The sequence below is a fragment of the Callithrix jacchus genome, chromosome 20 (assembly GCF_049354715.1).
Source record: "Callithrix jacchus isolate 240 chromosome 20, calJac240_pri, whole genome shotgun sequence".
In the NCBI taxonomy this organism is placed as follows: Eukaryota; Metazoa; Chordata; class Mammalia; order Primates; family Cebidae; genus Callithrix; species Callithrix jacchus.
Window position 1 is genome coordinate 49,815,177 of NC_133521.1, and position 72,089 is coordinate 49,887,265.

The following is a 72,089-nucleotide window of genomic DNA, read 5'->3' on the forward strand; positions in this document are numbered from 1 at the left end:
TTTGGGGCGCCTAGATATTATTTAGATTTTTTAGATTCGCGTACAATTAGAATTTCGGTATTTTACAGGACAGAGCATATTGAGTTGGTGTATATACTCCAAAACAGAGTAGAAAAGGGCATTGTATATTTTCTCTGACAGATTATATTCAAAGAAATTTTGCTTTTACCATTGGGGTGCCTAGATAATATATAGATTTTTTCGATTCGGGTAAAGTTTGAATTTCTGTATTTTACATGATATTGCATACTGAGTTGGTGTATATACTACAAAACAGAGTAGAAATGGGCATTGTATATTTCTTCTGACAGATTATAATCAGAGAAATTTTGCTTTAAACATTGGGGTACCTAGATAATATTTAGATTTTTTTCGAAACTCTTAAATATAGAATTTCTGTATTTTACATGAGAGAGCATATTGAGTTGGTGTATATACTCCAAAACAAAGTAGAATAGGTCATTTTATATTTTTTCTGACAGATTATATTAAGAGCAATTTTTTTTAACATTGGGGTGTCTAGATAATATTTAGATCTTTTTGGATTCACCGAAATATAGAATATCTGTATTTTACATGAGACAGCACACTGAGTTTGTGTATATCCTACAAACAGAGTAGAAGAGGGCATAGTATATTTTTTTAGACAGATTATATTCAGAGCAATTTTGCTTTTAACATTGGGGTGCCTAGATAACATTTAGATTTTTTTCGATTCGCTTAAATATGGAATTTTTGTATATTACATGAGAGAGCATATGGACTTGGTCTATATATTCCAAAACAGAGTAGAATGGGGCATTGTATATTTTTTATGACAGATTATATTCAGAGCAATTTTCTTTTTAACATTGGGGTGCCTGGATAATATTTAGATTTTTTCGATTCACGTAAATTTGAATTTCGGTATTTTACATGAGAAAGCATAGTGAGTTGGTGTATATACTCAAAAACAGAGTAGAATAAGGCATTGTATATTTTTTCTAACAGACTATATTTAGAGTCATTTTTTTTATCTCCCGGTCGCCAAGATATTGTTAAGATTTTTTTCGATTCGCGTATAATTAGAATTTCTATATTTTACATGAGAGAGCATATTGAGTTGGTGTATATACTTCAAAACAGAGTAGAATATGTCATTGTATATTTTTTCTGACAGATTATATTCAGATAAATTTTGCTTTTAACTTTGGGGTGCCTAGATAATATTTAAATTTTTTTCGATTCACGTAAATTTAGAATTTTGGTATTTTACATGAAAGAGCATACTGAGTGGGTGTATATACTCCAAAACAGAGTAGAATAAAGCTTTGTATATTTTGTCTAACAGACTGTATTCAGAGCCATTTTTTTTTAACTTTGGGGCACCTAGATATTTCTTAAATTTTTTTCGATTTGCGTAAAATTAGAATTTCGGTATTTTACATTAGAGAGCATATTGAGTTGGTGTATATACCCCAAAACTTAGTAGAAAAAAGCATTGTATATTTTTTCTGACAGATTATATTCAGAGCATTTTTCTTTTTACATTGGGGTGCCTAGATAATATTTAAATTTTCTTCCATTCACCTAAAATTAGGATTTCTGTATTTTACACGAGAGAGCATACTGAGTTTGTGTATATACTCCAAAACAGAGTAGAATAAGGCATTTTATATTTTCTCTAACAGACTATATTCACAGCCATTTTCTTGAAACTTTGGGGCGTCTAGATATTATTAAGACTTTTTTCGATTTGCGTAAAATTAGAATTTCCTTATTTTACACGAGAGAGCATATTGAGTTGGTTTATATACTGCAAAACAAAGTTGAAAACGACATTGTATATTTTTTCTGACAGATTGTATTCAGAGCAATTTTGCTTTTAACATTGGGGTGTCCAGATAGTATTTAGATTATTTGCGATACTCTTAAATATAGAATTTTTGTATTTTACATGAAAGAGCATACAGAGTTCGTGTATATCCTACAAAACAAAGTAAAAAAGGGCATTGTATATTTTTTGACAGATTTTATTCAGAGCAATTTTGCTTTTAACATTAGGGTGCCTAGATAATATTTACATTTTTTTTGATTCGCTTAAATATAGAATTTCTGTATTTTACATGAGACAGCATATGGACTTGGTCTATATATTCCAAAACAGAGTAGAATAGGCATTGTATATTTTTTCTGACATATTATATAAAGAGCAAATTTGTTTTCAACTTTGTGGTGCCTATATAATAGTTATATTTATTTCGATTCACGTAAAATTAGAATTTTGGTATTTTACATTAGAGGGCATACTGAGATGGTGTATATACTCCAAAACAGAGTAGAATAGGGCATTGTATATTGTCTCTGACAGAATATATTCAGAGCAATTTTGTTTTCCACATTGTGGTGCCTAGAATATATTTAGATTTTTTTCGATTCACGTAAAATTAGAATTTCGGTATTTTACATGAGAGGGCATACTGAGATGGTGTATATACTCCAACACAGAGTAGAGTAGGGCATTGTATATTTTATTTGACAGATTATATGCAGAGCAATTTTCTTTTTAACATTGTGGTGCCTAAATAATATTTAGATGTTTTCGATTAACGTGAAATTAGAATTTGGGTATTTTACATTAGAGAGCATACTGAGTTGGTGTATATACTCAAAAACAGAGTAGAATGAGGCACTGTATTTTTTTTGTACAGACCATATTTAGAGCCATTTTCTTTTACCTTTCGGACACCGAGATATTATTAAGATTTTTTTCTATTCGAGTAAAATTAGAATTTCAGTATTTTACATAAGAGAGTATATTGAGTTGGTATATATACTCCAAAAAAAGAGTAGAAAAGGTCATTGTGTTCTTCTTCTGACAGATTATATTCAGAGTAATTTTGCTTATAACATTAAGGTACCTAGATAATATTTATATTTTTTTGATTCACGTAAAATTAGAATTTTGGTATTTTACATGAGAGAGCATACTGAGTTGGTGTATATACTCCAAAACAGAGTAGAATAAGGTATTGTATATTTTCTCGAACAGACTATATTAAGAGCCATTTTCTTGTAACTTTGGGACGCCTAGATATTATTTAGATTTTTTTCGATTTGCGTAAAATTAGAATTTCGGTATTTTACATGAGAGAGCATATTGAGTTGGTGTATATACTCCAAAACCAAGTAGAAAAAGGCATTGTATATTTTTTTCTGACGGATTATATTCAGAGCAGTTTTGCTTTTAACATTGGGGTACCTAAATAATATTTAGATTTTTTTCAATTCACGTAAATTTAGAATTTCTGTATTTTACATGAGAGAGCATATGGAGTTGGTGTATATACTCCAAAACAGAGTAGAATAAGGCATTGTATATTTTTTCTGACAGATTATATTCAGAGCAATTTTGATTTTAACATTGGGGAGCCTAGATAATATTTAGATTTTTTCGATTCTGGTGAAATTAGAATGTCAGTATTTTACATGAAATAGCATACTGAGTTGGTGTATATACTCCAAAACAAAGTGGAATAAGGCATTGTATATTTTCTCTAACAGACTATATTCAGAGCCATTTTCTTTTAACGTGGGGGCGCCTAGATAATATTAGGTATTTTTCGATTCGTGTAAAATTGGAATTTTGGTATTTTACAGGAGAGATCATATTGAGTTGGTGTATATACTCAAAAACAAAGTAGAAAAAGGCATTGTATATTTTGTCTGACAGATTATATTCAGAGAAATTTTGCTTTTAACATTGGGGTGCCTAGATAATATTTAGATTATTTTGATTTGGGTAAAATTAGAATTTCTTTATTTTATATGAGAGAGTATACTGAGTTGATGTATATACTACAAAACAGAGTAGAAAACAACATTGTATATTTTTTCTGACAGATTATATTCAGAGCAATTTTGCTTTTAACTTTGGGGTACCTAGACAATATTTAGATTTTTTTCGATTCACTTAAATTTAGAATTTCAGTATTTTACATGAGAGAGCATATTGAGTTGGTGTATATACACCAAAACAGAGTAGATAGAATAGGTCATTGTATATATTTTCTGACAGATTATATTCAGAGCAATATTGTCTCCAACCTTGTGGTGCCTAGATAATATTTAGATTTTTTTCGATACACGTAAATTTAGAATTTCGGTTTTTTACATGAGAGGGCATACTCAGATGGGGTATATACTCCAACAAAGAGTAGAATACAGCATTGTATATTTTTTCTGACAGATTATATTCAGAGCAATTTTGTTTTCAACATTGGGGTGCCTAGATAATATTTAGATTTATTCGATTAGCGTAAAATTAGAATTTCCGTATTTTACATGAGAGAGCATACTGAGTTTGTGTATATACTAGAAAACCGAGTAGAAAAGGGCATTTTATATTTTTTGGACAGATTTTATTCAGAGCAATATTGCTTTTAACATTGGGGTGCCTAGATTATAGTTAGATTTTATTCGATTCCCTTAAATATAGAATTTCTGTATTTTACATGAGAGAGCATAAGGAGTTGGTGTATATAATCCAAAAGAGAGTAGAATAGGGCATCGTATATTTTCTCTGAGAGATTATATTCAGAGCAGTTTTGTTTTTAACATTGGGGTGCATAGATAATATTGAAAATTTTTCGAGTCACGTAAAATTTGAATTTTGGTATTTTACATAAGAGAGCATATTGAGTTGGTGTATATATTCCAAAAGAATGTCGAATAAAGCATTGTATATTTTTTCTAACAGACTGTATTCAGAGCCATTTTCTTTTAACTTTGGGGCTCCTAGATGTTTCTCAAAATTTTTTGATTTCCGTAATATTAGAATTTCTGTATTTTACATGAGAGAGCATATTGAGTAGGTGAATATAGTCCAAAACAGAGTAGAAAAGGGCATTGTATATTTTTTCTAACAAATTATATTCAGAGCATTTTCCTTTTAACATTGGGGTGCCTAGATAATATTTAAATTTTCTTCCATTCACGTGAAATTAGGATTTCTGTATTTTACATGAGAGAGCATACTGAGTTGGTGTATATACTCCAAAACCGAGTAGAATAAGGCATTGTATATTTTTTCCTCACACTATATTCATAGCCGTTTGCTTTTAACTTTTGGGCGCCTAGATATTATTTAGATTTTATTCGATTCGCCTAAAATTATTATTTCTGTATTTTACATGAGAGAGCATATTGAGTTGGTGTATATACAACAAAACAGAGTAGAAAAGGGCATTGTAAATTTTTTCTGACAGATTAAATTCACAGCAATTTTGCTTTTAACATTAGGGTGCCTAGATAATATTTAGATTTTCTTGGATTCACGTAAATTCAGAGTTTCGGTATTTTACATGAGAGAGCATACTGAGTTGGTTATATACTCCAAAACCGAGAAGAACAGGTCATTGTATATTTTGTCTGACATATTATATTCAGAGCAATTTTGTTTTTAACATTGGGCTGCCTACTTTATATTTATATTTTTTTGATTCAAGTGAATTTCGAATTCTGTATTTTACATGAAAGAGAATATTTTGTTTGAGTATATACTACAAAACAGAGTAGAAAAGGGCTTTGTATATTTTTTCTCACATATTAAATTCAGAGCAATATTGCTTTTAACATTGGGGTGCTTAGATAATATTTAGATTTTTTTCGATTCGCTTAAATATAAAATTTCGGTATTTTACCTGAGAGAGCATACTGAGTTGGTGTATATACTCCAAAAGACAGTAGAATAAGGCATTGTATATTTTTTGTAACAGACTATATTTGGAGTCATTTTCTTTTATCTTCGGGTCACGTAGTTATTATTTAGATTTTTTTCGATACACGTAAAATTAGAATTTCGGTATTTTACATGAGAGAGAATACTGAGTGTGTGTATATAGTCCAAAACAGAGCAGAAAATAACATTGTATATTTTTCCTGACTGATTATGTTCAGAGCAATTTTGCTTTTAACATTGGGGTGCCTAGATAATATTTTAATTATTTTCGATTCACGTAAAATTAGAAATTCGGTATTTTACATGAGAGAGCAAAAATTGTTGGTGTATGTATTCCAAAACATAGTAGAATAGGGCATTGTATATTTTTTCTAACAGACTATATTCAGAGCTATTTTCTTTTAACTTTGGGGCGTCTAGATATTATTTAGATTATTTTCGATTCACGTAAAATTAGAATTTCTGTATTTTACATGAGACAGCATATGGAGTTGGTTTTCATACTCCAAAACAGAGTAGAAAAGGGCATTGTATATTTTTTCTGACAGATTATATTCACAGAAATTTTGCTTCTAACATTGGGGTGCCTAGACAATATTTAAATTTTTTTTGATTCACGTAAATTTGTAATTTCTGTATTTTACATGAGAGAGCATACTGATTGGCTATATATACAACAAAACAGAGTAGAATAGGGCATTGTATATTTTTTCTGACAGATTATATTAAGAGCAATTTTGCTTTTAACATTGGGGTGCCTAGATAATATTTAGATTTTTTTCGATTCGCTTAAATATAGAATTTCTGTATTTTACATGAGAGAGCATATGGCGTTGGTGTATATACTCCGAAACAAAGTATAATACAGCATTATATATTTTTCTGACAGATTATATTCAGAGCAATTTTTTTAACATTGGGGTGCCTAGATAATATTTCGATATTTTTTGATTCAAGTAAAATTAAAATTTATCTATTTTACATAAGACAGCATACTGAGTTCGTGTATATACTTCAAAACACAGTATAATAAGTCATTGTATATTTTTTCTAACAGACTATATTTAGAGCAATATTCTTTTAACTTCGGGACGCCTAGATATTATTTAGATTTTTTTCGATTCATGTAAAATTAGAATGTCGGTATTTTACACGACAGAGCATACTGAGTTGGTGTATATACTCCAAAACACAGTAGAAAAAGGCATTGTATATTTTTTCTGACAGATTATATTCAGAGAAATTTTGCTTTTAACATTGGGGCGCCTAGATAATATTTAGATTTTTTTCGATTCACATAAATTTAGAATTTCGGTATTTTACATGAGAGAGCATACTGAGTTGGTGTATATACTCAAAAACAGAGTAGAATAAGGCACTGTATATATTTTCTAACACACAATATTCAGAACCATTTTCTTTTAACTTTGGGGCGCCTAGATATTACTTAGATTTTTTTCGATTCGTGTAAAATTAGAATTTCGGTATTTTACATTAGAGAGCATATTGAAATGGTGTATTTATTATAAAACAGAGTAGAAAAAAGAATTGTATAATTTATCTGACAAATTATATTCAGAGCAATTTTGCTTTTAACATTGGAAAGTCTAGATAATATTTAGATTTTTTTCGATTCGCTTAAATATAGAATTTCTGTATTTTACATGAAAGAGCATATGGAGTTGGTGTATGTACTCCAAAACAGAGTAGAATAGAACATTGCGTATTTTTTCTGACAGATTATATTCAGAGCAATTTTTTTTTAACATTGGGGTGCCTAGATAGTATTTAGATTTTTTTCGATTCATGTAAAATTAGAATGTCGGTATTTTACATGACAGAGCATACTGAGTTGGTGTATACACTCCAAAACACAGTAGAATAAGGCATTGTATATTTTTGCTAACAGACTATATTTAGAGCCATTTCATTTAAACTTTGGGGCGCGTAGATACTATTTCGATTTTTTTTTATTCGCGTAAAATTAGAATTTCGGTATTTTACATGAGAGAGCATATTGAGTTTGTGTATAAACTCCAAAACAGAGTAGAAAAGAACATTGTATATTTTTCCTGAAAGATTATATTCATAGCAATTTTGCTTTTAACATTGGGGTGCCTAGATAAGATTTTAATTATTTTCGATTCACGTAAAATTAGAAATTCGGTATTTTACATGAGAGAGCATAAAGTGTTGGTGTATATAATTTAAAACAGAGTAGAATAGGGCATCGTATATTTTTTCTAACAGAGTATATTCAGAGCCATTTTCTTTTAATTTTGTGGCATCTAGATATTATTTAGATTTTTTCGATTCCCGTAAATTTAGAATTTCTCTATTTTACATGAGAGAGCATACTGACTGGTGTATATACTCCAAAACATAGTAGAATAAGGCATTGTATATTTTTTCTAGCAGAGTATATTCAGAGCCATTTTCTTTTAACCTTGGGGCGCCTAGATATTATTTAGATTTATTTCGATTCGTGTAAAATTAGAATTTCGATATTTTACAATAAATAGCATATTGAGGTGGTGTATATACTCGAAAAAAAGTAGAAAAAAGCATTGTATATTTCCTCTGACAGATTACATTCAGAGCAATTTTTCTTTTAACATTGGGGTGCCTAGATAATATTTAGAATTTTTTGATTCACTTAAATATACAATTTCGATATTTTACATGAGAGAGAATATGGAGTTTGTGTATATACTCCAAAACAAAGTAGAATTGGGAATTGTATATTTTTTCTAACAGATTATATTTAGAGCTATTTTATATTTAGCATTGGGGTGCCTAGATATTATTTAGTTTTTTTCGATTTAATTAAATATAGAATTTCTGTATTTTACATGAGAGAGCATATGGCGTTGGTGTATATACTCCTAAACAGAGTAGAATAAAGCATTGTACATATTTTCTGACAGATTATATTCAGAGCAATTTTTTTTAACATTGGGGTGGCTAGATAATATTTAGATTTTTTTCGATTCAAGTAAAATTAGAATTCATGTATTTTACATGAGACAGCATACTGAGTTCGTGTATATACTTCAAAACACAGTAGAATAAGTCATTGTATATTTTTTCTGACAGACTATATTTAGAGCCATTTTCTTTTAACTTCGGGGCACCTAGATATTATTTAGATTTTTTTCGATTCGCTTAAATTTAGAATTTCTGTATTTTATATGAGAGAGCATATTGAGTTGGTGTATATACTCCAAAACAGAGTAGAAAAGGGCATTGTATATTTTTTCTGACAGATTACATTCAAAGCAATTTTGCTTTTAACATTGGGGTGCCTAGATAATATTTAGCTTTTTTTCGATTCACGTAAAATTAGAATTTCGGTATTTTACATGATAGAGCATACTGGGTTGGTGTATATACTACAAAACAGAGTGGAATAAGGCACTGTATATTTTTTATAACAGACTATATTCACAACAATTTTCTTTTAACTTTGGGGCGCCTAGGTATTATTTAGATTTGATTGAATCGTGTAAAATAAGAATTTTTGTATTTTACATGAGAGCGCATACTGAGTTGTGGTATATATTCCAAAACAAGATAGAATAAGGCATTGTATATTTTTTCTGACACATTATATTCGGAGTAATTTTGTTTGTAACGTTGGTGTGCCTAGATAATATTTAGATTTTTTCGATTTGGGTAAAATTAGAATTTCTGTATTTTACGTGAGAGAGCATACTGAGGTAGTGTATATACTACACAACAGAATAGAAAAGGGCATTGTATATTTTTTCTGACAGATTATATTCAGAGCAATTTTGATTTTAACATTTGTGTGCCTAGATAATATTTAGATTTTTTCGATTCGCGTAATAATAGAATTTCTGTATTTTACATGAGAGAGCATATTGAGTTGGTGTATATACTACAAAACACAGTAGAATAGGGTATTGTATATTTTTTCTGACAGATTATGTTCAGAGCAATTTTGTTTTTAACATTTGGGTGCCTAGATATTATTTAGATATTTTCGATTCGGTTAAAATTAGAATTTCTGTATTTTACATGAGAGAGCATATTGAGTTGGTGTATATACTACAAAACAGAGTTGAAAAAAGCATTGTATATTTTTTCTGACAGATTATATTCAGAGCGATTTTTATTTTTACATAGTAGTGCCTAGATAATATATAGGTTTTTTTCGATTCGCTTAAATATAGATTTTCTGTAATTTACATAAGAGAGCATATGGAGTTGGTGTATATACTCCAAAACACAGTCGAATAGGGCATTGTATATTTATTCTGACAGATTATATTCAGAGAAATTTTGTTTTTAACATTGGGGTGCCTTTATAATATTTATATTTTTTTCGATTCACGGAAAATTATAATTTCGGTATTTTACATGAGAGTGTATACTGTGTTGGTGTATATACTTCAAAACATAGTAGAATAAGGCATTGTATATTTTTTTTTAAGAGACTATATACAGAGCCACTTTCTTTCAACTTTGGGGCCACCAAATATAATTTAGATTTTTTTCGATTCACGTAATATTAGAATTTCTGTATTTTACATGAGAGAGCATATTGAGTTGGTGTATACACTCCAAAAATGAGAAAAAATTGCATTGTATATTTCTTCTGACGGATTATATTCAGGGAAATTTTGCTTTTAACACTGGGGTGCCTAGATAATATTAAATTTTTTTCGATTCGCTTAAATATAAAATTCCTGTATTTTACATGAGAGAGCATATAGACTTGGTGTATATACTCCAAAACAGAGTAGAATAGGGCATTGTATATTTTTTTCTGACAGATTATATTCAGAGCAAATTTTTTATCACATTGGGGTGCCTAGATAATATTTAGATATTTTTCGATTCTCGTATAATTAGAATTTCGGTATTTTACATGAGAGAGCATACTGAGTTGGTGTATATACTCCAAAAAAGAGTAGAAAAGGGCAATGTATTTTTTTTTGAAAGATTATATTCATAGCAATTTTGCTATTAACATTGGGTGCCTAGATAATATTTAGATTTCTTTCGATTCAAGTAAAATTAGAATTTTGGTATTTTACATGAGAGCGGATAGTGAGTTGTGGTATGTATTCCAAAACAAATTAGAATAGGGCATTGTATATTTTTTCTGACAGATTATATTCAGAGGAATTTTCTTTTTAACATTGGGGTGCCTAGATAATATTTAGATTTTTTCGATTCAGGTAAAATTAGAATTTCTGTATTTTATATGAGAGAGCATATTGAGTCGATGCATATACTACAAAACATAGTAGAATAGGGCTTTGTATATGATTTCTGAAAGATTATATTTAGAGCAATTTTACTTTTAACATGGGGTGCCTAGATAATATATAGATTTTTTTCGATTCGCTTAAATATAGAATTTCTGTATTTTACACGAGAGAGAATATGGAGTTGATGTATATACCCCAAAACAGGGTACAAAAGGTCATTGTATATTTTTTCTTACATATTATATTCAGAGAAATTTTGTTTTTAACATTGGGGTGCCTAGATAATATTTAGAAGTTTTTCAATTCACGTAAAATTAGAATTTCGGTATTTTACATGAGAGAACATATAGTGTTGGTGTATTTACTCCAAAACAGAGTAGAAAAGGGCATTGTATATAATTTCTGGCAGATTATATTCAGAAAAATTTTGCTTTAAACATTGGTGTGCCCAGATCATATTTAAATTTTTTTCGATTCACGTAAAATTAGAATTTTGGTAATTTACATGAGAGAGCATATTGAGTTGGTGTATATATTTTAAAAGAGAGTAGAAAAGGGCAATGTATATTTTTTCTGACAGATTATAATCAGAGCAATTTTGCTTTTAACATTCGGGTGCCTTGATAATATTTAGATTTTCTTTAATTCACGTAAAATTAGGATTTCTGTATTGTACATTACAGGGCATACTGAGTTGGTGTATATACTCTAAAACGTAGTAGAATTAGGCATTGTATATTTTTTCCAACACACTATATTCATTGCCATTTTCTTTTAACTTTGGGGCGCCTAGATATTATTTAGATTTTTTTTGATTCGCGTATAATTAGGATTTCGGTATTTTACATGAGAGAGCAAATGGAGTTGGTGTATATACTCAAAAAAAGAGTAGAATAGGGCATTGTATATTTTTCCTGACATATATTCAGAGCAATTTTGTTTTTAACATTATGGTGCCTAGATAATATTTAGATTTATTTCGATTCACATAAAATTAGAATTTTGGTATTTTACATGAGGGAGCATACTGAGTTGGTGTATATACTCCAAAACATAGTAGAATAGGGCATTGTATGTTTTTTCTGACAGATTATATTAAGAGCAATTTTTTTTAACATTGGGATGCCTAGATAATATTTAGATTTTTTTCGATTTGCTTAAATATATAATTTCTGTATTTTACATGAGAGAGCATATTTTGTTGGTGTATATACTACAAAAAACAGTAGAAAAGGGCATTGTATATTTTTTATGAGAGATTATATTCAGAGCAATTTTTTTTTAACACTGGGGTGCCTAGATAATATTTAGATTTTTTCGATTCGCTTAAATATAGAAATTCTGTATTTTATATGACAGAGCATATTGAGTTGGTGTATATACTACAAAATAAAATAGAATAGGGCATTGTATATTTTCTCTGACGGATTATATTCAGAGCAATTTTGTTTTTAACATTGGGGTGCCTAGATAATATTTAGATTTTTTTGATTTGCTTAAATATACAATTTCTGTATTTTACATGAGAGAGGATAGGGAGTTGGTGTATATACTCCAAAACCAAGTAGAATAGGGCAGTGTATATATTTTATGACAGAGTATATTCAGATCAATTTTGTTTTTAACATTAGCGTGCCTAGATAATATTTATATTTTATTCGATTCGGGTAAAATTAGAATTTCTGTATTTTACATGAGAGAGCATACTGAGTTGTTGTATATACTCCAAAACAGAGTATAATAAGGCATTGTATATTTTTTCTAACAGACTGTATTCAGAACCATTTTCGTTTAACTTTGGGCCTCCTAGATATTATTTAGATTTTTTTGATTTGGGTAAAATTAGAATTTCGGTATTTTACTTTAGAGAGCATATTGAGTTAGTGTATATACTCGAAAACAGAGTAGAAAAGGGCATTGTATATTTCTTATGACAGATTATATTCAGAGCAATTTTACCTTTAACATTGGGGTGCCTAGATATTATTTAGTTTTTTTTCTATTCGGTTAAATATAGAATTTCTGTATTTTACATGAGAGAGCATATGGAGTTGGTGTATATACTCCAAAAAAGAGTAGAATAGCGTATTGTATATTTTTTCTGACTGACTATATTCAGAGAAATTTTATTTATAACATTGGGGTGCCTAAATAATATTTAGATATTTTTCAATTCACGTAAAATTCGAATTTCTGTATTTTACATGAGAGAGCATACTGAGTTGGTGTACATACTCCAAAACAGAGTAGAATAGGGAATTGTTTATTTTTTCTGACAAATTATATTCAGAGGAATTTTGATTTTAACATTCGAGTGCCTAGATAATATATAGATTTATATCGATTTGCTTAAATATGGAATTTCTGTATTTTACATGAGAGAGCATATGGAGTCGGTGTATATACTCCAAAACAAAGTAGAATAGGTCATTGTATATTTTATTTGACAGATTATATTCAGAGCAATTTTGCTTTTAACGTTGGGGTGCCTACAAAATATTTAGATTTTTTTAGATTCATGTAAAATTAGAATTTCTTTATTTCACATGAGAGAGCATACTGAGTTGGTGTATATACACCAAAACAGAGTAGAATAGGGAATTGTATATTTTTTCTGACAGATTATATTTAAAGCAATTTTGTTTTTAACATTTGGGTGCCTAGATAATATTTTGATTTTTTCGATTCAGGTAAAATTAGAATTTCTGTGTTTTACATGAGAGAGCATATTGAGTTGGTTTATATACTCCAAAACAAAGTAGAAAAGGGCATTGAATATTTTTTCTTGCACATTATATTCAGAGTAATTTTGCTTATAACCTTCAGGTGCCTAGATAATATTTAAATTTTTTTCGATTCACGTATCATTAGAATGTCAGAATTTTACATGGGAGAGCATACTGAGTTGGTGTATATACTCTAAAACAAAATATAATAGGGCATTGTATATTTTTTCTAACAGATTATATTCAGAGCAATTTTGCTTTAAGCTTCTGGTCCCTAGATCATATTTAGATTTTTTTCTATACGGGTAAAATTAGAATTTCGTTATTTTTCAGGAGAGAGCATACTTAGTTGGTGTATATACTCCGAAACAGAGTAGAATAGGGAATTTTATATTTTTTCTGACAGATTATATTCAGAGAAATTTTGTTTTTAACATTGGGGTCCCTAGATAAAATTTAGATTTTTTCGATTTGGGTAAAATTAGAATTTCTGTATTTTATATGAGAGAGCATATGGAGTTGGTGTATATACAACAAAAAAGAGTAGAATATGGCATTGTATATTTTTTCTGACAGATTATATTCAGAGAAGTTTTGTTTTTACCATTGGGATGCCTAGATAATATTTAGATTTATTTCAATTCGCGTAAATATAGAATCTCTGTATTTTACATGAGAGAGCATATTGAGTTGGTGTACATACTCGAAAACAGAGTAGAAAACGGCATTGTATATTTTTTCTGACAGATTATATTCAGAGAAGTTTGTTTTTACCATTGGGATGCCTAGATAATATTTAGATTTATTTCAATTCACGTAAATATAGAATCTCTGTATTTTACATGAGAGAGCATATTGAGTTGGTGTACATACTCGAAAACAAAGTAGAAAACGGCATTGTATATTTTTTCTGACAGATTATATTCAGAGAAGTTTTGTTTTTACCATTGGGATGCCTAGATAATATTTAGATTTATTTCAATTCGCGTAAATATAGAATCTCTGTATTTTACATGAGAGAGCATATTGAGTTGGTGTACATACTCGAAAACAGAGTAGAAAACGGCATTGTATATTTTTTCTGACAGATTATATTCAGAGCAATTTTGCTTTTAACATTCGGCTGCCTAGATAATATTTAGATTTTTTTCCAATCACGTAAATTTAGAATTCCGGTATTCTATAGGAGAGAGCATACAGAGTTGGTGTATATACTCCAAAACAGAGTAGAATAAGGCATTGTATATTTTTTCTAACAGAGTATATTCATAGACATTTTCTTTTAACTTTGGGGCGCCTAGATATTATTTGGATTTTTTTCGATTCACGTAAAATTAGAATTTCGGTATTTTACATGAGATAGCATATTGAGGTAGTGTATATACTACAAAACAGAGTAGAAAAGGGCATCGTATATTTTTTCTGATAGATTATATTCAGAGGAATTTTGGTTTTGACATTGGGGTGCCTAGATATTATTTAGATTTTTTTCGATTCGGTCAAATATAGAATTTTTGTATTTTACATGAAAGAGCATATGGAGTTGGTCTATACACTCCAAAAAAGAGTAGAATACGGCCTTGTATATTTTTTCTGACAGAATACATTCAGAGTAATTTTGTTTTTAAGATTGGGGTGCCGAGATAATATTTAGATTTTTTTCGATTCACGTAAATTTAGAATTTTGGTATTTTACATGAGAGAGCATATTGAGTTGGTGTATATACCCTAAAACAGAGTAGAAAAGGGCGTTGTATATTTTTTCTGACAGATTATATTCAGAGCAATTTTGCTTTTAAACTTCGGGTCCCTAGATAATATTTAGTTTTTTTTCAATTCGGGTAAATTTATAATTTCGGTATTTTACATGAGAGAGCATACTGAGTTGGTGTATGTATTCCAAAACAGAGTAGAATAGGGCATTGTATATTTTTTCAGACAGATTATATTCAGAGCAATTTTGCTTTTAAAATTGGATTGCCTAGATTATATTTAGATTTTTCTCTCCTCGCTTATATATAGAATTTCTGTATTTTACATTAAAGAGCATATTGAGTTAATGTATATACTTTAAAACAGAGTAGAATAAGGCATTGTATATTTTTTATGACAGATTATATTCAGAGCAATTTTGCTTTTAACTTTGGGGTGTCTATATAATATTTCGATTTTTTCAGATTCACGTAAAATTAGAATTTCTTTATTTTACAGGAGAGAGCATACTGAGTTTGTATATATACTCCAAAACAGAGTAGAATAAGGCACTCCATATTTTTTCTAACAGACTATATTCAGAGACATTTTCTTTAACTTTGGGGCGCCTAGATATTATTTAGATTTTTCTGGATTCTCGTAAAATTTGAATTTCGGTATTTTACATGAGAGAGCATATTGAGTTGGTGTATTTACTCCAAAACAGAGTAGAAAAGGGCATTGTACATTTTTTCTGACACATTGTATTCAGAGCAATTTTGCTTTTAACATTCTGTTGCCTATATAATATTTAGATTTATTTCCATTCACGTATAATTAGAATTTCGGTATTTTACATGAGAGAGCATACTGAGTTGGTTTATATACTGCATAACAGAGTAGAATAGGGCATTGTATATTTTTTCTGACAGATTATATTACGATAAATTTTGTTTATAACATTAAGGTGCCTAGCTAATATTTAGATATTTTTCGATTCGCGTAATATTAGAATTTTAGTATTTTACATGAGAGAGCACACTGACTTGGTGTATATACTCCATAACAGAGTAGAATAAGGCATTGTATATATTTTCTGACAGATTATATTCAGAGAAATTTTTTTTTAAGATTGGGGTGCCTAGATAATTTTTAGATTTTCTTCGATTTGGGTAAAATTAGAATTTCTATATTTTACATGAGAGAGCCAATGGAGTTGGTGTATATACTCCAAAACAGAGTAGAACAGGGCATTGTATATTTTTTCTGACAGACTACATTCAGAGCAATTTTGTTTTTTACATTCGGGTGCCTAGATAATATTTAGATTTTTTTCGATTCACGTAGAATTACAATTTCGGTATTTTATATGAGAGAGCATACTGAGTTGGTGTATATACTCCAAAACAGAGTAGAAAAAGGCATTGTATATTTTTCCTAACAGACTATATTCAGAGTCATTATCTTTTAACTTTCGGGCGCCTAGATATTATTTAGAATTTTTTCGATTCGCGTAAACTTAGAATTTCGGTATTTTACAAGAGAGAGCATATTTAGTTGGTGTATATTCTACAAGAAAGAGTAGAATACGGCATTGTATATTTTTTCTGACAGATTATATTCAGAGCAATTTTGTTTTTAAGATTGCGGTGCCGAGATAATATTTAGATTTTTTTCGATTCACGTATATTTAGAATTTCGGTATTTTACATGAGAGAGCATATAGAGTTGGTGTATATACTACAAAACAGAGTAGAAAATGGCATTGTATATATTTTCTGACAGATTCTATTCAGAGAAATTTTGCTTTTAACATTCGGGTGCCTAGATAACATTTAGAGTTTTCTCTATTCGCTTAAATATAGAGTTTTTGTATTTAACATGAGAGAGCATATGGAGTTGGTGTATATACTTTAAAACAGAGTAGAATAGGGCATTGTACATCTTTTCTGACAGATTATATTCAGAGCAATTTTGCTTTTAACTTTTGGGTGCCTAGATAATATTTAGATTTTTTTAGATTCACGTAAATTTAGAATTTCTCTATTTTATATTAGAGAGCATATGCAGTTGGTGTATATAAACCAAAACAGAGTAGAATAGGGCATTGTATACTTTTTCTAACAGATTATATTCAGAGTAATTTTGTTTTTAACATTGGGGTGCCTAGATAATATTTTGATTTTTTTGATTCGGGTAAAATTAGAATTTCTGTGTTTTACATGAGAGAGCATATTGAGTTGGTGTATATACTTTAAAACAGAGTAGAAAAGGGCATTGTATATTTTTTCGTACAAATTTTTTTAAGAGCAATTTTGCTTATAACCTTTTGGTGCCTAGTTAATATTTAGATTTTCTTCGGTTCACGTAAAATTAGAATTTCGGAATTTTACATGAGAGAGCATACTGAGTTGGTGTATATACTCCAAAACAGGGTAGAATTGGGCATTGTATGTTTTTTCTGACAGTTTATATTCAGAGCAATTTTACCTTTAACATTGGAATGCATAGATAATATTTAGTTTTTTCTGATTCGCTTAAATATAGTATTTCTCTATTTTATATGAGAGAGCATATGGAGTTGGGTATATACTCCAAAACAGAGTAGAATAGGGCTTTGGATATTTTTTCTGACAGATTGTACTCAGAGTAATTTTGTTTTTAACACTGGGGTGCCTAGATAATATATAGAATTTTTTCGATTCGCTTAAATATGGAATTTCTGTATTTTACACGAGAGAGCAACTGGAGTTGGTGTATATACTCCAAAAAAAAGTAGAATAAGGCATTGTATATTTTTTTGAGAGGTTATATTCAGAGCAATTTTGTTTTTATCATTGGGGTGCCTAGATAATATTTAGATTTTTTTCGATTCGCTTAAATATAGAATTTCTGTATTTTACATGAGAGAGCATATGTAGTTGGTGTATATACTCCAAAACAGAGTAGAATAGAACATTGTATATTTTTTCTGACAGATTATATTCAGAGCAATTTTGTTTTTAACATTGGGGTGCCTAGATAATATTTAGGTTTTTTCGATTCTGGTAAAATTAGAATTTCTGTATTTTACATGAGAGAGCATACGGAGTTGGTGTATTTACTCCAAAACAGAGTACAATAAGTCATTGTATACTTTTTGTAACAGACTATATTTATAGCCATTTTCTTTTAAATTTGGGGCGCCTAGATATTATTTAGATATTTTTCGATTCGCGTAAAATTAGAATTTCGGTATTTTACATGAGAGAGCATATTGAGTTGGTGTATATACTCCAAAACAGAGTAGAAAAAAGTATTGTGTATTTTTTCTGACGGATTATATTCAGAGTAATTTTGCTTTTAAAAAAATCTGTGGGTTTGTGTATTTGGAAGTCAATAGGAATTTAGCCCTGTTTTGTGTCTAAAAAGCAGGAGTGTCCAGACAATGGATCTTGAACTAGGCTAAGAATCTTTGAGGCAATGGCGGAGATCCAGTTGTGTTCAATTTTTAGTCCTCAGGCTTAAAGGGAAAATAACGTAAAGCACATTTAAAAAAATTTCTGGCTGTGCGCGGTGGCTAGGGCCTGTAATCCCAGCACTTTGGGAGGCCGAGGTGGGTGGATCACAAGATCAAGAGATTGAGACCATCCTTGTCAACATTGTGAAACCCTGTCTCTGCTAAAAATACAAAAAATTAGCTGGGCATGGTGGTGCGTGGCTGTAATCCCAGCAACTCGGGAGGCTGAGGAAGGAGAATTGCCTGAACCCAAAAGGCGGAGGCTGCGGTGAGCCGAGATTGTGCCATTGCACTCCAGCTTGGGCAACAAGAGCGAAACTTCATTTCTAAAAAAAAAACAATTTTTGAAAGCGGTGTTTTCTGATTTGCCCTCAGATAATTAGATATAGAAGGGAGCCATACATTTTTGGCTAACTCAGCATTCGTTGCTCCATTCAGCGAATTCATCTTTATATTCATGTTCTTTCTCTCCAGCTTAATATCCAAAATTTAAAAGTGAGGAATGCAGAATAGTTGAACTAAAAGAAACAGATCAACCACAACCTGCTTCTTCTTCCTCTCACCCAAAGAAAACCATTGTTAACATTTTGCTATATTCTCTTTATGTACTTTTCTCAGGTACTTTTATTCGAATATATTTTTGATCATAAAATTGTCTTAGACAATAAGTTGTCAGAGAAGAACACCCACTCTTTTTACACTCCAAGCTTCCAGCTTGAAGGTGACTGACTTGGGAATCCTGTATTTTAACAAGATATGATGTTGATATGGAATCTTTTATTTGACTGTTCTGAGGTGTTCTCTTTTTAGCATACTCTCCTTCATCCCCTTCTTCCCTGCTATACACACACATACACATTCACACATACACGCATTCTTTCTTTCTCTCTCACATGCACATTCTCATATGCAAATACAAGCATGCTCATACACATGTGCACACACACAGGCACGTGCATGCACACACTCACACTCATATGAACCAACATGCACATACACACTCTCCTTCATCTCTTTCCTCCCTGCTACACACACATACTCTAACACTCATATGCACATGTGCACACACACATATGTACAACATGCAATGTGTCAGAAGGCCATGTAGAAAATGATTGTTACTCTCCAAAAGGAAGGACACCCACACTTTTGCAATGGAAAAAAACAGCTCTGTTTTTGTAACAAAAAAAAAAAGAATTTTCTATTAGGCCTAGAAAGAAACTTAAAAAGTGTTTCTTCTTTTATCTAATCGGAACTTGTGTATGTGCACACACCCGTGTGACAGAAAGAGCCAGGGACAGAGGGAGGGAGAGGAGGTGAAGGCAAGAAGAGAGAGAGCGATTAAAAAGCAAGTGCACTGTGGCAAGCTCGTCTGGACTAAGTGAGAAGCAGGCGGTTGTGGTGATGAGATAGGAGCTTGGAATGCTTCCTGGTACCAAGACTGTCATAAGTGGAATTGGGGTCTGAAAACGTGACAGCAAAATTCAGCGTTCTTTTGACAACCACTCAGAAAATAAAATGTGAGGAAGCAAGAGGAAGGGAAGGTGTAGGACCAGCCATGAGAATGCACCCCGCTGCTCCACGGATGCCTAGAAATGCTGGTCACTTATAGGGCACAGGTGAGGGGAAGTCTGGACTGGTGGCAGCAGTGCTGCCAACCCATGTAGCCTGCTCTCTCAAGGGTGAATGTTCTTGCATAAGTAGTGGGGAAGATTATTCCCTAGTTTATATAGGCCCCATTTGTCCTAGACACAGATTTTAATGTTCTCAGGTGATCCCTTGCTTGATTGTCTGTGTAAAAGATCAGCAATCCTTTTTATTTTTCTGGAAAGGTCTAGGCAGTAAATATTTTAGGCTTGGCAGCCCATATGGTCTCTGTCACAGCTACTTATCTCTGTGGTTGTGGTGTGAAAGCAGCCATAGAAATGGGTAATAAAGGAGTGGGGCTGAGTTCCAAAGTACTTTTATGAGAACTGAAAATTGCATTTTATATAATTGTTGACATGTCCCAAAATATTGTTACTTTTTTGAATTCTTTCACATTCGTGGCTCATGAGCTGTCTGACAAGAGACGACAGGCAGGAATTGGTGGATGGGCCATGGTTGCCCAAACCCTGCGTCCAAATCATGGCATTGTACAAGCAGGAGGGATCTCTGACCCTCTCTTTTTTTCCTCTTTCCTTCTTTTCAGTTTCTCATTGTGCTGATTTGGAAACCAGAAATCGAAATCTCTGGGAAGTGAACTCTTTCTGACTTAACCTGTTAGTGGCAGTGTTAGGATAAAATTTCAGGTCTCAAGGAGCACTTCTTAGAGCCCAGATCAGACTGAATGCTGCTTTTGTGATTGCAGAAGGCATACCATCCTCTGGTACACTAGCTCCTTAGCGTCACCCTGAATCTGAAACTTAGTTCTTCATAAAGTCTTTTGTTCTATGATTCCTCAGTGCATCATTTGCTAATTTGCGCCAGTTATTCTGTTTAACACAACTGAGATATAGACATAAGCAAAGTTCCTACCCTTTAGGAACTCACTTCTTCAGGGCCTGTTTTTGATAATCCAGACAAAGCTACTTAAATGTAGTTTTATTCTTAAAAGCAAAATCGGCTGCACTTATGTAAGTTACAATAATAACTAGAATTTAGGAAAAATCCATTCTTAAAACAAGAAGGCAAAGAGAATAAAAAATAAACATCCAAGTCACCCTCTGACTGTGCGTTGGTTTTAAAACAACAAGACTATTATTTTAAGTGAACACAAGGAAAATTTTGCTACCGAGCGAGTACAATTTCTAACAGGTGATACATCGACTCCTCTAATTCCAGACATTTCTGAAAGTGCCCTTACTACCTACATTACTTCCTTCTGTAAAGCTCTACTGATTAAGACTTTATCTTTTGTGGTTGGATTTTTGCTTTTGGAATTACAACCTGCTTTTCAAGTCACATTTTGTAAGTTAGTTGAGGTATCTTGCTGAGTGATAAAGTCTGAGTCAGAAACTTCCTGAAAAGTGCCTCGTGAAGTCGTGAGGCATCATGGCAAAGATCCCAATTGTTGGACTGAGGCAGAGAGGTAGAAAGAAGAACACAGACTTTAAGGTCTGACAGATGTAAGTATAGGTCCCACTTCCACCACGTATTAGATGTGTAATGTTAAATGAGCTACTATACCTCTTTGAGCCTCAGCTTTCCTCTCTGTAAAAAGAAGATGTTAAACCTTTCCTTGCACTATTGTTGTAGGGATTGGAGATGATGTCAATAAAAATGTTTCCAGCATGCTCGGTATTCAACGTACCTTGGATAGACTTATTTGGCCAGTTCACTGCAAAGGGTAATATACACGTGTAAGATTTTTTCTTTTCTTCAAAATAGACTTTTTGGGATTAAACTCTAAAAAAGTGTTAAATAAATGAATCAAGATATTTTTCATTTCTGTTGTTGAAGTATTTGCCTTCTTACGTTTGGTAATGTTAGGATTTTCCACAGAAGAAGTTGACACTTTCCTTCTTAATCATACTGGCGATACCATGTTTCAACACTAGTTACTATTTTCTTTTTGAAAAGTGTCATTTGTCTAGCTTCCCATGAAAGATGAGCTAAATGTCACAGTATCCCCGCTTCTGCTAATCTTTCAAAATGCTCACCACCATAGTCATAACATTTTCTTCATGCTCAAGTTGATTTAAAAAATGTTCTAAAGACAGTGTTGCTGAATATTTATTTGTTTAATAAAAATTAGGCTTTTAAATATAAAAATATAGATTTATTATAAAGCCTCTAGAAAGCAAAGAAAAATAGATTTGAAAAATACCTTGTTTAATCACATAAAGCTAGGCAGAGTTAAATCACTGTTTCCATTTTGGTACATTTTATTTTAATCTTTTCACTATTTTAATGTCCTTCTTTATATCCATAATGGTGATAACATGATGGATATATGAACATGTATATATTATATAAATATATAAAATACATAAATATATCTTTTAGAAATTGTATCTGTAGGCCGGGCGCAGTGGCTCAAGCCTGTAATCCCAGCACTTTGGGAGGCCGAGGCGGGTGGATCACGAGGTCAAGAGATCGAGACCATCCTGGTCAACATGGTGAAACCCCGTCTCTACTAAAAATACAAAAAATTAGCTGGGCTTGGTGGCGTGTGCCTGTAATCCCAGCTACTCAGGAGGCTGAGGCAGGAGAATTGCCTGAACCCAGGAGGTGGAGGTTGTGGTGAGCCAAGATCGCGCCATTGCACTCCAGCCTGGGAAACAAGAGTGAAACTCCGTCTCAAAAAATAAATAAATAAATAAATAATAAAAAATAAAAACGGTATCTGTTTGTTTATTATATATAAATATATATCTAATGAATATATATCTACATATCTACTTCTATATTTATATATCTCCATGATAGAAGTTGGAAAATACTGAAAACTGTAGAGGAGTTTGGAGAAACAACCTATAATCTCATTATACAGAAATAATTTTCTTCCCTTTTGCTTCTCCACATTTTGGCTTAGATCAAATTTAGAAATGATTTTCTTAACGTTTTTGGTATTGTGTTTTTAGAGTATCAAGATGTTGCTGCATATTCTGATTTTTATGTATTGTTGTGGCAGGAACACCCACAAAAATAATTGTTCTAGAAAAGAATTTGTTAACAAATATTTTCTTGCAGGAAGTGGTGTATTAGCGTTTTAAAAGAAACATTTCTGGACGTCAAAGTAGACATTGGGCTTATATCAACAGCTCAATCTTTTTTAAAATACGCTTTATTTTTAGAGCAGTGTAAAGTTAATAGTGAGGCATAGTGGAAAGTACAGCGAGTTCCTACATTCCCACCTCCCCAAATGTACAGCCTTTTCCACTATCAGCCTTCCTCACTAGAGAGGTACATTTGTTACAATGGATGAACCAACATTGACTTATCACTGTCACCCAGAGTTTATAATTGACATTAGGGACCATTCTTGCTGTCGTATATTCAGTGAGTTTTGAAAAGGGTGTAATGGCATGTGTCTACCATTATAGTAACACACAGAGTAGTTTCATTGCCCTAAACATCCTCTAGGCTCTGCCCATTTATCCTTCCCCACTTTTCAACCCCCAGAAATCACTGAACGTTTTGATGTCTCTATAGTTTTGCCTTTTCCAGAATGTCATATAGTCGGATTCATATAGTAAGTGGTCATTTGAGATTGGTTTCTTTCACTTAGTAGTATGTATTTGAGTTTCCTCTATGTCTTTTAATGGCTTCATAGCTCACGTGCTTTTTTTCTGCAACAAAAGCCACATTCAAAGATGATTGCTTTCATTGCTGAATAATATTCCACTGTGTCGATGTAGAGGTTTGTTTATCCAGGCACTTACGAGTCTATAGTAACCAGTGTGGAGCCTGGGGAAGCCATAAATGGCCTGGTTGTGGCGAAGGCCTGGAGCCTATGTCGATAGGAGCCATGGAGGTTGGAGGCATTAGATCTTAGAGCCATAGGGGAAGGCCTGGAGCTTGGGTTGACAGGGTCTGTCCCATAGCCTGTGCCTATAGAAACCTGCCTGGTGTTGAGTTCACTGAATTGTGCCTGGCATTGGAGTTGATGTTGAAGTCAGGTGTTACATTTACTCTCCTCTCTGCACATACATAGTATCTCTTTCCATGCTGCACTACCCAGGTTTAGGGGCGGGGTAATGCAGATAATATAAAACTCTCTTTTATACTCTATTTTATGCCATTTTTCTTACTTTTCTACTCCACAAACGTGCTATAACCTCTCACCTGGATTCCTTGTCTCTTTTGAAGACACTTTGATGCACGGATGGCTGTTCAAATTGATGTTTCTGTGAAGGAATAAGTGCTGAAAAGTTCCGTTTTGCCATTTTGTCCATGGCATTCTTCTCTGTTAACTGAAAAAATACTTTTACTGAATAACATATTGTTAAAAATTGTCAGACCCTTGGTTTAGCTCTGGAAGTTTCTCCTTTAGAGCAAGTTCCTTTCATAGTTCTTTATAGAAAGACTACAGTTGTAAAATGTTGGTAGAGATGATATTTTGTGTGTAGAATTAAGGACTGATTACACATAAATATTTAGCGGACAGTAAACATTTGTGAGTAATCTGTTCTTACACACAAAAAGAAGGTCTATAGTTTTAGGAAAGGGGAAATTATCAAAGTTATTCAGACAATATAAAATGAGTTGAGAAAATTGAAGGGAATGTTTATACTTGAATGAGACCTCATGGAGAAAGACAAAATGAGGAAGCCATGGGAGAATATTTGCATTCTCGGAACCACAAAAGTGAGGAAAGCCAAGAGCACAGCTGGAGTTGCACCAGATCAAGTAGACATTCCATCAGAGCCTGAACTGAGAATGCACCATTCCTAGTCACCTTGATAACAGCCCCATTTTCTGTTAATAATACTCTATGAAAAAAGTCTTGCAAAAATAGTCAGAAAAGGCAGAGTCACATGCGGTTCAGTGTGTTCCACCTTGGCAGACGGTCTTAGGAGGAGTTTTGGAAGGATCGTGCTGCAGGCAATGGATGAGATAATGATGAGAACTTTTCCAGCTCTGTATAAAAAGGCAAGCGAAATATATGCTTGTGAATTTTTGGCTGCTTTTTTATGCTGTATTTTCAGATCAATTTTATCCCAGTTAATGTGAATATAAACTCTGATTGTTATGGTTATCTCTCGTGGGGTGTCTATTATTTTGTCAGAAATTGTATCAGGAACTTTTTATCAATCACTAAATTACACATTTCAAAGCTGCATATGAATTAGGTATTACTATGATCATTTTACAGATGAAGAAGAAGAGACTCAGAGCAATACATAAGTTGCCCAAGGTCAGAGAGCAAGTAAGTACCAGAAATAAAAGCCAGATGAAGAAGAGACTCAGAGCAATACATAAGTTGCCCAAGGTCAGAGAGCAAGTAAGTACCAGAAATAAAAGCCAGATAAATCTAATTCCCATATCCTTGCTCTTTCAATGATGTTTCAGAGTTGATTACAAAAAGAATTGTTCTGTGTGCTCAGGATAATTTACTACCTACTAAATTTAACCATAGGGCAGTCTTATAAACAGGGTAGAGTATGCAGTTAAGATAAAATTTGAGAGGAAAAAATTAAATTAAAATAGTACATAACCAATGATCAGAATATTCTCTCAGTATTTTAGAAATTGATGTAAGAATAAACTAGATACTGATAAAAAAGTCACATTCTTTATGCACAAATCTTGTAAGTAGCTACTGTTAAAGAGAGGATACTATTTACCTAGAAGAAAGTGGGGTTGTCAACCACTATATAACCATTCGTGGGGTGAATGTCTTTTTTATTTTAGGCCTCTGGCTGATGGATCCAAGAGGTAGATACGTGATGTCAAAATATTCTCTTTTATAGGTAATTACAATTTACAATGGAAGATACAGAGGCCACAAGGTAGTAGAGTTGAGTTATATTAACAGAAAACCTTGTTAGAGAAAAGAACCACCTCTCACTATCATGTTCAATGGCAAAGATTAATAGAAGGTACAGCAAAATGGACACACATGCGAGTATACCCACATTGATATTGGAAGTAACTTTTTTCTTATATACTATGAATCATATCCCAGAATATACTCATAATATGTACACTTATTGGGATATTACAATCAATGTACAAAATATGTACCATATGTACATTGACTGTGATGTACATATGTGTACACAATACAGTTGTACAAAAAATGTACATAATCTGTACAATATGTACATTTATATGTACATAATGTGTACAATATGTAAATATATTGTAATATTACAATGATTTCATATAATCACAACAGCATATATAATCACAATACACATATAATACATAATATCAACATAAATGTACATATTGCACACATTATATACATTTACATTTATTGCGATATTATGATATGTACACATGTACATCATGCACACGTGCAGATTTGCAGTATATACACGTGTACATAAGTGTGCACAGTATGTACATATGTACACTACACATATGTTCATATAATGTAGATATGTACCTTCTGTACAGGAGTACACAGTATGTACAATATGTACACCTATATACTAGGTACATATATAGGTATATACCCACTTTGGTAACCGGAGAGATTTCTATCTAATATACCAAATATACCCAGAATGTAGTCATAGTGTGTACATTGATTGTCATATTGTGATAAATGTATTAAATAGGCACAATCTGTACATGTACTCTGCTGTACATAGGTGTACACAATGCACATGTACAAAAAATGTACATAATCTGTAAAATATGTACCTATATATTTCTATAATGTGTACACAATGCATAGGTACATAATGTGTACACTATGCACATTCCTTAAAATATCAGTGATAAAATATATATAATCACTGTAAGATATATAATGACACTAATACATATATGTCGTGTAATATCACCAAAAAGTACATGTTGTACACATTAGGTATGTATTAGGTACATATGTATAGTGCACATATTATGAAAATATATATGTATCATAACACCGTATGTACACGTATACAAATATGTGCCTACTATTTAAACAATGTACACATGCAGAAATAGGTGCAAACTACATACCTATGCACAGCAGGCTATTACTACAGTTCTGCTCGTAGCAGCCTCAATACCCACCCTGGCTGCTTAAAGATCCCCTGGCTAGGGGGCTGTACCCACAGCCCCGCCAGAGGGCCCATAACAGCTACCAGGCCCACGCTGGCTGCTTAGGGACCCCCTGCCTAGGGCGCTGTGCCCACAGCTGCTGGGGCCCGGCTATTTTGAAAATGTGGTGTAATATGATGCTGGCAACCTATCACACAGAAATGATAATGTTAATGTGGTTCTTTACATATTAGGCAATAGTTCTAGTTACACATTTGGCATATTGACAAAAATGTCATCCTCACCCCATTGACATTAGAATTGAAAGCATAGGAGGGTTTCACCCCTTGCAATGTTTAATGCAATATAATTGTTTTCTTGTTTACATTAGTGACCATATCAGAGCACGGTGTACATCTCTTGCAGTATTCAGAATATTTCTCTATGGGCAGCAACATTTTTCTCTCCTTATCTGGATATTAGGAAGAATATCACAGGACCGGTTTACAGCGCCAGTCACATCGTGAGCAATGTCATCTGTAATCCCCTAGTTATTAAGAACAATGTAACGGGGGTCTTGTGTGCTTTTGGAGATATTTGGAGTAATAGCCTTTTAGTTTCTGGATATTAGAAACAATACTACAGTGGTGGTGTACACTTCCTGCGATATTAAGAGTATACTCATCCTCTGTCCCTGGGATAGTAGGAACTACATCACAGAAGCGTTGCACTTTGCCTATAATATTGGAACAATCACAGAGTGTACACCTTCTTTCATTGTGAGAGAAATACCTACTTAGGATATGATGGATAATATCACAAAATGGACACACATGGGTATATACCCACTGTGATATTAAAAGTCATTTTTATCTAATATACTAAAAGTCATAACCCAGAAAAAACTCATCATGTGTAGACTTATTGGAATATTACACTCAATGTACAGAATATGTAACATATGTACATTGACTGTCATGTACATACATGTACACAATACAGATGTACAATAAATGTACATAAACTGTATCATTTGTACGAATATATGTACAAAATGTGCACACAATAGGTATGCACATAATGTGTACAATATGTACATTTATTGTAATATCACAATGTTATATAATCACAACTGCATATAAAATCACAATACACATGTAATATGTAATATCAATATAAATGTACATATTGCAAACATGATGTACATTTACATTTATTGTGATATATGTAAACATGTACATCATGTACCTATTATGTACAGATGCACAATATATGCAAGTGTACATATGTGGGTACAGTATGTACATATGTACACTACACATGTGTACATATAATGTAGATACGTACCTTCTGTACCCGAGTACATTCTATGCACAATATGTACACATATAAACCATGTACACACCTGGGTGTACAACCACTTTGGTAACCAGAGAAATTTCTATCTAATATACAAAACATAATAATTCAGAATGTAGTAATAGTGTGTACATTTATTGGCACATTGCAATAAATGTATAAAATAGGTACAATCTGTACATTTACCCTGCTGTACATATGTGTACACAATGCACATGTACAAAAAATGTACATACTCTGTAAAATATGGACCTACATATTTCTATAATGTGTAAACAATGTATAGGTACATAATGTGTACACTATGCACATTCCTTAAAATATCAGTGATAAAATATATATAATCAAAATAACGCATATAATCACAGTAATATATATATATCATGTAATATCACAAAAAAGTACATATTGTTCACAGTAGGTACGCATTAGGTCTATATGTATTGTGCACATATGTACATATATATTTATCATAACACCATGTGTACACTTATACAAATATGTGTTCATTATTAAAACTATGTACCTGTGCAGAACAGGCTATTACCACAGCCCCCCTCGTAGCAGCCCCAAGGCCCACCCTGGCTGCTTAAAGACCCCCTGGCTAGGGAGCTGTAACCACATTCCCCGCCAGAGGGCCCGTAACAGCTCCCAGGCTGACGCTGGCTGCTTAGGGACCCCCTGGTTAGGGCGCTGTGCCCCGCTATTTTGAAAATGTGGTGTAATATGATGCTGGCGACCATATCATATGGAAATGATGTTATCCTGGTTTTTTATATACTAGGCAATAGTTCTAGTTACACCTCTGCCATATTGACAAAAATGTCATCCTCACACCCCTGGACATTAGAATTGAAATCATAAGGGGGTTTCACCCCTTGCAATGTTAAATTCAATAGAATTGTTTTCTTGTTTACATTAGTGACCATAACAGAGCACAGTGTACTCCTCTTGCCGTATTCAGAGGATTTGCCTATGGGCAGCAACATTATTCTCTCGTTATCTGGATATTAGGAACAATATCACAGGACCGGCGGACAGCCCCAGTCATATCGTGAGTAATGTCATCTGTAATCCCTTAGTTATTAGAAAAAATATCACGGGGGTCTTGTGTGCTTTATCAGATACTTGGAGTAATATCTTTTCCGTTTTTGGATATTAGACACGATACTACAGTGGTGGTGTACACTTCCTGCGATATTCAGGGTATAATAATCTTTTGTCCCCAGGATATTAGGTAGTACATTAAAGAAGCCTTGTACTTTGCCTGTGATATTGGAACAATCACAGAGTGAACACTTGCTTTCAAAATGAGAGTAATACCTACTTAAAATATGATGGATAATATCAAAAAATGGACACACATGGGTGTATACCCACTTTGATATAGAAAGAAATTTTTATCTAATATACTAAAAATCATATATCACAATATACTCATAATGTGTACACTTATTGAGATATTACAATCAATGTGCAGAATACATACCATATGTACATAGAGTGTTATGTACATATGTGTACACAATACAGATGTACCAAAAACGTACATAATCTGTACAATATGTGCAATTACAGGTACATAATGTGTACACAATAGGTATGTACGAAATGTGTGCAATATGTACATTTATTGTAATATTAAAATATCATATAATCACAACAGCATATAAAATCACAACACACAAGTAATACATAATATAAATGTACATATTGCACACATCGTGTACATTTACATTTATTGTGGTATCACAGTGTGTACACATGCACATCATGTACCCATTATGTACACATGTACAAAATATGCACATGTACATATGTGTGAACAGTATGTACATGTGCACACTATATACACATAAATACATATAATGTTGACGTGTACATTTTGTACATGAGTACCTAATATGCACAATATGTACACGTATAAACTATGTACACACCTGGGTGTACACCCACTTTGGTCAATGGAGTAATTTCTAATATGGTAAAAATTATATTTTAGAATGTGTACATTTATTGGCATATCACAAGAAATGTATAAAATAGGTACAGTCTGTACATTTACTCTGCTGTGCATAGGTGTACACAATACATATGTAGAAAAAGTGTACATAATCTGTAAAATATGTACCTATATATTTCTATATTCTGTACACAATACATAGGTATATAATGTGTACACTATGCACATTCCTTAAAATATTAGTGATAAAATATATTTAATCACAATAAGATATATAATCACAGTAATATATATTGTCTAATATTACAAAAAAGTACATATTGTACACATTAGGTATGCATTAGGTACATATGTATTTTGCACATATTATGTAAATATAAATTTATCATGATACCATATGCACGCATGTACATATATATGCCTGATATAGAAACTATTTACACATGTAGTAATAGGTGCAAACTATGTACCGATGCACAGCACGCTATTACCAAAGCCCCCCTTGTAGCAGCCCCCAGGCCCAGCCTGGCTGCTTAGAGACCCCCTGGCAATTGGGCTGTGCCCACAAACACTGCTCGAATGCCTGTAGCAGCCCCCATGCCCACCTGGCTGCTTAGGGACCCCCTGACTAAATGTCTGTGCCCACAGCCCATGCCAGAGTGCCCGTAGCGGCCCCCAGGCCAACCATGGCTGCTCAGGGACCCCTGGCTGGGTCGATGTGCTCACAGACCCCACCAAAAAGCCCAGAGCAGCCCCCAGGCCCACCCTGGCTGCTTAGGGGTCCCCTCGCTTGTGGGCTCTGCCCACAGCTGCTGAGGCCCAGCTATTTTGCAAATCCGGTGTAATATGATACTGGCAACCATATTATATAAAAATGATAATCTTATTCTGTATTTTTGTATATTAGGCAATAGCTCCAGTTACACCTCTGCCATATTGACAAAAATGTCATCCTCACCCCCATTGACATTAGAATGAAAATCATAGGGGAGTTTCATTCCTTGCAATGCTTAATTCAATGTAATTGTTTTCTCGCTTACATTAGTGACCATATCAAAGCATGGCGTACACCTCTTGCCGTATTAAGAGTATTTCCCTATGGGCAACAACATTTTCCTCTCCTTCTCTGGATATTAGGAACAATATTCCAGGACCAGAGTACAGCCCCAGTCACGTCGTGGGTAATGTCATCTGTAATTCTCTAGTTATTAGAAACAATATCACGGGGGGGGCTTGTGTGCTTTCTGAGATATTTGGAGTAATATCCTTTCCGTTTTTGAACATTAGAAACAATACTACAGTGGTGGTGTACACTTCCTGCGATATTCAGGGTATGGTCATCCTTTGTCCTCAGGATATTATTAACTACATCACAGACGAGTTTTAGTTTGCCTTGATATTGGAGCAATCAGAGAGTGTAAACCTGCTTTCACAATGAGAGAAACACCTACTCAGGATATGATGGATAATATCACAAAATGGACACACATTAGTGTATACCCACTTTGATATTGAAAGTAATTTTTATCTAACATACTAAAAATCATATCCCAGAATATACTTATAATGTGTACTCTTACTGAAATATTACAAACAATGCACAGAATATGTACCATATGTATGTTGACTGTGATGTACATATGTGTGCACCATACAGATGTACAATAAATATACATAATCTGTACAATATGTACATTTATTTGTACATAATATGTACACAATAGGTATGTCCATAATGTGTACAATATGTACATTTGTAATATCACAATGATATCAGAACAGCATATACAATCACAATACACATGTAATACATAATATAAATGTACGTATTTCACATATTATGTACATTTCCATTTATTGTGGTATGACGATGTGTTTACATGTACAGCATGGACCCATTATGTACGGATGTACAATAAATTCAGGTGTAGATATATGTACATAGTATGTACATATGTACGCTCTGTACCCATACATACATATAATGTAGATATTTACCTTCTGTACACAAGTACATAATATGCACAGTATGTACATGTACAAAGTATGTGCACACATAAGTTTACACCCACTTTGGTAACCAGAGTAATTTCTATCTTATATTCTAAATGTAATATCACAGAATGTACTCATAATGTGTACATTTATTGGCATATCACAGTAAATGTATAAAGTAAGTAAGATCTGTACATTTACTCTGTGTACCCAATACACAAGTAAATAAAATGTACATAACCTGTAAAATATGTTTCTTTATGTTTCTATAATCTGTGCAAAATGCATAGGTACATAATGTGTATAATATGTACATTTGTAATGTCACAATGATATATCACAACAGCATATATAATCACAATAAATGTAATACATAATATAAACGTACATATTGCAAACATTATGTATATTTACATTTATTGTGATATGATGTGTACACACGTACATCATGTACCCATTATGTACAGATGTACAATATATGCACGTGTACGTATGTGTGCACAGTATGTACATGTGTATGCTGCTTACACCTATGTATATATAATGTAGACATGTACATTCTGTACATGAGTACATAATATGCACAACATGTACATGTATAAACTATGTGCGCACCTGGGTGTAAACCCACTTTGGTCACCGGTGTAATTCCTATCTAATATGCTAAAAATTATATCCCAGAATGTACTCATGTGTACATTTATTGACATATCACAATAAATGTATAAAATAGTTATAGTCTGTACATTTACTCTGCTGTACATATGTGTACAAAATACACATGTAGAAAAAATGTACATCATCTGTAAAATATGTACCTATTTATTTCTATAATGTGTACACAATGCATAGGTAAAGTGTACTCTCTGTACATTTCTAAAAATTTCAGTGGTAACATACATATTATCACAATAAGATATATAATCAATAATATGTAGATATCACATAATATCACCAAAAAGTACATATTGTTTATATTAGGTACGTATAAAGTACATATTTATTGTACACATATTATGTACATATATGTTTATTGTGATAATAACATATGTACATGTGTACAAATATGTGCCCATTATGTAAACGATCTACACATGTAGAAATAGGTGCAAACTGTGTACCTGTGAAGAGCAGGGTATCCCCACACCTCCCGCCAAAGGGCCTATAGCAGCTTCCAGCCCCACCCTGGCTAAGTAGGGACCCCCTGGTTAGGTGGCTGTGCCCATAGCCCCTGCCAGAGTGTCAGTAGCAGCCGCCAGGCCCTCCCTGGATGCTGAGAGACCATCTGGCTATGTGGCTGTTACCACAGCCACCGCCAGAGGGCCGGTAGCAGCCCCCACACAAACCACAAATGGCCCATAGCAGCTGCAATGCCCAACCTGGTTGCATAGGGACACCCTCGCTTGGCTGCCATGCCCACAGCTGCTGGGGCCCAGATATTTTGAAAATGTGGTGTAATATGATACTGGCAATCATATCATATGTAAATAATAATTTTATCGTTTTTTATTATATAGTAGGCAATAGCTGTAGTTACACCTCTGCCATTTTGACAAAAATGTCCTCCTCAGCCCCTTGAAATTAGAAGGAAAATTATAGGGGGGGTTAACCTTGCAATATTTAAATCAATATAATTGTTTTCTTGTTTACATTAGTGATCATATCACAGCACGGTGTACCCCACTTGCCGTATTCAGAGGATTTGCCTATGGGCAGAAACATTCTTCTCTCCTTATGTGGATATTAGAAATATTATCACAGGACCGGCAAACAGCCGCGGTCATATCATGAGTAATGTCATCTGTAATCCCCTAGTTATAAAAAACAACATCACGGGGGTCTTGTAGACTTTATGAGATACTTAGAGTAATGTTAGGATTTGGGTATTTTACATGAGAGAGCATATTGAGTTTGTGTATATACTCCAAAACAGAGTAGAAAAGGGCACTGTATATTTTTTCTGACAGATTATATTCAGAGGAATTTTGCTTTTAACATTGGGATGCCTAGATAATATTTAGATTTTTTTCGATTCACGTAAATTTACAATTTCGGTATTTTACATGAGAGAGCATATTGAGTAGGTGTATATACTCCAAAACATAGTAGAAAACAGCATTGTATATTTTTTCTGACACATTATATTCAGAGCCATTTTGCTTTTAACAATTGGGGTGCTTAGATAATATTCAGATTTTTTTCGATTCACGTGAAATTAGAAATTAAGTATTTTACATGAGAGAGCATATTGAGTTGGTGTATATACCCCAAAACACAGCAGAAAAGGGCATTGTATATTTTTTCTAAAATATTATATTCAGAGCAATTTTGCTTTTAATATTGGGGTGCCTAGATGATATTTAGATTTTTTTCAATTCGTGTAAAATTAGAATTTCGGTATTTTACATGGGAGAGCATATTGAGTCTCTGTATATATTCCATAACAAAGTACAAAAGTGCATTGTATATTTTTTCTGACAGATTATATTCAGAACCATTTTCTTTTAACATTGGGGTGCCTAGATAATATTTAGATGTTTTTCGATTCGCGTATAATTAGAATTTCAGTATTGTACATGACAGAGCATACTGACTTGGTGTATATACTCCAAAACAGAGTAGAAAAGAGCACTGTATATTTTTTCGGACAAATTATATTGAGAGCAATTTTGCTTTTAACATTGGGGTGCCTAGATAATATTTAGATTTTTTATGATTCGCGTAAATTTAGAATTTCTGTATTTTACATGAGAGAGCTTATTGAGTTGCTATATGTACTCCAAAACAGAGTAGAAAAAAGCATTGTGTATTTTCTCTGACAAATTATATTCAGAGCAATTTTGGTTTTAACATTGGAATGCCTAGATAATATTTAGATTTTTATCGGTTCGTGTAAAATTAGAATTTCTGCAATTTTCATGAAAGAGCATATTGAGTTGGTGTATATACTCCAAAACAGAGTAGAGAAAGGCATTACATATTTCTTTTGACAGATTACATTCAGTGCAATTTTGCTTTTAATATTGGATTACCTAGATAATACTTAGATTTTTTAGATTCGCCTAAAATTAGAATTTCGGTATTTTACATGAGAGAGCATATTGAGTTGGTGTATATACTCCAAAACAAAGTAGAATAGTGCATTGTATATTTTTTCTGACACATTATATTCAGAGCAATATTGCTTTTAACATTGGGTTGCCTAGATAACATTTAGATATTTTTCGGTTCGTGTAAATTTAGAATTTCGGTATTTTACATGAGAGAGCATATTGAGTTGGTTTATATACTATAAAACAAATTTAAAAAGGGCATTGTATATTTTTTCTGACACATTATATTCAGAGCAATTTTGCTTTTAAGATTTGGGTGCCTAGATAATTATTAGATTTTTTCGATTCGCGTAAATTTAGAATTTCGGTATTTTACATGAGAGAGAATATTGAGTTGGTGTATATACTCCTAAAAAGAGTAGAAAATGGCATTGTATATTTTTTCTAACAGATTATATTCAGAGCAATTTTGCTTTTAACATTGGGGTGCCTAGATAATATTTAGATTTTTTTCGGTTCGTGTAAAATTAGAATTGCTGTATTTAACATGAGAGAGGATATTCAGTTGGTGTATATATTACAAAAGAAAGTAATAAAGGGCATTGTATATTTTTTCTTACAGGTTATATTCGGAGGAATTTTGGTTTTAACATTGGAATTCCTAGATAATATTTAGAATTTTTAGATTTGGGTAAAAACTGTATTTCTGTATTTTACATGAGAGGGCATATTGAGTTGGTGTATATACTACAAAACATAGTAGAAAAGGGCATTGTATATTTTTTCTGAGAGATTATATTAAGAGATATTTTGCTTTTAACATTGAGGTGCCTAGATAATATTTAGATTTTTTTAGATGCGCTTAAAGATAGAATTTCTGTATTTTATATGGGAGAGCATATAAAGTTGGTGTATATACTCCAAAACAGAGTAGAATGGAGCATTGTATATTTTGTCTGACAGATTATATTCAGAGCAATTTTGTTTTTAACGTTGGGGTACCTAGATAATATTCAGATTTTTTTCGATTCAAGTAAAATTTGAATTTCGGTATTTTACATGAGAGAGCACACTGAGTTGGTGTATATACTCCAAAACAGAGTAGAATAAGGCATTGTATATTTTTCTGACAGATTATATTCAGAGCAATTTTGTTTTTAACATTGGGGTGCCTAGATAATATTTAGATTTTTTCGATTTGGGTCTAATTAGAATTTCTGTATTTTACATGAGAGAGCATACTGAGTTGGTGTATATACTCCACAAGAAAGTAGAATATGGCATTGTGTATTTTTTCTAACAGACTATATTCAGAACCATTTTCTCTTAACGTTGGGGTGCCTAAATATTATTTAGATTTTTTTGATTCGCATAAAATTAAAATATCGTTATTTTACATGAGAGAGCATATTGAGTTGGAGTATATACTACGAAACAGAGTAGAAAGGGCTTTGCATATTTTTTCTGACAGATTATATTCAGAGCAATATTGCTTTTAACATTGGGGTGCCTAGATAATATTTAGATTTTTTTCGAATCGGGTAAACCTAGAAATTTCGTATTTTACATGACAGAGCATATTGAGTTGGTGTATATACTACAAAACAGAGTAGAAAAGGGCATTGTATATTTTTTCTGACAGATTATGTTCAGAGCTATTTTGCTTTTAACATTGGGGTACCTAGATAATATTTAGATTTTTTTCTATTCGCTTAAATATAGAATTTCTGTATTTTACATGGGAGAGAATATTGAGTTGGTGTATATCCTCCCAAACATAGTAGAGTAGGGCATTGTATATTTTTTCTGACAAATTATACTCAAAGCATGTTTATTTTTAACATTGGGGTGCCTAGATAAGATTTAGATTTTTTTCGAATAATGTAATATTAGAATTTCGGTATTTTACATGAGAGAACATACTGAGTTGGTGTATATTCTCCAACATAGAGTAGAATAAGGCATTGTATATTTTTTCTGACAGATTATATTCAGCGCTATTTTTTTTTAACATTGGGTTGCCTAGATAATATTTAGATTTTTTCGATTCGGGTAAAATTAGAATTTCTGTATTTTACATGAGAGAGCATATTGAGTTGGTGTATATGCTACAAAACAGAGTAGAAAAGGGCATTGTTTATTTTCTCTCACAGATTATATTCAGAGCAATTTTGCTTATAACATTCGGGTGCCTAGATAATATTCAGATTTCTTTCGATTCACGTAAAATTAGAATTTTGGTATTTTAAATGAGAGAGCATACTGAGTTGGTACATATACTCCAAAACTAAGTAGAATAAGGCATTGTATATTTTTTCTAACAGACTATATTCAGAGATATTTTATTTTAACTTTGGGGCGCCTAGATATTATTAAAATTTTTTTTCGATTAGCGTAAATTTAGAATTTCGGTATTTTACATGAGAGAGCATATTGAGTTGGTGTATATACTCCAAAACAAAGTAGAAAAGGGCATTTTATATTTTTTCTGACAGATTATATTCAGAGGCATTTTGCTTTTAATATTGGGGTGCCTAGATAATATTTATATTTTTTTCGATTCACTTAAATATAGAATTTCTGTATTCTACATGAGAGACCATATTGAGTTGGTGTATATACTCCAAAACAGAGTAGAATAAGGCCTTGTATATTCTTTCTGAAAGATTATATTCAGAGAAATTTTGCTTTTAACATTGGGGTGCCTAGATAATATTTAGATTTTTTTCGATTCACGTAAAATTATAATTTCGGTATTTTACATGAGAGAGCATACTGAGTTTATATATATACTTTAATAAAGAGTAGAATAGGGCATTGTATATTTTTCCTTACAGAGTATATTCAGAGCAATTATGCTTTTTACATTCGGGTACCTAGGTAATATTTAGGTTTTTTTCCATTCACGGAAAAATAACATTTCGGATTTCTACATGAGAGAGCATACTGAGTTTGTGTATATACTCCAAAAAAAAGTAGAATAAGGCATTGTATATTTTTTCTAACACACTATATTCAGAGCCATTTTCTTTTAACTTTGGGGCACCTAGATATTATTTAGATTTTTTTCGATTCACGTAAAATTAGAATTTCAGTATTTTACATGCGAGAGCATAGTGAGTTATTTTATTTACTCCAAAACAGAGTAGAATAGGGCATTGTATATTTTTTTTGACAGATTATATTAAGAGCAATATTGCTTTCAAAATTGGTGTGACCAGATAATATTTAGATTTTTTTCGATTCGCTTAAGTATAGAATTTCAGTATTTTACAAGAGAGAGCATATGGATTTGGTGTATATACTCCAAAACAGAGTAGAATAGAACATTGTATATTTTTTTCTGACAGATTATATTCAGAGCAATTTTTTTTTTAAATTGGGCTGCCTAGATAATGTTTAGATTTTTCTCGATTCACTTAAATATAGAATTTCTGTATTTCACAGGAGAGAGCATATGGAGTCGGTGTATATACTCCAAAAAAGAGTAGAATAGGGCATTGTATAGCTGTTCTGAGAGATTATATTCAGAGCAATTTTGTTTTTAACATTCAGGTGCCTATATAATATTTAGATTTTTTCTATTCTGGTAAAATTAGAATTTCTGTATTTTACATGAGCAAGCATACTGAGTTGGTGTATATACCCCAAAACAGAGTAGAATAAGGCATTGTAGTTTTTTTGTAACAGACTATATTCAGAGCCATTTTCTTTTAACTTTGGGGATCCTAGATATTATTTATATTTTTTTGAATTCGCGTAAAATTTGAATTTCTCTATTTTACATGAGAGAGCATATTGAGTTGGTGTATATACTACAAAACATAGTAGAAAATGTCATTGTATATTTTTTGTGACAGATTATATTCAGAGCTATTTTGCTTTTAACATTGGGGTGCCTTGATAATATTTAGATTTTTTTCGATTCACGTAATATTAGAATTTCTCTATTTTACATGAGAGGTTATATTGATTTGGTGTATATACTCCAAAGCAGAGTAGAAAGAGACATTATATATTTTATCTGACAGATAATATTCAGAGCAATTTTGTTTTTAACATTGGGTTGCCTAGATAATATTTAGACTTTTTTCGATTCACGTAAAGTTAGAATTTCGGTATTTTACATGGGAGAGCATATTGAGTTGGTGTACATACATGAAAACAGAGTAGAAGAGGGCATTGTATATTTTTTCTGACGGATTATCTTCAGAGCAATTCTGCTTTTAACATTGGGGTGCCTAGATAATATTTAGATATTTTCGATTCGCATAAAATTAGAATTTAGGTATTTTACATAAGAGAGCACATTGAGTTGGTGAATATACTCCTAAACAGAGTAGAAAAGGGCATGGAATATTTTTTTCTGTCAGATTATATTCAAAGCAATTTTGTTTTTAACATTGGGGTGCCTAGATTATATTTAGATTTATTTTTATTCGCATAAAATTAGAATTTGGTATTTTACACGAGAGAGAATTTTGAGTTGGTATATATAGTCCAAAACAAAGTAGAAAAGGGCATTGTATATTTTTTCGGACAGATTATATTCAGAGCAATTTTGCTTTTAACATTGGGGTGCCTAGATAATATTTTGATTTATTTCGATTCACGTAAATTTACAGTTTTGGTATTTTATATAAGAGAGCATATTGAGTTGGTGTATATACTCCAAAACAAAGTAGAAAAGGGCATTGTATATTTTTTCTGACAGATTATATTCAGAGCCAATTTCTTCTCACATTGAAGTGCCTCGATAATATTTAGATTATTTTCGATTCAGATAAAATTATAATTTCGGTATTTTACATGAGATAGAATATCGAGATGGTGTATATACTCCAAAACAGAGTAGAAAAGGGCATTCTATTTTTTTTTGACAGATTATATTCAGAGAAATTTTTCTTTTATCATTGTGTTGCCTAGATAATATTTAGATTTTTTCGATTCACGTAAAATTCGAATTTTGGTATTTTACTGAGAGAGCATATTGAGTTGGTGTATATACATCAAAAAAGTGTAAAAAAGAGCATTGTATATTTTTTCTGACAAATTGTATTCAGAGAAATTTTTCTTTTAAAATTGGGGTGCCTAGATAATATTAAATTTGTTTCGATTAGCATAATTTTAGAATTTCGGTATTTTACAAGAGAGAGCATATTGGGTTGTTGTATATACTCCAAAACAAAGTAGAAAAGGGCATTGTATATTTTTTCTGACTGGTTATATTCAGAACAATTTTGGTTTTAAAATTGGGGTTCCTAGATAATATTTAGATATTTTTCGATTCGTGTAAATTTAGAATTTCAATATTTTACTTGGGAGAGCATATTGAGTTGGTGTATATACTCCAAAAAATAGTAGAGGTAGGCATTGTATATTTTTAGTGACAGATCATATTCACAATTTTTTTTAATTTTATTTTATTTATTTATTTATTTTTTAATTTTTTATTGGAGTATAGGTTTTGTGATACATGAGCATAGCATGCAAGACAGTTGCGTAGGTACACACATGGCAGTGTGCTTTGCTTTTCTTCTCCCCTTCACCCACATTTGGCATTTCTCCCCAGGATATCCCTCCCTACCTCCCCCTCCCACTGGCCCTCCCCTTTTCCCCCAATAGACCCCAGTGTTTAGTACTCCCCTTTCTATGTCCATGGGTGATGAAAAATGAGAACACAATTTTGCTTTTAACATTGGGGTGCCTAGATAATATTTAGATTTTTTTCGATTCCTGTAAAATTAGAATTTTGGCATTTTACATGAGAGAGCATATTGAGTTGGTGTATATACTCCAAAAGAAAGTAGAAAATAGCAGTGTATATTTTTTATGACAGATTATATTCAGAGCCATTTTCTTTTAACATTGGGGTGCCTAGATAATATTTAGATTTTTTTTTGATTCGCGTAAAATTAGAATTTTGGTATTTTACATGAGAGGGCATATTGAATTGGTGTATATACTCCAAAACTGAGTAGAAATAGACATTGTATATTTTTTCTGACAGATAATATTTAGAGCAATTTTGCTTTTAACATTGGGGTGCCTAGATAATATTTAGACTTTTTCAATTCACGTAAAATTAGAAATTCGGTATTTTACATGGGAGAGCATATTGAGTTGGAGTACATACTCGAAAACAGAGTATAAACGGGCATTGTATATATTTTCTGACAGATTATTTTCAGAGCAATTTTGCTTTTAACATTGGATTGCCTATATAATATTTAGATTTTTTTCGATTCTCGTAAAATTAGAATTTCGATTTTTACATGGGGGAGCATATTGATTTGGTGTATATACTACAAAAAAGTGTAGAAAATAGCATTTTATATTTTTCTTTACAGATTATATTCAGAGAAATTTTGCTTTTAACATTGGGTTTCCTAAATAATATTTAGATTTTTTTCAATTTCTGTAAAATTAGCATTTCGGTATTTTACATGAGAGAGCATATTGAGTAGGTGTTTATACTGCAAAACAGAGTAGAATAGGGCATTGTATATTTTTTCTGACAGATTATATTCAGAGCAATATTTCTTTTAACACTGGGGTGCCTAGATAATTAGATTTATTTGGATTTGCATAAAAATTGAATTTCGGTGTTTTATATAGAAGAGCATATTGAGTTGGTGTATATACTCCAAAACAGAGTATAAAAGCCATTGTTTATTTTTTCTGACAGATTATATTCAGAGTAATTGTGCTTTTAACATTGGGGTGCCTAGATAATATGGAGATAATTACGATTCACGTAAAATTAGAATTTCTGTATTTTACATGAGAGAGCATATTGAGTTGGTGTTTATACACCAAAACTGAGTAGAAAAGGGCATGGTATATATTTTCTGACAGATTATATTCAGAGCAATTTTGCTTTTAACTTTGGGGTGCCTAGATAATATTTAGATTTATTTCGATTTGCGTAAAATTACAATTTCGATATTTTATATAAGAGAGCATATTGAGTTCGTGTATATATTCCAAAACAAAGTAGAAAAGGGCATTGTATATTTTTTTTGACAGATTATATTCAGAGCCATTTTATTCTGTCATTGAAGTGCCTAGATAATATTTAGATTTTTTTGATTCGCATAAAATTGGAATTTCGGTATTTTACATGGGAGAGCATATTCAGTTGGTGAATATACTCCAAAACAGAGTAGAAAAGGCCATGGTATATTTTTTCTGTCAAATTATATTCAGAGCAATTTTGCTTTTAACATTGGGGTGCCTAGGTTATATTTAGGTATATTTTGATTCACATAAAATTAGAATTTCGGTATTTTACATGAGAGAGCATATTGAGTTTTTGTACATACACCAAAACAGAGTAGTAAATGGCATCGTATGTTTTTTCTGACCGATTATATTCAGAGCAATTTTGCTTTTAACATTGGGGTGCCTAGATAATATTTAGTTTTTTTTCGATTTGAATTAATTTAGAATTTCAGTATTTTACATGAGAGCATATTGAGTTCGTTTATATACCCCAAAACAGAGTAGGTAATGGCATTGTATATTTTTTCTGACAGATTATATTCAGAGAAATTTTGCTATTATCATTGGGGTGCCTAGATAATATTTAGATTTCATTTGATTAGCCTAAATTGAGAATTTCGGTATTTTACAAGAGAGAGTATATTGAGTTGGTGTATATACTCAAAAACAGAGTAGAAAATGGTATTGTATATTTTCTCTAACAGATTATATTCAGATCCATTTTCTTTCCACATTGGGGTGCCTAGATAAGATTTATATTTTTTTCGATTTCGTAAATTTAGAATTTCAGTATTTTACATGAGAGAGCATATTGAGTTGGTGTATATACTCAAAAACAATGTAGAAAAGGGCATTGTACATTTTTTCTGACAGATTATATTCAGAACAATTTTTCTTTTAACGTTGGGATTCCTAGGTAATATTTAGAGTTTTTTCGATTCGCATTAATTTAAAATTTCAATATTTTACATGAGAGAGCATATTAAGTTGGTGTATACACTCCAAAATTGAGGAGAGAAAAGCATTGTATATTTTGTTTGACAGAGTATATTCAGAGAAATTTTGCTTTTGACGTTGGGGTAAGTAGGTAATATTTAGAATTTTTCGATTCGAGTAAAATTTGAATTTTGTTATTTTACATGAGAGAGCATATTGGGTGGATGTATACACCCCAAAGCAGATTATAAAAGGTCATTGTATATTTTTTTTGAGAGATTATATTCAGAGCAATTTTGCTGTTAACATTGGGGTGCCTAGATAATATTTAGATTTTTTTGGATTCGCATAAATTTAGAATTTCGGTATTTTACATGAGAAAGCATATTGAGTTGATGTATATACTCCAAAACAGGGTATAAAAGGGCATTGTATATTTTTTCTGACAGATTATATTAAGGGCAATTTTGCTTTTAACATTAAGGTACCTAGATAATATTTAGATTGTTTTCGATTCTCTTAAATTTATAATTTGGGTATTTTATATGATAGAGCATATTGAGTTGATGTATATACACCGAAACAAAGTAGAATAGGGCATTGTATATTTTCTCTAAAAGATTATATGCAGAGCAATTTTCCTTTTAATATTGGAATGCCTAGATAATATTGAGATTTTTTTTGATTCGCTTAAATATAGAATTTCGGTATTTTACCTGAGAGAGCATATTGGGTTGGTGTATATACTGCAAAACAGAGTATAATAAGGCATTGTATATTTTTTCTGACAGATTATATTCAGAGCAATTTTTTTTAACATTGGGGCGCCTAGATAATATTTAGATTCTTTTCAATTCGCGTAAAATTAGAATTTCCGTATTTTACATGATAGAGCATATTGAGTTGGTGTATATACTCCAAAATAGAGTAGAAAAGGGCATTGTATATTTTTTCTTACAAATTATATTCAGAGCAATTTTGCTTTTAACATTGGGGTTCCTGGATAATATTTAGATTTATTTCGAATCCTGTAAATTTAGAATTTTGGTATTTTACTTGAGAGAGCATATTGAGTTGGTGTATATACTCCCAGACAGAATAGAATACGGAATTGTGTATTATTTCTAACAGATTTTATTCAGAGCAATTTTGGTTTTAACATTGGGGTACCTAGATAATATTTGATTTATTTTGATTCGTGTCAAGTTAGAATTTCGATATTTTATATGAGAGAGCATATTGAGTTGGTGTATATACAGCAAAACAAAGTAGGATAGTTCATTGCATATTTTCTCTGAAAGATTGTATTCAGAGCAATTGTGCTTTTAACATTGGGGTGCCTAGATAATATTTAGATTTTTTCAATTTCGGTAAAATTAGAATTTCTGTATTTTCCATGAGAAAGTATATTGAATGGTTTATATACTGTAAATCAGAGTAGAAAAGGGCATTGTATGTTTTTTCTGACAGATTATATTCAGAGCCATTTTCTTTTAACATTGGGGTGCCTAGATAATATTTTGATTTTATTCGATTCCTGTAAAATTAGAATTTCGGTATTGTACATGAGAGAGCATACTGAGTTTGTGTAGGTACTCCAAAACAGAGTAGAAAAGGGCATTGTATACTTTCTCTGACAGATTATATTCAGAGCAATTTTGTTTTTAACATTGTGGCGCCTAGATAAAGTTTAGATTTTGTTCGATTCGCGTAAATTTAGAGTTTCAGTATTTTACATGAGAGAGCATATTGAGTTGGTGTATATACTCCAAAAAATAGAAGAAAAGAGCATTGTACATTTTTTCGGACAGATTATATTCAGAGCAATTTTTCTTTTAACATTGGTTTGAGTAGGTAATATTTAGATTTTTTTCGATTTGCATTAATTAAAAATTTCTTTATTTTACATGAGAGAGCATATTGAGTTGGTGTATATACCCCAAAACTGAGGAGAGAAAAGCATTGTATATTTTTTCCTACCGATTATATTCAGAGAAATTTTGCTTTTATCGTTGGGGTGCCTAGGTAATATTTAGATTTTTTTCGATACACGTAAATTTAGAATTTCGGTATTTTATATAAGAGAGAATATTGCGTTGGTGTATATACTCCAAAACAGAGTAGGGAAAAGCATTGTGTATTTTCTCTTACAGATTATATTCAGAGCAATTTTGTTTTTAACATTGGGGTGCCTAGGTAATATTCAGTTTTTTCAATTCGGGTAAAATTATAATTTCGGTATTTTACCCAAGAGAGCATACTGAGTTGGTGTGTATACTCCAAAACCGAGTAGAAAAAGGCATTGTATATTTTTTCTGACAGATTATATTAAGAGCAATTTTGCTTTTAACATTGGGGTGCCTAGATAATATTTAAATATTCTTCGATTCGTGTCAAATTAGAATTTCAGTATTATACATGAGAGAGCATATTGAGTTGGTGTATGTACTCCAAAACAGAGTAGAAAAGGGCATTGTATATTTTTTCAGACAGATTATATTCAGAGCAAATATGCTTTTAACATTGGGGTGCCTAGATAATATTTAGATTTTTTTCGATTTGCGTAAATTTAGAATTTCGGTATTTTACATGAGAGAGCATATTGAGTTGGTGTATATACTCCAAAACAGAGTAGAAAAGGGCATTGAATATTTTTTCTGAAAGATTATATTCAGAGCAATTTTGCTTTTAACAATGGGGTGCCTAGATAATATTTAGATTTTGTCGGTTCGTGTAAAATTTGAATTTCGGTGTTTTACATGGGAGAGTATATGGAGTTGGTGTCTATACTCCACACAAAGTAGAAAAGTACACTGTGTATATTCTCTGACAGATTATATTCAGAGCAATTTAGCTTTTAACACTTGGGTGCCTAGATAACATTTAGATTTGTTTCGATTCACGTAAAATAAAAATTTCTTTATTTTACATGAGAGAGCATATTGACTTGGTGTATGTACTCCAACACAGAGTAGAAAAGGGCATTGTATATTATTTCTGACAGATTATATTCAGAGCAATTTTGCTTTTAAAATTGGGGTTCCTAGATAATATTTAGATTTTTTTCGATTCTCGTGAATTTAGAATTTTGTATTTTACATGACAAAGAATATTGAGTTGGTGTATATACTCCAAAAGAGAGTAGAATAGGGCATTGTATATTATTTCTAACAGATTATATTCAGAGCAATTTTGTATTTAACATTGAAGTGCATAGGTAATATTTATATTTTTCAATTCGTGTACAATTAGAATTTTTGTATTTTACATGAGAGAGCATATTGAGTTGGTGTATATACTCCAAAAAATGTAGAAACGGGCATTGTGTATTATCTCTGACAGATTATATTCAGAGGAATTTTGCTATTAATATTGGGGTGCCTAGATAATATTTTGATTTTTTTCGATTCTCTTAAATTAGAATTTCGATATATTACATGAGAGAGCATATTGAGTTGGTGTATATACTCCAAAACACAGTAGAAAAGGGCATTGTATATTTCTGACAGATTATATTGAGAGCAGTTTTGCTTTTAACATTGGGGTTCCTAAATAATATTTAGATTTTTTTCGATTCCCTTAAAATTAGAATTTCGGTATTTTACATGAGAGAGCATATTGAGTTGGTGTATATACCTCAAATCCGAGTAGAATAGGGCATTGTATATTTTTTCTGACAGATTATATTCATAGCAATTTTGCTTTTAACGTTGGGGTGCCTAGATAATTTTTAGATTATTTTCGATTCGAGTAAATTTAGGGTTTCAGTATTTTACATAAGAGAGGATATTGAGTTGGTGTATATACTCCGAAACAGAGTATAAATTGGCATTGTATATTTTTTCTGACAGATTATATTCAGAGCAATTTTTCTATTACCATTGGGGAGCCTAGATAATATTTAGATTTCATTTTATTAGCGTAAATTTAGCATTTCGGTATTTTACATAAGAGAGCATATTGAGTTGGTGTATATACCCCAAAACAGAGTAGAAAAGGGCATTGTATATTTTCCCTGAGAGATTATATTCAGATCCATTTTCTTTCCATATTGCGGTGCCTAGATAATATTTAAATTTTTTTTGATTCGCGTGTATATAGAATTTCGGTATTTTACATGAGAGAGCATAATGGATTGGTGTATATACTCCAAAACAGAGTATAAAAGGGCATTGTATATTTTTTCTGAAAGATTATATTCAGACCAATTTTTCTTTTAACGATGGGGTGGCTAGATAATATTTAGATTTTTTCAGTTCGTGTAAAATTTGAATTTCGGTATTTAACATGGGAGAGCATATTGAGTTGGTGTATATACTCCAAAACAGAGTAGAAAAGGGCACTGTGTATATTCTCTGACAGATTATATTCAGCGCAATTTTGCTTTTATCATTGGGGTGCCTATATAATATTTATATTTTTTGATATGCGTAAAATTAGATTTTCTGTTTTACATGAGAGAGAATATTGACTTGGTGTATGTACCCCAAAACAGAGTAGAAAAGTGCATTGTATATTTTTTCTGACAGATTATATTCAGATCAATTTTGCTTTTAACATTGGGGTTCCTAGATTATATTTAGATTTTCTTCGATTCCCGTAAATTATGAATTTCTGTATTTTACATGAGAGAGCATATTTAGTTGGTGTATATACTCCAAAAGAAAGTAGAATAGGGCATTGTATATAATTTCTAACAGATTATATTCAGAGCAATTTTGTTTTAAAATTGGGGTGCCTAGATAATATTTATATTTTATTCGATTCCCGTAAAATTAGAATTTCTTTATTTTACATGAGAGAGCATATTGACTTGGTGTATGTACTCCAAAACACAGTAGAAAAGGGTATTGTATATTATTTGTGACAGATTATATTAAGAGCAATTTTGCTTTTAACATTGGGGTTCCTAGATAATATTTAGATTTTTTTCGATTCCCATAAGTTTAGAATTTCTATATTTAAATGAGAAAGCATATAGTGTTGTTGTATATACTCCTAAAAAGAGTAGAATAGGGCATTGTATATTTTTTCTGACAGATTATATTCAGAGCAATTTTGTTTCTAACATTTGGGTACCTAGATATTATTTAGATTTTTTTGATTCAGGTAAAATTCGAATTTCTGTGTTTCACATGACAGAGCATACTGAGTTGGTGTATATACTCCAAATCAGAGTAGAATATGGCATTGTATATTTTTGTAACAGACGATATTTAGAGCCATTTTCTTTTAATTTTGGGGCGCCTAAATATCATGTAGATTTTTTTCGATTCGTGTATAATTATAATTTCTGTATTTTACATGAGATTGCATACTGAGTTCGTGTATACTCTCCAAAACAGAGTAGAATAGGGCATTGTATATTTTTTCTGACAGATTATATTCAGAGAAATCTTGCTTTTAACTTTGGGGTGCCTAGATAATGAGATTTTGTTCGATTCGCTTAAATATTTAATTTCTGTATTTTACATTAGATAGCATACGGAGTTGGTGTATATATTCCAAAACAGAGTAGAATAGGGCATTGTATATTTTTTCTGACAGATTATATTCAAAACAATTTTGTTTTTAACATTGGGGTGCCTAGATAATATTTATATTTTTTTCGATTCGCTTAAATATAGAATATCTGTATTTTACATGAGAGAGCATATGGAGTTGGTGTATCTACTCCAAAACAGAGTAGAATAGGGCCTTGTATATTTTTTCTGACATATTATATTCAGAGAAATATTGTTTTTAACAGTGGGGTGCCAAGATAATATTTAGATTTTTTCGATTCGGGTAAAATTAGAATTTCTGTATTTTACATGAGAGAGCATACTGAGCTGGGTTATATACTCCAAGTAAGAGTAGAATAAGGCATTGTATATTTTGTCTAACAGACTATATTCGGAGCCAATTTCTTTTTACTTTGGGCGCCTAGATATTATTTAGAATTTTTATGATTCGCGTTAAATTAGAATTTCGGTATTTTACATGAGAGAGAAAACTGAGTTCGTGTATATACCCCAAAACAGAGTAAAATAAGGCATTGTATATTTTTTCTAACAGACAGTATTCAGAGCCATTTTCTTTTTACTTTGGGGCACCTAGATATTATTTACATTTTTTTCGATTCGCGTTAAATTAGAATTTCGGTATTTTACATGAGAGAGCATATTGAGTTGGTGTATATACTCCAAAACTTAGTAGAAAAGAGCATTGTATATTTTTTCTGAGAGATTATATTCAGAGAAATTTTGCTTTTAATATTGGTGTGCCTAAATTATATTTAGATTTTTTTTCGATTCGCTTAAATATACAATTTCTGTATTTTACATGAGAGAGCATATGGAGGTGGTTTATATACTCCAAAACAGAGTAGAATTGGGCATTGTATATTTTTTCTGACAGATTATATTCAGAGCAATTTTGTTTTTAACATTGGAGTGCCTAGATAATATTTAGATTTTTTCTATTTGGGTAAAATTAGAATTTCTCTCTTTTATATGAGAAAGCAAACTGTGTTGGTGTATATACTCCAAAACAAAGTAGAATAAGGCATTATATATTTGTTCTAATACACTATATTTAAAGCCATGTTCTTTTAACTTTGGGGTGCCTAGATATTATTTAGAGTTTTTTCGATTCACGTAAAATTATAATTTCGGTATTTTACATGAGAGAGCATTATGATTTGGTGTATATACGCCAACACAGAGTAGAATAAGGCTTTGTATATTTTTTCTAACAGACTATATTCAGAGCCATTTTCGTTTAACTTTGCGGTGCCTAGATATTATTTAGACTTTTTTCGAATCGCATAAAATTATAATTTTGGTATTTTACAAAAGAGAGCATATTGAGTTGCTGTATATACTCCAAAACAGAGTAGAAAAGGGCATTGTATATTTTTTTTGACAGATTATATTCAGAGCAATTTTCTTTTTAACATTGGGGTGCCTAGATAATATTTAGATTTTTTTCGATACGCTTATATATAGAATTTCTCTATTTTACATGAGAGAGCATATGGAGTTGATGTATATACACCAAAAAAAAGTAGAAAGGGTAATTGTATAATTTTTCTGAAGAATTATATTCAGACTAATTTTGTTTTTAACATTGGGATGCCTAGGTAGTATTTAGATTTTTTCGATTCGTGTAAAATTAAAATTTCTTTATTTTACATGAAAGGGCACACTGAGTTTGTGTGTATACTCCTAAACAGAATAGAATAAGGCATTGTATATTTTTTCTAACAGGCTATATTCAGAGCCACTTTTTTTTTAACTTTGGGGCGCCTAGATATTATGTAGATTTTTTTCGATTCGCATAAAATTAGAATTTCTGTATTTTACAGGAGAGAGCATATTGAGCTGGTGTATATACTCCAAAAAAAAGTAGAAAAGGGCATTGTATATTTTTTCTGACAGATTATATTCAGTGCAATTTTACTTTAACATTGGGGTGCCTAGATAATATTTCGATTTCTTTCTATTCACGTAAAATTAGAATTTCTGTATTTTACATGAGAGAGCATACTGTGTTGGTGTATATACTCCAAAACAGAGAAGAATAAGGCATTGTATATTTTTTCTAACAGACTATATTCAGAGCCATTTTCTTTTAAATTTGGGGAGACTAGATATTATTTAGATTTTTGTCAATTCACGTAAAATTATAATTTCGGTATTTTACATGAGAGAACATAATGAGTTGGTGTATATACTTCAAAAAAGAATAGAAAAAGGCATTGTATTTTTTTTTTTACAGATTATATTCAAATCAATTTTGCTTTTAACATTGGGGTGCCTAGATAATATTTAGATTTTTTTGAATTCACTTAAATATCGAATTTCTGTATTTTACGTGAGAGAGCATATTAAGTTGGTGTATATTCTCCAAAACAGAGTAGAATAGGGCATTGTATATTTTTTCTGACAGATTATATTCAGAGAAATTTTGTTTTAAACATTGGGGTGCCTAGATAATATTTAGATTTTTTTTTGATTTGCTTAAATATAGAATTTCTGTATTTAACATGAGGGAGCATATGGAGTTGGTGTATATTCTCCAAAACAGAGTAGAATAGGCTTTGTATATTTTTTCTGACAGTATATTTTCAGAGCAATTTCGTTTTCAACATTCTGATGCCTAGATAATATTTAGATTTTTTCGATTGGGTAAAATTAAAATTTCTCTATTTTACGTGAAATAGCAAAATGAGTTGCTGTATATACTCCAAAACAGAGTAGAATAAGGCATTGTATATTTTTTTAACAGACTATATTTAGAGCCGTTTTCTTTTAACTTTGGGGCTCCTAGATATTATGTAAATTGTTTTCGATTCGTGTAAAATTTGACTTTCGGTATTTTATAGGAGAGAACATATTGAGTTTGTGTATATACTCCAAAACAGAGTAGAAATGTGCATTGTATATTTTTTCTGACATACTATATTCAGAGCAATTTTGCTTTTAACATTCAGATGCCTAGATAATATTTAGATTTTTTTCGATTCACGTAAAATTAGAATTTTGGTATTTTACATGAGAGACCATACTGAGTTGGTGTACATAATCCAAAACAGAGTAGAATAAGGCATTGTATGTATTTTCTAACAGACTGTATTCAGAGCAATTTTCTTTTAACTTTGGGGCGCCTAGGTATTATTTAAATTTTTGTCGATTCTTTTAAATATAGAATTTCTGTATTTTACATGAGAGAGAATATTGAGTTGGAGTATATACTCCAAAACAGAGTAGAATAGGGCATTGTATATTTTTTGTGACAGATTATATTCAAAGAAATTTTGTTTTTAACAATGGGGTGCTAAATAATATTTAGATTTTTTTGATTCGTGTAAAATTATAATTTCTGTATTTTACATGACAGAGCATACTGAGTTGGTGTATATACTCCAAAACAGAGTAGAATAAGGCGTTGTGTATTTTTTCTAACAGACTCTATTCTGAGCCATTTTCTTTTAACTTTGGTGCGAATAGATATTATTTAGATTTTTTTCGATTTGTGTAAAATTAGAATTTTGGTATTTTACATGAGAGAGCATACTGAGTTGGTGTACATAATCCAAAACAGAGTAGAATAAGGCATTGTATATATTTTCTAACAGACTGTATTCAGAGCCATTTTATTTTAACTTTCGGGCTAAGAGATATTATTTAGATTTTTTTCCATTCGCGTAAAATTAGAATTTCGGTATTTTACGTGAGAGAGCGTATTGAGTGGGTGTATATAATCCAAAACGTAGTAGAAAAGGGCATTGTATATTATTTCTGAGAGATTATATTCAGTGCAATTTTGCTTTTAACATTGGTGTGCCTAAATTATATTTACATTATTTTCGATTCGCTTAAATATAGAATTTCTGTATTTTACATCCGAGAGCATATTGAGGTGGTGTATATACTACAAAACAGAGTAGAATAGGGCATTGTATATTTTTTCTGACCGAGTATATTTAGAGAAATTTTGTTTTTAACATTGGGGTGCCTAGATAATATTTAGATTTTGTTCGATTTTCTTACACATAGAATTTCTGTATTTTACATGAGACAGTGTATTGAGTTGGTGTATATACTAAAAAACACAGTAGAATAAAACATTGTATATTTTTTCTAATAGACTATATTCAGAGACATTTTCTTTTTACTTTGGGGCGCCTAGATATTATTTAGATTTTTTTTTATTCGCGTAAAATTAGAATTTCGGTATTTTACATGAGAGAGCATATTGAGTTGGTGTATATATTCCAAAACAGAGTAGAAAAGGGCATTGTATATTTTTTCTGACAGATTATATTCAGAGCAATTTTGCTTTTAACATTGGTGTGCCTAGATAATATTTCTATATATTCGATTCACCTTAAATTAGAATTTCGGTATTTCATATAGGAGAGCATACTGAGTTAGTGTATATATTCCAAGACAGAACAGAATAAGGCATTGTATATTTTTTCTGACAGATTATATTCAGAGCAATTTTGTTTATAACGTTGGGGTGCCTTGATAATATTTAGATTGTTTCTATTCGGGAAAAATTAGAATTTCTGTATTTTTCATGAGAGAGCATATTGACTTGGTTTATATATTAATAAACAGTAAGAAAGGGCATTGTATATTTTTTCTGACAAATTATATTCAGAGCAATTTTGCTTTATACATTGGGGTGCCTAGATAATATTTAGATTTTTTTCAATTCGCTTAAATATAGAATTTCTGTATATTACATGAGAGAGCATATGGAGTTGGTGTATATATTCTAACACAGAGTAGAATAAGGCATCATATATTTTTTCTAACAGATTATATTTAGAGCCATTTTCTTTTAAGTTTGGGGGGCCTGGATATTATTTAGATTTTTTTCGATTCACGTAAAATTAGAATATCAGTATTTTACATGAGAGAGCATATTGAGTTGGTGTATATACACCAAACAGTGTATTAAACGCATTGTATATTTTTTCTGACCAGTTATATTCAGAGCAATTTTGTTTTTAACATTGGGGTGCCTAGATTATAATTAGATTTTTTCGATTCTGGTAAAATTATTATTTCTCTATTTTACATGAGAGAGCATATTGAGTTGTTGTATATATTAAAAAAAACAAAGTAGAAAAGGGCATTGTATATTTTTTCTGACAGATTTTATACAGAGAAATTTTGCTTTTAACGTTGGGGTGCCTAGATAATATTTAGATTTTTTTTTGATTAGCTTAAATATAGAATTTCTGTATTTTACATGAGAGAGCATATTGAGTTGGTGTATATACACCAAAACAGAGGAGAATAGGGCATTGTATATTTTTTCTGAGAGAATATATTCAGAGCAATTTTGTTTTTATCATTGGGGTGCCTAGATAATATTTAGATTTTTTTGATTCTGGTACAATTAGAATTTTTGTATTTTACATGAGAGCGCATATGGAGTTGGTGTATATACTCCAAAACAGAATAGAATAGGGCATTGTATATTTTTTCTGGCAGATCATATTCAGAGCGGTTCTGTTTTTAACATTGGGGTGCCTAGATAATATTTAGATGTATTTCGATTCGGGTAAAATTAGAATTTCTGTATTTTACATGAGAGATTATATTGTGTTGGTGTATATACTACAAAAAAAAGAGAAAGGGGCATTGTATATTTTATCTGACAGATTATATTCAGCGCAATTTTGATTTTCACATTTGGGTGCCTAGATAATATTTAGATTTTTTTAGATGGGGTAAAAATAGAATTTCTGTATTTTACATGATAGAGCATACTGAGTTGGTGTATACACTCAAAAACAGAGTAGAATAAGCCATTGTATGTGTTTTATAACAGAGTATATTCAGAGCCATTTTCTTTTAACTTTCGGGCACCTAGATATTATTTATAATATTTTCGATTGGCGTAAAGTTAAAATTCCTGTATTTAACATGAGAGAGCATATTGAGTTCGTGTATATACTACAAAACCGAGTAGAATAAAGCATTGTATATGTTTTCTGACAGATTATATGCAGAGGAATTTATTTTTAACATTACGGTGCCTAGATAATATTTAGATTTTATTCGATTCGCGTAAATATAGAATTTCTGTATTTTACATAATAGAGTTTATGGAGTTGGTTTACATACTCCAAAACAGAGTAGAATAGGGCATTGTGTATTTTTTCTCACAGACTATATTCAGAGCAATTTTGTTTTTAACATTGGGGTGTTTTGATAATATTTATATCTTTTCGAAACGGGTAAAATTAGAATTTCTGTATTTTACATGAGAGAGCATATTGAGTTGGTGTATATACTACAAAACAGAGTAGAATAGAACATTGTATATTTTGTCTGACAGATTATATTCAGAGCAATTTTGCTCTTAACATTGGGGTGCCCAGATAATATTTAGATTTTTTTTGATTCACGTAAATTTAGAATTTCGGTATTTTAAATGATAGAGCATATTGAGTTGGTGTATATACTCCAAAACAGAGTAGAAAAAGGCATTGTATATTTTCTCTGACAGAATATATTCAGAGCAATTGTTCTTTAACATTGGGGTGCCTATATAATTAGATTTTTTTCTATTCACATAAATTTAAATTTTTGGTATTTTACATGAGCGAGCAGATTGAGTTGGTGTATATACTTCAAAACAGAGTAGAAAGGGGCATTGTGTATTTCTTCTGACAGATTATATTTAGAGCAATGTTGCTATTAACATTGGGGTGCCTAAATAACATTTGATTTTTTTCAATTAGCGTAAAATTAGAATTTCCGTATTTTACATGAGAGAGCATATTGAGGTGTTGCATATACCCCAAAACAGAGTAGAAAAGGGCATTGTATATTTTTTCTGACAGATTATATTCAGAGCAATTTTCCTTTTTACATTGGGGTGACTAGATAATATTTAGATTTCTTCGAGTCACATAAATTTAGAATTTTGTTATTTTACATGAGAGAGCATATTGAGTTGGTGTATATACTCCAAAACAGAGTAGAAAAGGGCATTGTATATTATTTCTGACAGATTATATTCAGAGCAATTTTTCTCTTAACTTTGGGGTGCCTAGATAATATTTAGATTTTTTTCGGTTCGTGTAAATTAAGAATTTCGGTATTTTACATAAGAGAGCATATTGAGTTGGTGTATATACTTCAAAACAAAGTAGAAAAAGGCATTGTATATTTTTTCTGATAAACTATATTTAGAGAAATTTTTCCTTTTTACATTGGGGTGCCTCCTTAATATTTAGATATTTTTTCAATTCGCTTAAAATTAGAATTTCGGTATTTTACAAGAGAGAGCATATTGAGTTGGTGTATATACTCCAAAACAAAGTAGAATAAGGCATTGTATAATTTTTCTGACAGATTATATTTAGAGACATTTTCTTTTAACCTTGGGGTGCCTAGATAATATTTAGATTTTTTTCAATTCACATATATTTAGAATTTTGGTATTTTACATGAGAGAGCATATTGAGTTGGTGGATATAGTCCAAAACAGTGTAGAAAAGTGCATTGTATATTTTTTCTGACAGATTATATTCAGAGACATTTTCTTTTAACCTAAGGGTGCCTAGATAATATTTAGATTTTTTTCGGTTCATGTCAAATCAGAATGTCGGTATTTTACATGTGAGAGCATATTGAGTTGCTGTATATACTCCAAAACAGACTAGAAAAAGGCATTGTATATTTTCTCTGACAGATTATATTCAGAGCAATTGTTCTTTTAACATTGGGGTGCCTAGATAATATTTAGATTTTTTTCAATTAACGTAAATCTAGAATTTTGGTATTTTACATGAGCGAGCATATTGAGTTGGTGTATATACTCCAAACAGAGTAGAAAGGGGCATTGTGTATTTCTTCTGACAGATTATATTCAAAGCAATGTTGCTATTAAAATTGGGGTGCATAAATAACATTTAGATTTTTTTCAATTGGCGTCAATTTAGAATTTCGGTATTTTACATGAGAAAGGATATTGAGGTGTCGTATATACTCCAAAACAGAGTAGAAAAGGGCATTTTATATTTTTTCTGACAAATTATATTAAGAGCAATTTTGCTTTTTACATTGGGGTGCCTAGATAATATTTAGATTCTTTAAGATTCACGAAAAATTAGAATTTTGGTATTTTACATGGGAGAGCATATTGAGTTGGTGTATATATTCCAAAACAAACTAGAAAAGGGCATTGTATATTTTCTCTGACAGATTACATTCAGAAAAATTTTGCTTTTAATATTGAAGTGCCTAGATAATATTTAGAATTATTTTGATTCGCATAACTTTAGAATTTCGGTATTTTACATAAGAAAGCATATTGAGTTGGTGTATATACTTTAAAACAGAGTAGAAAAGGGCATTGTATATTTTTTCTGAGAGATTATATTCAGAGCAATTTTTCTTTTAACATTGGGGTGCCTAGATTATATTTAGAGGTTTCCTGATTCTCTTAAATTTAGAATTTCTGTATTTTACAAGAGAAAGCATATTGAGTTGGTGTATATACTTACAAAAAGAGTAGAAAAGGACATTGTATATTTTTTCTGACATATTACATTCAGAGCAATTGTGCTTTTAACATTTGGGTGCCTAGATAATATTTAAATGTTTCTCGATTCGCTTAAAATTAGAATTTCCGTATTTTACATGAGAGGGCATATAGAGTTTGTGTATATAGTCCAAAACAAAGTAGAAAATGTTATTGTATATATTCTCTGAGAGATTATATTCAGGAAAATTTTGCTTTTTACATTGGGGTGACTAGATAATATTTAGAATTTTTTTGATTCGCGTAAAATTTGAATTTCGGTATTTTACATGAGAGAGCATATTGAGTTGGTGTATATACTCCAAAATAGACTATGAAAAGGCATTGTATATTTTCTCTGACAAATTATATTCAGAGAAATTTTGCTTTTAACATTAAAGTGCCTAGATAATATTTAGATTTTTTTCGATTAGCGTCAAATTAGAATTTTGGTATTTTACATGAGAGAGCAAATTGAGTTGGTGTATATACACCTAAACAGAGTAGAAAAGGGCATTGTATATTTTTTCTGACAGATTATATTCAGAGCAATTTTGCTCTTAACATTGGGGTGCCTAGATAATATTTAGATTTTTTTCGATTCGCCTAAATTTAGAATTTCGGTATTTTAAATGAGAGAGCATATTGAGTTACTGTATATACTCAAAAACAGAGTAGAAAAAGGCATTGTATATTTTCTCTGACAGAATATATTCAGAGCAATTGTTCTTTTAACATTGGGGTGCCTAGATAATTAGATTTTTTTCGATTCACATAAATTTAAATTTTTGGTATTTTACATGAGCGAGCATATTGAGTTTGTGTATATACTCCAAAACAGAGTAGAAAGGGGCATTGTGTATTTCTTCTGACAGATTATATTCAGAGCAATGTTGCTATTAACATTGGTGAGCCTAGATTATATTTAGTTTTTTTCGATTTGCTTAAATATACAATTTTGTATTTTACAAGAGAGAGCATATTGAGTTGGTGTATATACTACAAAACAGAGTATAAAAGTGCATTGTATATTTTTTCTGACAGATTGTATTCAGATCAATTTTGCTTTTAATATTGGGGTGCCTAGATAATATTTAGACTTTTTTCGATTTGCTTAAATATTGAAATTCTATATTTTACATGAGAGAGCATATGGAGTTGGTGTATATGCTCCAAAACAGAGAAGAATCAGGTATTGTATATTTTTTCTGACAGATTATATTCAGAGCAATTTTGTATTTACCATTGGGGTGCCTAGATAATATTTAGATTTTTCGATTCGGGTAAAATTACAATTTCTCTATTTTACATGAGAGAGCATACTGGGTTGGTGTATACACTCCAAAACAAAGTAGAATAGGGCATTGTATATTTTTTCTGATAGATTATATTCAGTGCAATTTTGATTTTAATATTGGGGTGCCTAGATAATATTTAGATTTTTTTCGATTCACGTAAAGTTAGAATTTCTGTATTTTACATGAGAGAGCATACTGAGTTGGTGTATATACTCCAAAACAGAGTAAAATAAGGCATTGTATATTTTCTCTAACAGACTATATTCACAGCCATTTTCTTTTAACTTTGGGGCGCCTAGATATTAATTAGATATTTTTCGATATGCGTAAATTTAGAATTTTGGTATTTTACATGAGAGAGCATATTGAGTTGGTGTATATACTCCAAAACAGAGTAGAAAAGAAAATTGTATATATTTTTTTGACAGATTATATTCAGAGCAATTTCGTTTTTAACATTGGAGTACCTAGATAATATTTAGATTTTTTCGATTCGGGTAAAATTAGAATTTTTGTATTTTACATGAGAGAGCGTATTTAGTTGGTGTATATACTACAAAACAAAGTACCAAAGGGCATTGTATATTTATTCTGACAGATTATATTAAGTGCAATTTTGCTTATAACATTGGGATGCGTACATAATATTTAGATTTTTTTCGATTCGCTTAAATATAGAATTTCGTTATTTTACATGAGAGAGTATATGGAGTTGGTGTATATACTCCAAAACAAAGTAGAATAGGGCATTGAATATTTTTTCTGACAGATTATATTCAGAGCAATTTTGTTTTTAACATTGGGGTGCCTAGATAATATTTAGATTTCTTTCGATTCACGTAAAATTAGAATTTCGGTATTTTACATGACAGAGCATATTGAGTTTGTGTATATACTACAAAACAGAGTAGAAAAAGGCATTGTATATTTTTTCTGACAGATTATATTTAGAGAAATTTTTTTTTAACATTGGGGTGCCTAGATAATATTTAGAATTTTTTCAGTTCACGTAAAATTAGAATTTCGGTATTTTACATGAGAGAGCACACTGAGTTGGTGTATATACTCCAAAACAGAGTAGAATAGGGCATTATATATTTTTTCTGACAGATTATATTCTGAGCAATTTTGTTGTTAACATTGAAGAGCCTAGATAATATTTAGATTATTTTTCGATTTGCTGAAATATAGAGTTTCTGTATTTTATATGAGAGAGCATATTGAGTTGGTGTATATACTACAAAATAGAGTACATAAGGGCATTGTATATTTTATCTGACAAATTATATTCAGAGCAGTTTTGCTTTCAACATTGGGGTGCCTAGATAATATTTAGATTTTTTTCGATTCGTTTAAATATAGAATTTCTGTATTTTACATGAGAGAGCATATGGTTTTGGAGTATATACTGGAAGAAAGGGTAGAAAAGGGCATTGGATATTTTTTCTGAACGATTATATTCAGAGCGATTTTGTTTCTAACATTGGGGTGGCTAGGTAATATTTTGATTATTTTCAATTCGCTTAAATATTGAATTTCTGTATTTTACATGAGAGAGCATATGTAGTTGCTGTATATACTCCAAAACAGAGTAGAATAGGACATTCTGTATTTTATCTGATACATTATATTCAGAGCAATTTTGTTTCTAACATTGTGGTGCCTAGATAACATTTAGATATTTTCGAAGCGGGTAAAATTATCATTTCAGTATTTTACATGAGAGAGCATATTGAGTGTGTCTATATACTACAAAAAAGAGTAGAAAAGGGCATTGTATATTTTTTGTGACAGATTATATTTAGCACAATTTTGCCTTTAACATTCGGGTGCCCAGATATTATTTAGATTCTTTTTGACTCGCTTAAAATTAGAATTTCGGTATTTTACATCAGAGAGCATACTGTCTTGGTGTATATACTCCAAAACAGAGTAAATTAAGGCATTGTATATTTTCTCTAACAGACTATATTCAGAGCCGTTTTCTTTTAACTTTGGCGTGCCCAGATATTATTTAGATATTTTTCGATTTACGTAAAATTAGAATTTCTCTTTTTTAGATGAGAGAGCATACTGAGATGGTGTATATACTCCAAACCAGAGTAGGATAGGGCATTGTATATTTTATCTGACAAATTTTATTCAGAGCAATTTTGTTTATAACATTGGGGTTCCTAGATAATATTTAGATTTTTTCGATTCGTGTAAAATTAGAATTTCTGCATTTTACATGAGAGAGCATATTGAGTTGGTGTATATACTCCAAAACAGGGTTAAAAAACATTGTATTTTTTTTTGACAGATTATATTCAGAGCAATTTTTCTTTTAACATTCGTGTGCCTAGATAATATTTAGATTTTTCTCGATTAACTTAAAGTTTTAATTTTGGTATTTTACGTGAGAGAGCATACTGAGTTGGTGTATATACTCCAAAACAGAGTAGAATAAGGCATTGTATATTTTTTCTAACAGAATATATTCAGAGCCATTTTCTTTTAACTTTTAAGCACCCAGATATTGTTTAGAATTTCTTCGACTCGCTTAAAATTAGAATTTCAGTATTTTACATGAGAGAACATATTGAGTTGGTGTATATACTACAAAACAGAGTATAAAAGGGCATTGTATATGTTTTCTGACAGAATATATTTAGAGCAATTTTGCTTTTAACATTGCGGTGCCTAGTTTATATTAAGATTTTTTTGATTCGCTTAAATATAGAATTTCAGTATTTTCAATGAGAGCGCATATGGAGTTGGTGTATATACTCCAAAGGGAGTAGAATAGGGCATTGTATATTTTTAATAACAGATTATATTCAGAACAATTTTGTTTTTAACATTGGGTTGCCTAGATACTATTTAGATTTTTTCGATTCTGATAAAATTTTAATTTCTGTAGTTTACATGAGAGAGCATACTGATTTGGTGTATATACTTTAAAACAGAGTAGAATAAGGCATTGTATATTTTTTCTGACAGACTATATTCAGAGCCATTTTCTTTTAACTTTGGGGCACCTCGATATTATTTAGACTTTTTCGATTCATGTAAAATTAAAATATCGATATTTTACATGAGAGAGCATATTGAGTTGGTGTTTATACTCCAAAACAGAGTATAAAAGAACATTGTATATTTTTTCTGACAGATTATATTCAGCACAATTTTCCTTTTAACATTTGGGTGCCTAGATTATATTTAGGTTTTTTCGATACACATAAATCTAGAATTTTGGTATTTTACATAAGAGAGCATACTCAGTTGGTGTATATACTCCAAAACAAAGTAGAAGAAGGCATTGTATATTTTTTCTAACAGACGATATTGAGAGTCATTTGCTTTTAACTTTGGGGAACCTAGATATAATTTAGATTTTTTTTGATTCACATAAAATTAGAATTTCGGTATTTTACTTGAGAGAGCATATTGAGTTGGTTTATATTCATCAAAACAGAGTAGAATAAAGCATTGTATATTTTTTTGACAGATTATACTCAGAGCAATTTTGCTTTTAACATTGGGGTGCCTAGATAATATTTAAATTTTTTTTGAATCACGTATAATTAAAATTTCGGTATTTTACATGAGAGACCATACTGAGTTGGTGTATATACTCCAAAACAGAGTAGAATAAGACATTGTATATTTTTTGAACAGACTATATTCAGAGCCATTTTCTTTTAACTTTGGGGCGCCTAGATATAATTTAGATTTTTTTTGATCGCTTAAAATTATAATTTCGGTATTTTACATGAGAGAGAATATTGAGTTGGTTTATATACTTCAAAACAGAGTAGAAAAGTGCATTGTATATTTTTTATGACAGATTATATTCAGAGAAATTTAGCATTTAACATTGGGGTGCTTAGATAATATTTAGATTTTTTTTGATTTGCTTAAATATAGAATTTCTGTATTTTATATGAGATAGCATACTGAGTTGGTGTATATACTCCAAAACATAGTAGAATAAGGCATTGTATATTTTTTCTAACAGACTATATTTAGAGCCATATTATTTTTTCTTTGGGGCACCAAGATATTATTTAGAGTTCTTTAGATTCACGTAAAATTAGAATTTCTGTATTTTACATGAGAGAGCATATTGAGTTGTTGTATATATTCCAAAACAGAGTAGAGAAGGGCATTGTATATTTCTTCTGACAGATTATATTCAGAGAAATTTTGCTTTTAACATTGGGGAGCCTAGATAATATTTAGATTTTCTTGATTCACGTAAATTTAGAATTTCTGTATTTTACATGAGAGAGCTTATGGAGTTGGTGTAAATACTCCAAAACAGAGTACAACAGGGTATTTTATATTTTTTATGACGGATAGTACTCAGAGCAATTTTGTATTTAACATTGGGGTGCCTAGATATTATTTAGATTTTTTTCGATTCGGGTAAAATTAGGATTTCTGTATTTTACACCAGAGAGCATATTGCGTTGGTGTATATACTACAAAACAGAGTAGAAAAGGGCATTGTATATTTTTTCTGACAGATTATATTCAGAGAAATTTTGCTTTTGTCATTGGGGTGCGTAGATAATATTTAGATTTTTTCAGTTCGCTTAAATATAGAATTTCTGTATTTTACATGAGAGAGCATATGGAGTTTGTGTATATACTCCAAAAAAGAGTAGAATAAGGCATTGTATATTTTTTCTAACAGACAATATTCAGAGCCATTTTCTTTAACTTTGGGGCACCTAGATATTATTTAGATTTTTTTCGATTCACGTAAAATTAGAATTTCGGTATTTTACATAAGAGAGCATATTGAGTTTGTGTATATACTACCAAACATAGTAGAAAAGGGCGTAGTATATTTTTTCTGACAGTCCATATTCAGAGTAATTTTCCTTTTAACATTGGGGTGTCTAGATAATATTTAGATTTTTTTCGATTCATGTGAAATTAGAATTTTTTTATTTTACATGAGAGAGCATACTGAGTTAGTGTATATAATCCAAAGGAGAGTAGAATAAAACATTGTATATTTTTTATAAACCGACTATATTCAGAGCCATTTTCTTTTAACTTTGGGGCGCCTAGATATTATTTAGATTAGTTTCGATTCGTGTAAATTTAGAATTTCGGTGTTTTACATTACAGAGCATATTGAGTTGGTTTACGTACACCAAACAGAGTAGAAAATGGCATTGTATATTTTTTCTGACAGATTATATTCAGATCAATATTTTTTTTCACATTCTAGTGCCTAGATAATATTTAGATTTTTTTCGATTCGCTTAAATATAGAATTTCTGTATTTTACATACAGAGCACACTGAGTTGGTGTATATACTCCAAATCAGTGTAGAAAAAGGCATTGTATATTTTGTCTAACAGACTATATTCAGAGCCATTTTCTTTTAATTTTGTGGAGCGTAAATATTGTTTAGATTTTTTTCAATTCGCTTAAATATAGAATTTCTGTATTTTACATGAGAGAGCATATTGAGTTGGTGTATATTCTCCAATACAGAGTAGAATAGGGCATTGTATACTTTTTCTGACAGATTGTATTCAGAGCAATTTTGTTTTTAACATTGGGGTGTCTAGATAATATTTACATCTTTTTCGATTCGTGTGAAATTTGAATTTCGGTTTTTTACATGAGAGAGCATATTGAGTTGGTGTATATACTACAAAACAGAGTAGAAAAGGGCATTGTATATTTTATCTGAAAGATTATATTCAGAGCAATTTTGCTTTAACATTGTGGTGACTACGTAATATTTAGATATTTTCGATTGGCTTAAATATTCAATTTCTGTATTTTACATGAGAGAGCCTACTGTGTTGGTGTATGTACTCCAAAACAGATTTGGATAAGGCAATGTATATTTTTTAAAACAGACTATATTTAGAGCCATTTTCTTTTAACTTTGGGGCACCTAGATAGTATTTAGACTTTTTGCAATTCGTGAAAAATTAGAATTACGGTATTTTATAAGAGAGAGCATATTGACTTGGTGTATATACTCCAAAACAAAGTAGAATAGGGCATTGTATATTTTTTCTGACAGATTATATTCAGACAAATTTTGCTTTTATCATTCGGATGCCTAGATAATATTTTGATTTTTTTCGATTCACGTAAAATTAGAATTTCGGCATTTTACATGAGAGAGCATACTGAGTTGGTGTATATACTCTAAAACAGAGTAGAATAAGGGATTGTATATTTTTCCTAACAGACTATATGCAGAGCCATTTTCTTTTAACTTTCGGGCACCTAGATAATATTTAGATTTTTTTCGATTCGCTTAAATATACAATTTCTGTATTTTACATGAGAGAGCATATGGAGTTTTTGTATATACTCCAAAACAGAGTAGAATAGGGCATTGTATATTTTCTCTGACAGATTATATTTAGAGTAATATAGTTTTTAACATTGGGATGCCAATATAATATTTAGATTTTATTTCGACTCGCTTAAATATGGAATTTCTGTATTTTACATGAGAGAGCATATGGAGTTGATGTATATACTCCAAAACAGAGTAGAATAGGGAATTGTGTATCTTTTTGGAAAGATTATATTCACAGCAATTTTGTTTTTAGCATTGTGGTGCCTAGATAATATTTAGATTTTTTCGATTCGGGTAAAATTTTAATTTCCGTATTTTACATAAGAGAGCATACTTAGTTGGTGTATATACTCCAAAACAGAGTAGAAAAAGGCATTTTATATTTTTTCTAATAGACCATATTAAGAGCCATTTTCTTTTAACTCTGGGGTGGCTAGATATTATTTAGATTATTTTGAATCATGTAAAATTAGAGTTTCGGTATTTTACATAAGAGAGCATATTGAGTTGGTGTATATACTCCAAAAAAGAGTAGAAAAGGGCATTGTATATTTTTTATGACAGATTATATTCAGAGCAATTTGCTGTTAACATTGTGGTGCCTAGATAATATTTAGATTATTTCCATTCAGGTAAAATTTGAGTTTCTGTATTTTACATGAGAGAGCATACTGATTTGGTGTATATACTCCCAAACAGAGTAGAATAAGGCATTGTATATTTTTTTTTACAAAGTATATTCAGAGCCATTTTCTCTTAACTTTGGGGTACCTAGATATTATTTAGATTTTTTTCGTTTCGCCTAAAATTAGAATATTGGTATTTTACATGAGAGAGCATATTGAGTTGCTGTATATACTCCAAAACAGAGTAGAAAAGGGCATTGTATATTTTTTCTGACAGATTATATGCAGAGCAAATTTTCTTTTAACATTGGGGTGCCTAGATAATATTTAGATTTTTTTTGATTCGCTGAAATATAGAATTTCTTTATTTTACATCAGGGTGCGTATGCAGTTGGTGTATATAGTCCAAAACAGAGTAGAATAGAATATTCTATGTTTTTTCTGACAGATTATATTTAGACCAATATTGTTTTTATTATTGGGGTGCCTACATAATATTTAGATTATTTTCGATTCACGTAAAATTAGAATTTCGGTATTTTACATGATAGAGCATATTTAGCTGGTGTATATACTACAAAACACAATAGAAAAAGGCATTGTATGTTTTTTCTGACAGATTATATTCAGAGCAATTTTGGTTTTAACATTGTGGTGCCTAGATAATATTCAGAATATTTCGATTCGGGTAAAATTAGAATTTCTATATTTTACATGAGAGAGCATATTGAGTTGGTTTATATACTGCAAAACCGAGTAGAAAAAAGCATTGTATATTTTTTCTGACAGATTATATTCAGAGTAAATTTGCTTTTAACATTGAAGTGCCTAGATAATATTTAGATATTTTTTCGTTTCGCTTAAACATAGAATTACTGTATTTTACATGAGAGATCATATGGAGTTGATCCTAAACTGAGTAGAATAGGGCATTGTATATTTTTTCTGAGAGACTATATTAAGAGCAACATTGTTTTTCACATTGGGGTGCCTAGATAATATTTAGATTTTCTTCGATTTACGTATGATTAGTATTTCGGTATTTTACATGAGAGAGCATACTGACTTGGTGTATATACTCCAAAACAAAGTAGAATAAGGCATTGTATATTTTCTCTAACAAACTATATTCAGAGCCATTTTCTATTAACATTGGGGTGCCTAGATATTATTTAGACTTTTATTTATTCGTGTAAAATTAGAATTTCGGTATTTTAAATGAGAGAGCATACTAAGTTTGTGTATATACTCCAAAACACAATAAAATACGGCATTGTATATCTTTTCTCACAGACTATATTCAGAGCCATATTCTTTTAACTTCGTGGCGCCTAGATATTATTTAGAATTTTTGCGATTCGCAGAAAATTAGAATTTTGTTATTTTACATGAGAGAGACTATTGAGTTGGTGTATATACTTTAAAAAACAGTAGAAATGGGCATTGTATATTTTTTCTGACAGATTATATTAAGAGCAATTTTTTTTTAACCTTGGGGAGCCTAGATAATATTTAGATTTTTTTAGATTCGCTTAAATATAGAATTTCTGTATTTTACATGAGAGAGCATATGGAGTTGGTGTATATACTCCAAAACAGAGTAGAATAGGGCATTGTATAATTTCTCTGAAAGATTATATTCAGAGCAGTATTGTTTTTAACATTGGGGTGCCTAGATGATATTTAGATTTTTTCGATTCATGTAAATTTAGAATTTCGGTATTTTACATGAGAGAGCATACGGAGTTGGTGTATATACTCCAAAACAGAGTAGAATAGGGCATTGTATATATTTTCTGACAGATTATATTCAGAGCAATTTTGTTTTTTGCATTAGGGTGCGTAGATAATATTTATATTTTTTTCATTTCGCTTAAATATAGAATTTCTGTATTTTATATTAGAGAGCGTACAGAGTTGGTGTATATACTCCAAAACAGAGTAGAATAAAACATTGTATATTTTCTCTAACAGACTATATTCAGAGCCATTTTCCTTTAACTTTGGGCGCCTAGATATTATTCAGATTTTTTTAAATTCGCGTAAAATTAGAATTTCGATATTTTACATGAGAGAGCATATTGAGTTGGTGTATATACTACAAAACAGAGAAAAAAAGGTCATTGTATATTTTTCCTGACGGATTATATTCAGAGCAATTTTGCTTTTGACATTGGGGTTGCTAGATAATATTTAGATTTTTTTGATTCGCTTAAATATAGAATTTCTCTATTTTACATGAGAGAGCATATGGAGTTGGTGTATATACTAAAAAACCGAGTAGAATAAGCCATTGTATATTTTGTCTAACAGACTATATTCAGAGCCACTTTCTTTTAACTTTGGGGTGCCTAGATGTTATTTATATTTTTTCGATTCACGTAAAATTAGAATTCCGGTATTTTACATGACAGAGCATACTGAGTTGGTGTATATACTCCAAAACCGAGTAGAATATGGCATTGTATATTCTTTTTGACAGATTATATTAAGAGCAATTTTGCTTTCAATATTGGAGCGCCTAGATAATATTTAGATTTTTTTCGATTCACGCAAAATTAGAATTTCGGTATTTTACATGAGAGAGCATACTGAGTTGGTGTATATACTGGAAAACAGAGTACAATGAGGCATTGTATACTTTTTCTGACAGATTATATTCAGAGCAATTTTGCTTTTAAAATTGGGGTGCTTAGATAATATTTCAATATTTATCGATTCGCTTAAATATAGAATTTTTGTATTTTACATGAGAGAGCATATGGAGTTGGTGGATATACTCCAAAGCAGAGTAGAATAGGGCATTGTATATTTTTTCTGAGAGATTATATTCAGAGTTATTTTGCTTTTAACATTGGGGTGCCTTGATAATATTTAGATTTTTTTCGATTCACCTAAAATTAGAATTTCGGTATTTTACAAGAGAGAGCATACTGAGTTGCTGTATATACTCCCAAATAGAGTAGAATAAGGCATTGTATATTTTTTGTAACAGACTATATTCAGAGCCATTTTCTTTTAACGTTGGGGCACCTAGATATTATTAAATTTTTTTCGATTCACGTAAAATTAGAATTTCTTTATTTTACAAGAGAGAGCACAGTGAGTTGGTGTATATACTCCAAAACAGTGTAAAATATGGCATTGTATAATTTTTCTGACAGAATATATTCAGAGCAAATTTGTTTTTAACCTTGGGTTGCCTAGATAATATTTAGATTTTCTTCGATTCGCTTTAATAGAGAATTTCTGTATTTTACTTGAGAGAGCATACGAAGTTGGTTTATGTACTCCAAAACAGAGTAGTATAGGGCATTGTATATTTTTTCTGACAGATTATATTCAGAGCAATTTTTTTTTTAGCATTGGGGTGCCTAGATAATATTTAGATTTTTTTCAATTCGCTTTAATATAGAATATCTGTATTTTACATGAGAGAGCATACTGTGTTGGTTTATATACTCCAAAACAGAGTAGAATAAATAATTTTATATAGTCTCTAACAGACTATATTCAGAGCCATTTTCTTTTAACTTTGGGGCGCCCATATATTATTTAGATTTTTTTCGATTCACGTAAAATTAGAATTTCGGTATTTTACATGAGAGAGCATATTGAGTTGATGCATATATTATAAAACAGAGTAGAAAAGGTCATTGTATATTTTTTCTGACAGATTATACTCATAGAAATTTTGCTTTTCACATTAAGGTGCCTAGATAATATTTAGATTTTTTTCGATTCACTTAAATATAAAATTTCTGTATTTTACATGAGAGAGCATATGGATTAGGTGTATATACTTTGAAACACAGTAATATAGGGCATTGTATATTTTATCTGAAACAGTATATTCTGAGCAGTTTTCTTTTTAGCATTGGGGTGCCTAGATAATATTTAGATTTTTTTCGATTCGCTTAAATAGAGAAATTCTGTATTTTACCTGAGAGAGCATATGGAGTTGGTGTATATTCTCCAAAACAAAGTAGAAAAGAGCCTTGTATATTTTTTCTGACAGATTATATTCAGAGCAATTTTGTTTTTATTATTGGAGTGCCTAGATAATATTTAGATTTTCTTCGACTCACATAAAATTAGAATTTCAGTATCTTACATGAGAGAGCATACTTAGTTGGTGTATATAGTTTAAAAAAGAGTAGAAAAGGGCATTGTATATTTTCTCTGACCGATTATATTTAGATCAATTTTGCTTTTAACATTGGGGTGCCTAGATAATATTTAGATTTTTTTGATTCACGAAAATTAGAATTTCGTTATTTTAAATGAGAGAGCATAGGGAGTTGGTGTATAGACTCCAAAGAAGAGTAGAATAGGGTATTCTATATTTCTTTAACAGACTATATTCAGAGCCATTTTCTTTTAACTTTGAAGAGCCTAGATATTATTTAGATTTTTTCGATTTGTGTAAAATTAGAATTTCAAAATTTTACATGAGAGAAAATTTTGAGTTGGTTTATATACTACAAAACGAAGTAGAAAAGGGAATTTTATATTTTTTCTGACAGACTATAATCAGAGAAATTTTGGTGTTCACATTGGGGTGCCTAAATAATATTTAGATTTTTGTCAATTTGCTTAAATATAGAATTTCTGTATTTTACATGAGAGAGCATATGGAGTTGATGTATATACTCCCAGACAGAGTAGAATAGGGCATTGTACATTTTTTCTGACAGATTATAATCAGAGCAATTTTGGTTTTCACATTGGGGTGCCTAAATAATATTTAGATTTTTGTCGATTCGCTTAAATATAGAATTTCTGTATTTTACATAAGAGAGCATACTGAGTTGGTGTATATACTCCAAAACAAAGTAGAAAACGGCATTATATATTTTTTCTGACAGATTATATTTAGAGCAATTTTGCTTTTAACATTGGGGTGCCTAAATAATATTTAGATTTTTTTTGATTCATGTAAAATTAGAATTTCGATATTTTAAATGAGAGAGCATAGGGATTTAGTGTATATACTCCAAAAAAGAGTATTATAGGGCATTGTATATTTATTCTGACAGATTATATTCATTACAATTGTGTTTATAACATTGGTGTGCCTAAATAATATTTACATTTGTTCAATTTGTTTATAAATAGACTATCTGTATTTTACATGAGAGAGCATATTGAGTTGGTGTATATAAAACAAAACAGAGTAGAATAAGGCATTGTATATTTTTTCTTACAGACTATATTCAGAGCCATTTTCTTTTAACTTTGGGGAGACTAGATATTATTTAGATCTTTTTCGATTTGCATAATATTTGAATTTCAGTATTTTACATGAGAGAGCATACTTAGTTGGTGTATATACTCCAAAACAGAGGAGAAAAGCGCATTGTATATTTTTTCTAACAGACTATAATTAGACCCATGTTCTTTTTACTTTGGGGCGCCTAGATATTATTTAGATTTTTTATGATTCGCGTAAAATTACAATTTCTGTATTTGAAATGAGAGAGCATATTGAGTTCGTGTATCTACTCCAAAACAGAGTAGAAAAGGGAATTTTATATTTTTTCTGACAGATTATATTCAGAGCAATTTTGCATTTAACATTGGCGTGCCTCGAATATATTTAGATTTTTTTCTATTCACGTAAATATAGAATTTCTGTATTGTACATGAGAGAGCATATGGCGTTGGTTTATATACTCCAAAACAAAGTAGAATAGGGGGTTGTATATTTTTTATGACAGATTATATCCAGAGCAATTTTTTTTAACATTGCGGTGCCGAGATAATATTTAGATTTTTTTCGATTCACGTAAAATTAGAATTTTGGTATTTTACATGAGAGATCACACTGAGTTGGTGTATATACTCCAAAACAGAGTAGAAAAGGGCATTGTATATTCTTTCTAAAAGACTATATTCAGAGCCATTTTCTTTTAACTTTGGGGCACCTAGATATTATTTAGTTATTTTTAGATTCACTTAAAATTAGAATTTCGGTATTTTACATA